General features: G+C 41.7%; 5 protein-coding genes across 5 annotated transcripts; 2 read left to right on the top strand and 3 right to left on the bottom strand.

Moving 5' to 3' along the window:
* Positions 1 to 6061: 6061 nt before the first annotated feature.
* tbr1b (T-box brain transcription factor 1b) lies at positions 6062 to 9951 on the top strand. The gene is made up of 6 exons (XM_041950143.1): positions 6062 to 6753; positions 7029 to 7183; positions 7381 to 7502; positions 7779 to 7937; positions 8298 to 8359; positions 9108 to 9951. Exons 1-6 carry the CDS (start codon positions 6062 to 6064, stop codon positions 9949 to 9951), a joined length of 2034 nt encoding a protein of 677 aa, XP_041806077.1.
* A 3311-nt stretch (positions 9952 to 13262) lies between these two features.
* Positions 13263 to 37634, top strand: slc4a10b (solute carrier family 4 member 10b). Its single transcript, XM_041950142.1, has 26 exons — positions 13263 to 13325; positions 14572 to 14613; positions 20919 to 21000; positions 23970 to 24122; positions 24255 to 24393; positions 24905 to 25065; positions 25158 to 25343; positions 27278 to 27366; positions 28840 to 28997; positions 29106 to 29193; positions 29937 to 30083; positions 30182 to 30285; positions 31502 to 31676; positions 31845 to 31978; positions 32282 to 32527; positions 32671 to 32776; positions 33152 to 33313; positions 33562 to 33675; positions 33803 to 33964; positions 34095 to 34346; positions 34490 to 34558; positions 36334 to 36507; positions 36661 to 36780; positions 36867 to 36934; positions 37057 to 37162; positions 37513 to 37634. The coding sequence occupies exons 1-25, from the start codon at positions 13278 to 13280 to the stop codon at positions 37130 to 37132; spliced, it is 3255 nt and encodes a 1084-aa protein (XP_041806076.1). The 5' UTR covers positions 13263 to 13277; the 3' UTR covers positions 37133 to 37162; positions 37513 to 37634.
* A 4075-nt stretch (positions 37635 to 41709) lies between these two features.
* Positions 41710 to 43098, bottom strand: gcgb (glucagon b). Its single transcript, XM_041950144.1, has 3 exons — positions 43004 to 43098; positions 42107 to 42262; positions 41710 to 41837 (listed from the first exon to the last, which is right to left on the bottom strand). Exons 1-3 carry the CDS (start codon positions 43096 to 43098, stop codon positions 41717 to 41719), a joined length of 372 nt encoding a protein of 123 aa, XP_041806078.1. The 3' UTR covers positions 41710 to 41716.
* Positions 43099 to 43704: 606 nt separating this feature from the next.
* On the bottom strand, positions 43705 to 52697 carry LOC121616647 (fibroblast activation protein, alpha). The gene is made up of 26 exons (XM_041951518.1): positions 52406 to 52697; positions 52099 to 52180; positions 51595 to 51684; positions 51391 to 51485; positions 51219 to 51293; positions 50423 to 50475; positions 50205 to 50277; positions 49826 to 49946; positions 49584 to 49738; positions 49339 to 49436; positions 49079 to 49208; positions 48917 to 48955; positions 48719 to 48817; positions 48547 to 48617; positions 48384 to 48437; positions 48029 to 48153; positions 47809 to 47859; positions 46930 to 47028; positions 46359 to 46428; positions 46080 to 46274; positions 45858 to 45912; positions 45667 to 45766; positions 44958 to 45016; positions 44772 to 44844; positions 44531 to 44604; positions 43705 to 44386 (listed from the first exon to the last, which is right to left on the bottom strand). Exons 1-26 carry the CDS (start codon positions 52406 to 52408, stop codon positions 44285 to 44287), a joined length of 2241 nt encoding a protein of 746 aa, XP_041807452.1. The 5' UTR covers positions 52409 to 52697; the 3' UTR covers positions 43705 to 44284.
* Positions 52698 to 52846: 149 nt separating this feature from the next.
* Positions 52847 to 64604, bottom strand: ifih1 (interferon induced with helicase C domain 1). The gene is made up of 16 exons (XM_041951517.1): positions 64101 to 64604; positions 63333 to 63504; positions 62695 to 62841; positions 61648 to 61707; positions 59469 to 59695; positions 58635 to 58845; positions 57218 to 57435; positions 56590 to 56691; positions 56342 to 56465; positions 56012 to 56227; positions 55399 to 55655; positions 55156 to 55305; positions 54841 to 55002; positions 54559 to 54752; positions 54286 to 54379; positions 52847 to 53751 (listed from the first exon to the last, which is right to left on the bottom strand). The coding sequence occupies exons 1-16, from the start codon at positions 64530 to 64532 to the stop codon at positions 53557 to 53559; spliced, it is 2961 nt and encodes a 986-aa protein (XP_041807451.1). The 5' UTR covers positions 64533 to 64604; the 3' UTR covers positions 52847 to 53556.
* Positions 64605 to 66798: the final 2194 nt, after the last annotated feature.

Below are 66798 nucleotides of genomic sequence, written 5' to 3'. Positions count from 1 at the left end.
ATAGTGAGGCTGTGAAGATGGATTCTTTCCTTATTATACGGTACTGTCTGTATTTCTCATCTTTCTAATGAAAAAGTGGCACTGTGTGATATATTCTTGCTCTGTGTATTTCTGTAGCACACCGTCTGCATTAAACATGCCTATAGCCTAAAAGTGGATCACTGCGTTTATTTCTTTATGCGATCGGCAAAGTTTGTGAAGGAAATGAACGGGTTTCCACGTGTTTGTTTGTGACAGCCTAGATGTGAGCGGCGGCGACATAAATCATGTCACATTTATTTTTCCTCTCAACTTGGAACATGGTTCTCTTCCCTGTAGAATTCAGAACTGATCATTAACCTTTCCTGTAGTTCCTTCCCTTGCCTGGTCACATTTCCTCTCTATTTGGTTCCTGGCCCCATATGCCACTTTCCTATTTCCTGCCTGCAGACAGCAGGGAGTAGCTCTATTATCACCTTCCTAGAGCTGTCTTTGAATGTGAGAGGCAATTCCATTTCACTCAGCCATGGGGAGGAGGAGGTGGAGGAGGAGGAGGAGGAGGAGAAGGAGCAAAAAAGCACACCGTAGAGCACACAGAAACTGGTTTAGGTTTGCTTCTTATGGTCAATTGTAAGATTATTTTTGCTCTTCTGCTCGTACTGCCCAGATGTTCAATGTTCTGTAGTGACGGTGCAGGTTTGTGCAGAATAGCTCCAAATCAGAGCAAAAGGTTAAGTGCTGTGTATCATGTCTGGTTGTTGTGTGAACACTTTATCGTCAACTCCATTTAGAAGTCGTCTTTTGAAATATTAACAATCCTAAAGCAGTTATATTACACAGCTGTGAAGCTGTGCTAAACATATCGAAGATGTCTCTAATGCTTCCACTCTCGAGTGTGTTCTCTCCATTTTGCGACATTTTACTCTGCGTTATTTTTGGGCTTCCCTGCGTCTTTTTCCAGCTTTTTCATCAGCGTCTAGTTCTTTGGACTGCTCGAGCTCTTGACAATATTGCTGCAGGATAAATTAAACATGAGTTACGTAGAGTGATAATCTGTGGGCCTCTCTTTTCACACTGCATTCCCAATGAGCTGCGTGTTGGCCTGGTGTTGTTGCCTGCGATTTTAATGAAGATTATTCTTGTAACACGACAGTCGCCTGTTTGCTCCTATTCTCCCCCAAATATTTTCTCTTCAAACGAAGAATTTTGCTTTATTTCAAGGGAGCTGTGCAGCATTTGTGCTTTATTTTAAAAGTGCCTCTGTTGCAGGTCAGTCACCAGTTTGTCATGGATTTAATTAAACATGTATTAGGTGCCAAATCTCGGATGTTGATTAATCAGATAGCAGGTTTCTGAGTTGTTGTTTTTAGATTAAATATTCAGCATCGTGTCAGGCTAGTTATCGATTAAACGATACACAGCTGTGACTGGGTAATTAGTGCTTATTTTCCTCCTGTCTAAGCAACGTAAGGCTCACATCACAAAAGGCAAAGCACAAGTTACAGCACCGGAGCCTTCTGTTTCCTATTGTCCAGGTTTATGCTGATAGTGGTCGGGAAACCTCGGAGGATTCTCGGAGGAGTAAGTGCACACTTCGTGGCATGGCTCCTCTTAAAATGGAACTGATGTTTTATAAATAATTTCAAAGTTACAAACATCAGCCTCACAATCACAGCCATTCAATGATATTCATTTGGCATAAGTCAGTTTCATTTCTGTGTGCTTTTCATCAGAAATGGCTTAAAAAGTAGAGTTAGTCTGAATTTTTCATGCCATGGGCTTAGCGGGGACAGTGGCCATGTTCTTCACTTGCACACGTCTGACAGTGCATGGCAGCAGAAGTAACAAAATGGTCACAAACCCCAGCTGCACTCCCCTGGTCACACGGGCTCTTTAAATTTTAAAGAGACTAGCGACGAACCAAACAGTTGATAACGGGTCAGTAGCAGGTGATAAAAGAAGTTTTCGTAGGGACATTAGCCTTTCCGCTAACTTTGTGCTTCCTGACATTATATCCTCAACATTTGTTTAGCCAAATAATACACATCAGAGAGCATGGAGCAGCTGAAGGCACCACTCTCAGGGACTGCACCCAGAGGATTAAACTATTTCACAAGTGTTACTTAAAAGAATTGGTAGGAGACAAAATTCACACATTTATAATTATGCGTGGATTTTATGTACCATCATGCGTGTTCATATTGTTCCAGGTTTCTTATTTTTTTTAGTTTGCTTTGAGGGGGGAAGCTCAAATTGAGCAGTGCGGATAGCTCATGGTTCATTCTCCCATCGAATGATTATTTCCATAGGGGTGTGTTAATTACCGTACTGTCATTATGCTGTGATGTAGAAACAACTGACAGGAATAGAAAGATAAAAATAACTTGCAACAACGTGTGCTTTACCATGTTACGGGAACATCAAATTAATGATGCTCGCACAGGACTGTGGTTAGGACCTTGCAGCAAACTGCAGATTGAATAATAATAATAATAATAAAAAAACATGCCGTGGATTTGAGTGGTATGCAGTGAGATCACAAAAGACTAACTGAACTGGATTCACTGAATAAATGCACTGTGAAACAAATGGTATCAAAGTATTAAAAAAGAATTCAAATAAAAATTGTGTTATTCTGCCATTTATATTTCTGCAAACTGTAGCAAGGGCTAAATTGCATTTGTAAGCAGTGTGACTTAATAAGAAAGTAATGGGAGGATGGGGATGGGGTTAAAAATTGTAGGAACAGAGAAATAAACTGGTGGCTTTTAATCAGCTAAAATCGCTGCTCGAGATAAAGAAGCACATGCATGAACATTTGTATGAGGTGAATCGTCTCGAGGTGCAGGTCTTTGCACAGGAGCCCTTGCCTTTCCACTGAACGTCATCATCACCTGTCCTGAGGTTAATTTGCTGTGAGCTTTGTGGTAAAGAATCACAGTTTGGGTCTGGTCTGGCATGGGCGACCCTTAAAGGACATCAATAATGAGCAGGTGTAGGAGTGCACTTCTGCGGAGACGCGTGTCTCTGTGTGTCCAGGGAGGACGGCTAATAAGGGTTTAAAAGCCACAACTGTCCACTCCGCCCCTTAGCAGGCCTCCAGCTGTCTTTTCTGTTAGAGAGCACCCTGATTCCCTCTGACAGAGCAGATCACTGATGGCAGGAAGCCACAGGGGGCGATAGTTATGTTCGCATGGCACAAAGCACCACCACACTTGGTCAGATTAGTCATGCTAGTTAATTAAAGACTTAAGATAAATACGGGCTTTGTTTTTTTGTTTTTGCTCTAATCAAAGAGCCAGGAAGAACGGAGGAAATACTTCACTTTGATTTATTGATGGAAATTGCAATGTGACGTCTGGCAAACAACATATAAATAACTTAAAGGCCATCTTAAATGCATTCCCATGAAATTTTTAGTGCTGCTGTAATATAAGCCACTACCTGTCATGAATCCCAAATAACCTTGGCTCTATCCTCTTAGCTCAGCCCAGTGCGCCTCATTCCTTATTACTGGCCTGACAAGGAAATGTTTACCCATCCGACAAGAGACAAGCCATTTCATAGTCGGAAAAAGCAATTTCACCTGACTGGAGTAGCACACTATGTCCCCATATCCTTGCTGGCTATAATTTTGTTGTCATTTTGTGTGCTGTGATCATATCATTGAAGTGACAGTGCTGGGCATTAGGTAAAGTCCCTAAGCTGGTGCTCACTTTCAGGCTTTTTCTCTCCTTGTCATTCACATTGATTAGATTAGACCCAGGTGGCAAGCAGATTTCTTTGCCACAACAATAAAAAAATGGTGATACATCGCTTGGAAAAAAAAAGAAAGAGAAAAAAAAAAGCATGTTGTTTTATGAACAAACAACAGAAGCGTTTTTATTAAAAAATGTCTTTTTATGCTTATTTTTGTATTTTCACAGATTACTGAGGGATATTCAACTGATATCAACTGACAAACTGCAGATATTTGCATCCAATTTGAATTGAAGTTAAAAAGTATAAACATTTTGGAGCGGAAACAGCATGAATGCTGTTCATGGGGACCTGGTGCATTAAGCTCAGCTGGGCAATGGGGAGTTTGTACAAGGCTGGTGGCAGAGATCCTAACCTGCACTGAATCTCCCCGAGGGACGAGGCTGGCCACGGGCACAACACATCAGCCCCCACCTTCAGCCCCTCTTTGGTTATGTCCACTAGCAAGCTGAGCCAATAGAAAAACAGGACTTAGTCTGATAGATAGGCACCAGAGCACCTGGGGAAACAAACTGAGTCGCTGCACGGGTGTTCAACAATTGGTTTGTTGAGGGGAAAAAGAAAAACAAGCCCATGTTGCTTATTAAAGATCAGCGATGGAAGTGAACCATAATCCTGTAATGAGGAGAGCAGAGAGTGGCCTCCTTTGCTTGGGCACAGACAAGCCTGTGCTTGCATGTTTCACAGGAATAGATTGCTGGACCCTATAGCTCTACTGTAATGACCCCTCTTGTTAGCTTCAGAGATTCATGGCTGTTCATTAGAGATACAAACTCGTGGATGTACCCACCACTGAAATAGGCCTCCATCGGTCGACTCTTAACCTTGTCTGGTTCAGACTTGCTGGGTAATGGCTCGGCAGTATAACTAAACCAAAAAATATTCACTGAAGTGGGAATAACCACTTTTTGAGGCTGTGTCAGTGATGTTGTGCTGGACTGCTTTATATCAAAAGGTTGTTTCTAATGTTTACACCTTTTAATATAATGCAGCTTAATAAATCTCCATAAACCGAAAAAACTATGGTGTTGTCACCTCTACTGAGTTTATTGTTCAGGTGTATCCAGTGATCCAGTGCAATATAGAAAAAAGCCCTCTCACAATCACAGGATGGATTATAGTTTGTGTTAACGTGGTAATAACCTTGTTAGGTCGTTAAACAGGAAGGTGTTTATATTGCACTAAGGATTGAGTCACTTTAACTTCTTCTCCAATACTTTATTTATCATCCTGACAAAGTTTCATGACACTGCAGTGAGGACTTGGCGTGGCTTTGGAAATGTCTAATTACATGATGGAACATTTTGAGGATCCTATCTTCTCTACTTTAATTCTTAGTTACCGAACTAACAAAAAACTTCACTCTTTGTTCTAATTGTTCATTATTTCAGAGACCTGCTGACATCAAATTTGATCTTTATTTGGATATAATCTTGTGAGGACTGCTTTCCATTCCACACATCTCATTATGTACAACCAGTCAGGCTTAATGTGAGTTTTAATGAGCCTCCAACTCTTAAAATAACTTCGCCAAGAGACAGATTGTTGTTATTGAATTGTATTAAAACAATCTTAAATCAGAGCACCAAACATATTTGGTGTCTTGAGATTTTCCTTTACTTTCTGTGAGATGCATTTGCTGCAGCAGCCCTGTTATCAGCCCGCTGGTTCATAACTTTAGGGCATGAAATATTAACCAGCACTGGGACTCATAAACACATCTTCAGTGGGACGCCATGATTTCACGCTATATCACAAACATTTTAAGGCATCAGATGCGCTGCCTGTCATGGACTGTCATTTTTGGTGTGTTAATAATATATCTTGGTTTCTTCGGCAGACATACTTTGGCACTCATAGCACATAAATAGGTAAATAACGCGGATAAATAGGTAAATAACGCATCTGACGCTGCAGCTGACAGATCAAACATCATACTTTTTTATCTTTATTTTTTACTGTGTGTTTTTGTTCATAAAGATTACAAGAAAGAGTCCGTGTCCATATGTTTTACGCAAATATAGGCCCATGTCACAGTACAAACAAATCACTTTGCTCACAGCGCTCCACAGATTGTCCTAATTAAGAGCTGTCTAATTAAATTACAGCCTTGAGTTAACCAATGGCGGCACTTGTTTCATTAGCAAAGCAGGGAGAGTGATGGAAAGAAAACCCTTCCTGATTGCAGGATGGTGTCAATTGGCTAATTTGCCGCCTTCGGTACTTCAAGTCATAGCAAGGCGTTTTCATAGTGTTAGATTAGGAAAGGCGTGTGCAAAAGCCTGTGATATATGTTGAGCTAATAGTGGCTTCCTATCGAGCTATGCAGGTCGAGAATTGCATCTCGCCCGGGAGTGATCTCTCCAAGAAATTTATGAATGTGGGCAGTGGCTTTTCGAGCTCCGATGGATCAGAGCTTTCGTTGCAGGACCATCCTATTATATGTGCAAGTGACAACCTGGAGAGAAGTTCACCTCTGAAAAAAAACTCCAGGGAGATGACGAATCAGTCAGAGGCAGACAATTTTCCCGACTCAAAGGACGCATCAGGGGACGTCCAGAGGGGCAAACTCTCTCCTGATCTTCACGGAGTCTCTGACATCCGTCATAATTTCGATGGATCTGCAGGAGAAAGGTGCATCTTTTCTCCATCCACCCAGCCACAGTCAATCTCAGCAGCTCCCAGTGCCATGTTCCCTTACCCGAGCCAGCATGGACCAGCGCATCCGGCTTTCTCTATTGGAAGTCCCAGCCGCTATATGGCCCATCACCCGGTCATAACGAATGGAGCTTACAACAGCCTTCTGAGCAACACGTCTCCGCAAGGCTACCCGGCTGCGGGCTACCCGTATGCGCAACAGTATGGACACACTTACCAAGGAGGGGCTTTTTACCAGTTCTCCACGGCGCAGGCAGGACTGGTTCCGGGGAAGGCGCAGGTGTACCTGTGCAACAGGGCCCTGTGGCTGAAGTTTCACAGGCACCAAACAGAGATGATCATCACAAAGCAAGGACGGTAAGTGCGCGCACAGTGAGCGCGGCCAATCTGTCACACTCCTCGCAGAATTAGTCCATTTTCTGGCTACATCACCGCGAAGCTTTTGCTTCCGCGGTACAGAATTGACGTGTGTTAACATCGAATCAATATTTCCCCAAATAAAAAGGAGAAGGGACTTGGCATCGCACCAAGGCAAGCTCGAAAGAAAAAAACGAGGAATCTGATCTGATTTTTGTGCCTTTTTTTAGTCACGAGAGGCGTTTTCCTAATCTGTGCTCCTTTATTTTCCACAGACGAATGTTCCCGTTTTTAAGCTTCAACATCTCTGGCCTCGACCCAACTGCGCACTACAATATATTTGTGGATGTTATACTTGCTGATCCAAATCACTGGCGATTTCAAGGAGGCAAGTGGGTGCCATGTGGGAAGGCAGACACAAATGTAATAGGTATTATAATTCATTTATTCCGCTATTTATTCCACAATTAACGTTTTAATTCCACAACATGTTTTTTTTCGATATATTTGGCCACTGCGTGTATTTAAAAAGGTCAAATTTAAGAAATCCTGTCAAAGTAATTTATTTTAAATAACAAACCATCTATTATGTGTTTAATTTATCTGTATTTTTGCGTATTCTTTTAGGAAACAGGGTTTATATGCATCCGGACTCACCAAATACTGGTGCGCACTGGATGCGTCAAGAAATATCATTTGGAAAGCTAAAGCTGACAAACAACAAAGGTGCCTCCAACAACACGGGGCAGGTGAGACAGCATCACATCCAAATATTCTTATGGATTATTTATGTAATACAAGATGGAAGAAAGCAACGTTTTTCCATTTTCTTCCTTGTTTATTATATCCTACTAATTATTTTCCATCTGGCATAGTTTGCTATCTTACTGTCTGAATCATTTACAGCAACAGCACCAGTGAGAAAAATGACAAGATCGAACTAAATGAGTTCAGTGTCTGCTTTTAATCATGCATCCAAAGTTTGAAGCTCAGTCTCAGACGCGCGTCTTTCGTTGAATCTCCAGATGGTGGTTCTCCAGTCTCTCCACAAGTACCAGCCCAGGCTCCATGTGGTGGAAGTAAACGAGGATGGGACAGAGGACACCAGCCAACCAGGACGAGTCCAGACTTTCACCTTCACAGAAACGCAGTTCATCGCCGTCACAGCTTACCAGAATACCGACGTACGAGCGCTTCATGTGACACCACACTGCTGCAAATGTCCCCTCAAACCATGCTCTGATCCGTTTTTAACAAGTTCACTATTATTTAAAAAAAAGAGCACAATTTTCTACATTTTACAATACTTTTTATTTTACTTATTTATTTTGAAACAAAGTCAAACGAAGCGGATTTTAATGGGACTGAAGACAGAAAGGCTCAGATTCTTGCATGATTGGGGATTTCTTCATCCTGCTGTCTATATCTCACAAAAACAAACAAACAAACAAAAAATTAAATACTAAATAAGAAATAGTGTTTTGGAGACGGACGCTGCAGTGCGCTGATCTTTGTTTTCTAATCGGTGCCTTATTTTTCCGCAGATTACGCAGTTGAAGATTGATCACAATCCGTTTGCTAAAGGATTTCGGGACAACTATGACACGTAAGGTTTTCTCTCCTCTGAGCATTTTTTTTACACATTTATTCGATTGTAATTTTGTTAATTGCGGCTTCTTTGATTTATTGCATGTTGCTGTAATTCTAGCATATATAAAGTCTTCATTAAAAATCAGGTTACCTCATATTAAAAATCTTAAATGTACTCTTATGATTCTGCTGAGGATTTGGTGAATTGTTATCGCAGTTATAGGGGCTCAGAAGGTTTCGAAAATGAAGCGAACATGGTCCTAAAAATGTGTGCTTTTGTGCTTTTGAATGGACTGAAACTGACGCAGGGGATTTTTAACTTAACTGGCAGAAAATTCCAATATTTAATTAAAAAAAACTCCACAATATTAGAGATGAAAGTTAAAATGATTCCTTTATAGTCTGTTGATGACAGAATTGATATTCCTCACTCAGTGGCTCGGCTTGTCTTGTACTGACAGTAATTGCAGATAAAGGAGCAGTTTTCATATTGATCCGTAGGTTTCAGATGTTGAACAGCTGAACAAAGCGGGGATTTTTGGAAATGATACTTTGCGTGCGTTTAAATTTGTATAAGGCAGCAGGCCAGTTTTGACCACTTTGCGTAAAGATAACTTTTATGTCATAAATGATGAGAGAATCTGCTGGATAAAGTCACTGCTGAAGCAGATACTGACCTACATTTCTTTGATTGTTAGAGGAGCGGCCGTAGCGCGCAGCTCGGTGACTGAATTGTTTCTCTGTTTTTCTCTCCATCTTTTCAGTGTCTACACAGGCTGCGACATCGACCGCCTAACTCCATCACCGGGTGACTCTCCGCGTTCACAGATCGTGCCGGGTGCGAGATATGCCATGCCTAGCTCTTTCCTGCAGGACCAATTTGTCAGCACTTATGCCAAATCTCGCTTTCACCCTGGCATGGGGACTGGTCCTGGCACGGAGCGCAGCGTCCCACTCGGCAACAGCTTGCTATCCCCGCAGCAAACCGAGGAGCCCACTGTTGCCACCCCCCCGCAGCGATGGTTTGTCACCCCTGCCAACAACCGACTGGACTTTGCTGCCTCGGCATACGACGCCGCTGATTTCGCCGGTAACGCGGCCACCTTGCTGTCCTACGCAGCGGCCGGAGTGAAGGCTCTTCCCCTGCCGACTGCAGGCTGCTCCAACCGGCCTCTTGGCTATTACGCAGACCCGTCAGGCTGGGGAGGACGCACGCCACCGCAGTACTGCGGCGTGAACAGCAAATCCAGCTCGGTCTTTTCCTGCTGGCCCACTAACTCTATCGGTGGCAGAGCGGGCACCAACTACCTGGCCGAGGAGGGAGACTCCATCCCGACGGAGCGGTCACCGATCGGCGGCTCGGAGGAGACCAAACCCAAAGACATGACATCAGAGTCGAACTGGATAGAGACGCCGTCCTCCATTAAGTCCATCGACTCGAGCGATTCTGGCATCTTTGAACAGGCCAAAAGGAGACGGATCTCACCTTCTGCCACGCCGGTTTCAGAGACAGTGTCCCCGTTAAAATCAGAGCTGCTGACACCGAGAGAGTGTGAGAAAAACTGCACAAAGGACATTGGTTATTACAGTTTCTATCCTCACAGTTAAAACAATGAAAAGCCTATCTATCTATCTATCTATCTATCTATCTATCTATCTATCTATCTATCTATCTATCTATCTATCTATCTATCTATCTATCTACAGGTTAATCATTAAAAATAAAAAAAGACGAAAAGGACTGTCATCTCCACAGTTAAAGGCCAAACAATGTAAATTCTTCCACTACTGACTACCCTGTTCTGTCATCGGTTTGGGCGCCTTGTTTCCACACTGTTAAGTAAGAAAACACTGTAATTATGAATATAGTGTACATAATTATTGGTGATAGTGATTGGATGTACACAAAATAGATAAAATCTGATTCCTAAGTAGTGTTTAAAGAAAAAAAAAAGCGAACTCTCTTCTGTTAAGTAGCCTAAACTGTTAGTAAAGAAAGATATCGAGAATCTGTACATGAAATGTTCTTGTGTAGCATATACTGGCATAATAATCCTTGTCAGTGAAAAAAATATGTATTTTGTACTTTATCAAAGCTGTAGGCTACCAAAACTTTATGACGTTATTGATCACTGCTACATTCATGATACCTGTGGTTAAATAAGTTATACATGTTGGTAATGTAGACTTAGAGTCTTTTTTTTTCTTTCTCTCAGCCTCTTATTTTTCATAGCCTGTATTATTTTGCTGTTGTGAAAATCTCTGTATCTGCTGTAATGTGATTGAAACGTAATAAATGATGTTATCATGAGGACAAGAAAGGAACATATATTTTTTAAATTAATATTTCATTAGTATTTTTTAATTGATGGCATGCTTCTGTTAAAGTTGTTTGCATTTAAATTGTTTTGGAACTCGCAGATATTTTTTTTTTTCGTTGTTTTCCGTGAACGCATCACGTGGACCGTTTTTCCAGTCATTTAAAAAGCGGTTTTATCAGGACACCGTGAAAGTGCTCCAAACAAAAAAATAAGAATATTCTAATGAGCAATAAGAAATATTCCAAATTAATTGATGCCCCTCTCATGTGAGGCTTTTTTTAAAATTGGAGAGGATGCTCTCGTGTGTCTACTGATTGGTTTAGAATACGAAAAAAAGTCAATTTAATAAGACATCCAGGTGGCAAAAATGGCACAGCGAAAAAAGAAAAAGAAGAAGAAGAAAGAGAAAAGGAGATCAGTTAACGAGGGCACAGAACTGGCGGGTGCCGGAGCTCTGGAGAACCCGTGAATGGAGCCAGACTGTTAAACGTCAAGGTGCAACTTTTCTGTCCGTCACAATGCAAAGTGATCCAGGTGGTTCCTAACAACATTAACCAACTCATGGATTTGCCGTTAGATATTTCAGTCTGACTCAACAATAAGGACTGCTGCAACATTTGGTTGGACTGACTTTGTTTGCCAATCTAAGAGGGCGAAAAGTTTTTTTTTTCTTTTCTTTTTGTCATAGTTACACCGAAAAAAACTGTGAAGTTGACAAGTTTTCTGCTCTAGTCTTCCAAAGGAAGTGACACATCAAAAGAAAGTCTTGCCTGTGTGAAAATGTGGACCAGAACAGACCCGCAGAGAACAGGGGTAAGGATAAACCTCACTGCACATTTTGTAAAATAATGTGTTTTTTTTTTAAAACTAAAATTAATTTCAAATTGAATGGTTAATTGCTGATTGGATGGTTCAAGCCTTATATATGCTCTGCCTTAATCATCTGCTTTTTAATTGCGCCATTTGAAAAATTATTGAACACTGATATCAAATTAAGTTAGAAAAATAATTAAAGCTGATACGTAATAAGCTCAATGTGCACTTAATTGGGATTTCAGTGTGAAGGAGATGCTCACAGCTGTCAGTAAGACGCGCGGAATTTAGCGTTTGTGTGTGTGTGTGTGTGTGTGTGTGTGTGTGTGTGTGTGTGTGTGTGTGTGTGTGTGTGTCAGTCAGCCATAGGCCTTCCCAGGGATAAACAGCAGATGGCGATAACTGAATGCAGGTCCTGTGATCAAACAGCTTTTCATTATGTGGCTCTCAGGAGGTGAGTCCAGTCCAGGGGCAGAAACCACAAATCCGAAGATCACTTATTAATAAATGAACTTCTATTTACGACTTAATCGCAATTACTGCGGTTTGCCTCTGGATTCAGCTGGCCATGGGTTGAGATCTACACCAGATGGCGATGCTTTATTATTATATCCGTTAAAGGAATCCCTGCTGTTGAAAAAGCCTCACCGCTGCAGTGCCAAAAAAGGGTTTCAGCTGCAATCCACAAGCTATAATCAGCACAGTAAACACTCTGCCTGACAAATAAATATGACTGATAAAAAAAAAAATCAAATAACGCCTGTCATTATACACATTTTATGCATGTTTGGCGTCACATCCTGCACCCAGATGTACCAGGCAGGACCCTCCAAAGGTGAAAAGCCTTTAAGTTCATAAGTTCATCCTCAAGTTCAGCTCAGAGTCTTTCAGCAATACTTTGATAAAGATTCTCACAGCTAAAGCAGCACCTTTGTGCCACTGCCTTTGTAAACAGGGTTAAAGGTGCAGTTTCAGGTCTAATGTTAGACACCCACATCCTCCAGAAAGGTTTAGTGCGCAGCTGTGTTGTAAATCATACGCATGCTTCTATTGCTGCACCATAACACCCCCACAACTGAATGAATACAATTAAAAATGTGACCTTTTTACTGTCTGAACACGTCTTATCTCGGAGTTTGAGCAGGATCCCTGGGTTTCTGCCTTTGCTCTGAGGTTTCTTGTGTTTGTCCGCAGTGGGATGCTGATCCAGCTGCAGCACCTCTGCTCAGACGCTCCACCTTTTAGCTCATTTGATGCCAGACTCAGAAAAGCATCTTAAATTTTACGGGACATCCTTTAACAATCATTTAGAGATTAGGGAATTTACTACCCTACAACTTTCTACTGAGAGGATTTTATGTGAAATGACAGCAACAGGTTTGGACCGGGTATTTTGGAAAATCTGGGGGAGTTTGGGAGTGCTGGTGAGTAAGCCTATGTCCACGGAGTCTAATAAAAACCACAATGACACACTTGTATAACTTGCAGAGACAGATTGCACATCCCCAATAACCTTTCCTACACAAAAAAAGGTGGCTGGTTCTGCTGATCAGATGCGAGTCTCCTCACCTCTGCGTCTGAAACACAGGTTAAACACTTCAGGAGCGACGCGTCCGCGTCAGCCCGCAGACGCGCGCATGTTTTTATGAACGATGGCGCAAATCATCGCCGCGCCGCTGACCGACGACGATTATAAACATGTGACCGCTGTGTAGTCGCTCACTCACTGCTACACCTGCCGGGATTACACACAGCGGAGGTTTCTGCTCCAGCTCTCCGATCACCGCCGGGAGAAGGAAGATGGACACCGCGGACCAAGGTGCTCAGATAGAGCCGCTGCTGCCGACGGTAAAGAGCAAATGATCTCTGGGGACAAATATTTACCTATGTGGATGAATATTTCAGGAAGACTTTTTATCCCGTCTGTCAGGTTAAATTTATTCTGCTGCGATCTGCTAGAAGAGTGATGGTAACGTTTAAAAGCTGCAGATAAGAATGCAGTTTCTCCAGGAGGCGGATGCAGAGTGTTTAACATCTCCTCATACCTGTGGAGCTTTGGGCGGCTGTGGCTCACCTGCAGGAACAGAGAGAAAATGCCTCTCTGGCAAAGATGATTGACAGGATGTAAGATTGCAGCATGATGTTGCATCACTGGTGAAATCTATTCTTTGTGAGCCAAACTGTTGCTCAGTCTTTAGAAGCGTGGTGTTAAAGTTACTTTCTAAGTTGGAACAGGCGCAGCCAGGAGGCTTTGACTGGCTCGTCTTTTATCCTGCAGTATGATGCTGTTTCACAGTGTAACATACATGCTGTTGGTGGAATGATTGATGTCCCGTTGCTTTGTGCTATATGACAAATCCCTGTCATGGCAGATGTGCTATTAATACAGTAAATTCAGACAGCAGTGACCTTATGTCACTGCTGTAATGAAACTGTGACATAGATTAAGGTTTATGTAAAATGCATCAAAAGTATGGTGGTCATGCTGTTCTGACAAAGTCCCAGACTGTACAGATGTATACTGCAGCAGACAGCTCACACACAGACGTCCTTACAAAAACAAACCATTTCTACAAGTATTATTTTGGAGAAATTGGTAAATCTTATAGACATTAAAGAAAATAAAGTCTCAGAGGATGTTCTCAGAGACACGTGGGCTAGCTGTCCCCGCTGGTCTTTGGACATTTTGGACAAGATTTATTGTCATTATCCATTTGCTGTTTACATCCAAACAGATTTTTCCACTTAGCTGGAGGTTTTAAACAGACAGGCTTTTAGACTGAGAGTTTCTTTGCTCTGATTTTCGCCACACGGCCGCTGTTTCAAAATGTGAGGTCGCAACCTGTCCTTAAAAGTCACTGAAGATTTAAGAATCTAAAAATATCGTTTGAGAGTTAGTCTTTATTGTGAAAGTGTTTTGAGTGGCTGATTCCTTCCTAGATCAAACTGATTATAATGCGATATTCATATTGTTTGTATAAATACACACACACACACACACACACACACACACACACACACACACACACACACACACATTTGTATATAAAGCATTTTACCAGTTGCACTACAGTGCTAATGTTTTATCTTTCAGGTCAACTCTTCCTTTGGCTCGTCAGTTGGACGTAGAAGTTTGGTGAGTTACATTCCCTGGGCTTTATGGCTTCTATCACTATGAGGGTAAAACTGGCACATAAAATGCACATTTTCTTAGATCTAAAGAGTGCGAGCAGAATACAGAGCCACTGGTAGAGCTACAGGAACACATGGAGCAGCCAAGCTGACTTGATGCAACATGACAAGCTTACTTTGCATACTTACAAAGAGGAAGGAGAGGAGGCACGGTATGAATAAAGCTTCCCCTTTGATTAGATGTTGCCGGGCAGCAGCAATGATGTCACGGCTGTAATCTCACGATGAGAGACTGGTGGCTCTGTCGATAGATGCTCAATCACAAATTACAGTTGTTTGGCACAACAGAAGGGCATCAGCGGCTACCAGGCATGGTGTGAGCTGGGCAGCAGGAGCTCGCACTGCAGAGCTCAGCTTTCAGACTGCGTTGCACTGATTATATATAGTGGAGGACACGGAGGAAAAGCTCATGCATTCTGAATACTTGGAGGCTCCTTGGCTCTTAAAATACCAGGTAGGACATGACCTCATGGCCATCTTCGCTGTTGTGACATTATAGCTAATGTACACACTGGTTTATTGATGTAAAGTACTGTGTGATTGAGGGAATCATGTGGTTAGCAGAGGGCAAGGTGTTTATGTGTTCAACATGGGTGTAAAATCCTGGGAAAAAGTGGAAAAGGAGCTTCTTCCTGTTGACCACAACTGTTCCATCTCGCAGTGTGGAGATGGATGCACATATGAAGTCTTCCAGAACGAGAGCTCAGAGCTCTAAAACACCTCAAAACATCTCTGAAAAAAATAAATGTAGTAGGCTACTAATGTGTCCTCTCAGAGATGCTGAAGTTTATAGCAGAAACATTTAAGGATTACAGTGCCACACGCAAGCCTGTGCAGTTAATGATATTGCTGCCACTGATGGTTCCAAAAATGCCACAGCCATCTGTAGGGATCAGATCCAAATATGTGCCACATCCTGTGATATCACTTCAGCCGCGTGGTTTGCCAGTTCTGTAACAAGATTTTGCTGGTGAGTAGATCTGCCGTGGTTCCGTGTTAATGTTACATCCCAGCAGCCCTATGTCCGATCAGCCCCTTTTAAATGGCACAAAAACATCAAAATCCACCTAACAGCTTTGTGCATGACTCTGTTCATATGGTTTCATACAGAACCATCATGGACGCATTACATTACAGTATTTTAGAATTGGTAACAAATATTTCTCTCAAACAGTTCACACATTACTATTGTCTTTAAGTATCTTTAATCAAGTTGCTGAGCATAAACCGAAATCCCATTACAGCATAAGGATAGGTGCTTCTGCATGGATTATGCTACCTTACAGTACATGTCACAGAAATGCTGCAGTATGCTTCAGTGGGGCTTTATTTGTTTCACAAATTTGCAAAGAGCAATTCCAAGAGGACTAACTGAAACTAAAGTAATTTCATCAAGGAATAAGAATAGGTGCTCCATGTCGTATAACCCTGATTGAAGAAATTTTGGGACGCAGTGTACGGTAAAATGTAAGTAAAAACAGAGGGCAGCGATTTGCAAATCCCTTTTGACCTATATTCAATTGACAAGATAGTTAATGGTCAAACTGATAAGCTTTATTGTTTTTTGTAAATATACACTCTAAATTTGATGCAAAACAAGTTGGGACAGAGGCGTGTTTACCATGAGCTTCTCCTCTAACAACACGGTCATGGTTGGGAACTGAGGACATTAATTGTTGTAGTTTTAAAGTGAAATTCATATACAACTAAATATATACAATATTTTGCCCCTCACACATTTTGAAAGGGAGGCAGGTCTGGACTGCAGGCAGGCCAGTCTATGAAGCCACACTGTTGTAACACCTGTAGAAAGTGACTTGACATTGTCTTGCTGGAAGGAGCAGGAACATCTACTTGGCAGCATATGTTGCTTCAAAACCTGTATGTACCTTTCAGCAGCAATGGTGCCTTCACAGATGTGCAGGTTACCCACACCATGTGCACAACACACCTCCACACTAACACACCTCTTTGGCCTGGAGGACACAACGTCCATGATTTCTAAGAACTAAAAACGTGGACTTGTTAGACCACAGCACACTTTTCCACTTTGTGTCAGTCCATCTCAGATGAGCTTGGGCTCACAGAAGCCCGCGATGCTATTGGACGTTGTTGACACGGTTTCGCTTTGCATGGTCCAGTCTTGACTTGCATTTGTAGATGCAGTGACGGTTTTTCAAAGCATCCTAAAGCCCATGTAGTAATGTCCTTAAGTGCAGAGATTCTTCTGGAATCTCTGAATCATTTGATGATATTATTTTTTTGTTCCTGTCCCAACTTGGTTCAAACGTGTTGCTGCCATCTACCAAAATCAATGGAGTTGATGAGGTAACTCTTTAAATATATTGACTTTGTACTGTTTTCAATTAAACATATGTCAAAAGAATCAGCAAATCATCACATTGTGTTTTATTTATGTTGTACACAGCATCCCAACTTTTTTGAATTGGGGTTAGGGGTCCAAATTAGGAATTAATGCATCTTTATTTCTTTATTTGTTTTTATATGCGGATATAGCAGAATGCAGCAAGCTGCAGTCCAGTTTACAGTAGTTTTATGTTATGTCAGGTTAAGTTAAGAGTTTTGACAATAGTGTGTGCACATGTGCAACCTGAGGTGTCACTACACAGAGTTCTGGTGGTAGTGGAGTTTGTGTGAGAAAACAGTTCATGAATTATGAAAGATGTGATCATTGGATGCATTTAGTGTCAAAGAAATGAAAAATGACCCACAGTTACGTCCACATTGACTTCTGTTGTGGAGACTCTGTGAAGAGTTTTGAAAAAGTGAGTACCAATTGTAAAAGAACGTTTTTAGAAATGTAACCATTGTATGTGAGCACAGTGCGGAACTAATATGGTCTTATGTGGCTGGTGTGTTAGTAACAAATACTGGCAGTTTAATCTGGGCAGGGATGTTGATCCATGCCCTGTATATTTGTAGACAGATTATGAACACCAGCCTGGCCAGCCCATGTGGCACTGCAGCTGTGAACAGCAGTGACCTTCATTATCATAATGCCTTGATGGTCAACTGGTGGTCAAGATGGCGCATATCAAGCAAGCTTTCTGGATAAAAATACCTACTGTAATAAGTGCTTTGACTCTGTAATTTCCAGTAGACGGGATTGATCCTGCAGAACTCTGTCCAGCAGTAAAGGCAGTTGGATGTTTGTTTTGCTTTCTCAATCCCAGCTGTTGCTGCTTGGATTTACAGTAAATGACAGTGCCAAATGAGTTTTACTCTTAAGTCCATCCCATTGGTGCACTAATCAACGACAGCACGGCGCCCAGTTCTGATAAGTAATCGTGTCTAAATATTGGCAGTGTTTATATGTCACATATTTCAGTAAATTTGAGGGTTGTTTCAGTCTGTCAGTCCAACACTTTGATCCAGAGTGAAAAATCGAGACAACTACTAGATTCTCGTAGTCCACAATCCCTTGACTTTTAATCAGGCACCACAGTTGCGTGTAACTGAATTCCTCGTAGCATGCTAATACTAGCATGCTAACATGCTAATATGATATTACAGATTAGATAAGAATGTCTTAGATCTCTTCATTATCGACAGATCATTTTCACTGGCTATTTTTGCTGAGAATTGTGGCCAGAAAAAATAGGAGACAGGCCGAATCTCTGGACGAAGCACCGCTGTAGTGGCACCTGAACTGTGTTGCTCATGCAGGATGTGCAGCTGCCACAAAAGCAAGATGTTTCCTGCAGGGCGATGTGCACAGCTGCTTCCCTCAGCTTTCCTATGGAACCTTCTGGGACTGTCTCCCATGCAGTGGATAAAGTTAGTCCCAGATTGGGCTAATTTTTTTCAGTAGATAAACCACCTGCACTATACCTGCCCATCAACAAACAGCTGACAGACAGAGACAGAGTACATTTACTCAAGTACTGTGCTGAAGTAAAATTTTGGGGTACTTGAGTATTTCCATTTTATGCTACTCCACTACATCTTGGAAGGCAAGAAAAAAGAAGAAAAAAACATTGCGACATTAATTATTAAATACTTTGCACACATGGACTATTGATTATTCTTGATTAAGGTACAGACAAGAAAATAATGTAAATTAGCTCCACATGTAACAGATGCACACATCAATACATCAATAATTATAATCCAATGAAATAATGTGACTCTGAAATCAGCTATTCAACAGCCAGCCTGTTATGAAAACAGGCCTCCCAAGATTTTAGAAGTGATTTTCAAATTGTGACAAGTGACCTAGATTTAAAGAAAAATGATGTATTAATATTTTGCTAAAATCTTCCCAGATTTGCCTCAAATTTTTTGGATTTTCCCTGTCTGCACCATGACGAGCTTTCATTTCGCAGGTCGTGACTGAGCTGCTGGTTTTGTTCCTATACTGACCTCACCCCACCCTACCACAGCCTCTCCACACTGGTTATGACACTTTTGTGCTGCCTGGCGCCCTCATTAACATGCCCATTCACTGCTTGAGGCTGTGCAATTTGGGTGTGAATGTTCATGCCGAGATATGATAATGTCTTGGTGTTCAAACTCAGATTCATGAGTGTAATGCCTGCCTGCCTGCACTGACAAATACTGATTTCTGCTGGTTTTCCCTCTTACCACCTACTCCCTCTCATCGTATTACATAAGAGGGCCGACATTCACACCACAGAATGCTGGTTCTCACAGTGATCCGACTCTCATCGAGCAGATCCATGTGCTCTGCGCCATCTCCTGCTATATGCAATGACTGTGTGTCCTGCTGCAGGTCTCTTGTTGAGCTGTCACAAAATGTTACCAGCTGCGTTAACTGCTAATTAACCTCTGTCACATGTGGAACAGGCGTCCAGCACTGATAAGCCTGGTGGCTCTGTAGGACCGGAGAGTCCATGGAAAATCTCTTATGTTCAAAGAGCTTTTAAAGCAACATTATGCAAGAATTTGCATTTTCTGCTATTTGGTGCCTCTACAGTTTTCTTAGTGCTATTCACTTATACACCACTGTCGCAAATATAAACGTGCATTTGTTATGATTACATTACCTATGATCAAAACCTAGCAAGTCACAACTTTGCTAACACGGCCAAACAAGTGCAACAACACAAGAAGTAATTTAGCAAGCCAGCTAATATTACTTACTAGTCCAACAGCAACAAGGCTAGCTTGGCGAAGCTCTCGCCGACAACTAAAAGCCAGCCTGAGATTTACTCATCTCTTGATGTCTGTAGAAGCTGCTTAGCCCGGTTCTGTTGCCTGCTCACCTGGCTCCGGGGCTTAAACCTCCTCCTCTCGGTGGTACAAAGCTCCTGCGCTAGAGGTGTAAACACTGAAACTCCCCCGGTGCTCCGCGCTCCCAGTCTAGTCTGGCCAGAGTTAGCTAGCTGACTAACTGGCTAACAACGGCTAGTCAGCTAGCTGATTAACTAGCTAATGATAGCTACAGTTAGCTGAAATTAGCATTTAATTTAGCAACATGTAAAGCTGTTTGTTCACCAGAAAACATTTCTCCATACAATATGATCTATTTCACCAAAATCAGTGTAGCTGGTGGTTTGTGATGTAGTGCCGTAACATATGATGCCCTACCCAACTTATATAATGCAAGAAAAGGCCTTGAACACCTGTTTAGTAACATGATATCAAAGCTGATCATCATAAAATGGTTTCATTTATTTGAAATACAGCCTGATGAATTGTTTTATCTCTTTCCTCCAGTTAAGAACAAGTGTGAAGTGTAACTGGATAAGTGTGGGTGGTAGACGATGGGTAAATACAATGAAAAAAAAAAAAGGCCAGTTAAGGAGAATGTGAACTTGCAAACTTTTTGTAAATAAACTCAAGCAGTGATTCACCTGCGTTAACAACGTAGTACAGGTCAGTGCAAAGGAAGCTCCATGAACAAGAGTGAAATTTTAAATGTAGCTGGCATGTTTATGGTTCTCAAAAGCTTTCTATTTGGACGATGATGATGCTTTCCTCATCAAGATGAAATGTGCAATTAGTATCAGTGGTAACTGCGCATTTGGTTGGATAATGTGTTTATTCATAATGCCCTCGAATGTGAGGCAACACCAAGTCAACAATCGTTTTATTTCGTGCGATGTTCAGCATACATTAGTGTACTGGAAGATAACGTTGTCTTATGCTCCACTTTCAGCTGTGCCGTGTATCAGTGTGTTATGACTGTGCTTTTGAATAATGTTTATAATGTATAATGTTGAATATGTGTTTGCGTGCATCTGTTTGCCACTATGTTTCCAACAGAGGAGTGATGACGAGGCCGTGGTGGACAGAGGAGGAACACGATCCCAACAGGGAACCAACTTTGAGAAGGAAGATCTTGAAGGTACACGAACAGACACTGAATGCATCTGGATAACAAAAAGCTTCAAGCGGCGAAAGGCTGCTGCAGCTAAGCCCGCCTACTCTGTCTTTGCAACTGCTGCTTTCCTCTTGACAGCTTTTCCATAGTTAAAAGAGGAGAGTAGAGTGGGAGGTAGAAAACTGTGGGTGAGCTGAGTTTGCATCAGTAATTTCATAACCAGTAAAAAACATGGACAATCAAAACAAAGACCCAAACGTGGCAGCTGAGTGACTTTGGGTAACTAACGGCCAGAAGCTTTCCCCATCCGTATCTGCAGACACAGATAACAATACATTGCTTTTTAGCTTTTTAGTCAAATTAAAAAAGCTTTTTAGCCACTACGGTAACTTTTCAGATATGCCCATAATGAAGATAGACTTCATGCATATAGACACTGTAAATGTGGGCATCTCATGCATGGCTGTAAGGTTCAAGACTCTATGCACTCATTGTTAAGTTCCTCTTTGCAACGTATTTCCAGAGCTCAACAGCAAAGAAAGCCACAGAAGTATAGACTAAAAACTGGCCATCATCTTTGTAGAAAATGGAGCTATTGAGACATATGAGAATCCGTTAAGAACTAATACAGTGCTTTTTGACTGACAATATTAATGTTTTGGTTTTAAACTTAAAAAAGTAATGTTTTTTTGGTTGCAGAAAACCTTGATTAGTTACTTGTGTCATGCATATCCCCAGCATTTTGGCGTAGATGTACTGATCATTGTGGAGAGCACTGTATGTGCTGTATGGGGTTGTCTGGATCTTCATGTCATACTGCAGTGAACTGAGTGGGCTGTTGTACGAGTGCAAACACAGACATGCTCTCTCTATTTTTCTCTTTCTCTTGCTGTCTCATACCTGCACAAACACAATCATGGACGCACACACACACACACACACATAGTTGTGCAAGGCATTTTGAAGGTAAAAAGAATGGATGAACTAACAACCAGGCAACACAGATTCACACAGCAGCGGGCCATGAGTGTATACACACTAATTTACAAACAAGAACAGCAGACGCAAACATAAATCTCTCATTATTACTGCAATGTTAGATTTTACACATCTAACATTTGAAGTGCAAATTAACACTTTCCTTGTCATAGCCATATGCACTCATGTCATGCAATATGCTTTCATGTATTGCCTACATAAAGAGGATACTATACATAGATAGTATACTATCTACTAACTGTCATAATGTTTTATGTTTATCAGATCACTTATCCCCAGTGTACTGCAACTTTTTCACACTTTCACACTTAAAATCATTTGCCCCCTACCGACGAAGACCTTTTTGTCTTTGTTTAATTTGGTCAGAGCCCATTTTGAACACTCATTGAGCCATGTATTATTGCTTGTCTGTAAAAGATGACTATTTCAGGACAAGTTTTTGTGTGCCGAGTGTGAAGTCGACATGTTACAGAAGCACTTATTTGCACGGACAAGAGATCATGATACATATATTCCACTTTATTTCATATTTTATTGGGGACAAGATGGTTATTTATGATGGAGACTGTTAAGGGAAGGTTTTTTGTGAAAGCGGTACAGTAGATTTTTGTGGCTTATTCCTCTTTCTGTTGATATTTTTAGAAGTGAAATAGCCAATATTAAGTGTCGTGTCAATACATTTTTCAGTAAAAGGAGCTGCGGAAAGATAAAAACCTTTTATCCCCCAGAATCATCTTTTCCATCAGCAGTTTCTTTATTTTTTTCTGTTTAAACAGAACCAAACGTCACTATGAGAAAAGCAATAACCTTTTTTTTTATGTTGGCAAGGTAATCCTGATGGGTTGTTAATGATTGTACAGCGGGAACAGGTGGTAGTAACTTGATGCTCATTGTGGCATGGTACATTATATAGCAGCAGTAAGCAGTATTATATTAATACATATTATCTGTGATGCACTTCATCACAGTAAAAACACTCAGGATGTAGCAGGAACACATAATAAATAATAAAAAGCTTAATGGAGTAACACAAAGAAGTACTGCTAAACCGTGATCAGTGAAATCATAATGATTATCTGTAAAGCTTCTTACAGTGTGCGCACACACACACACACGCACGCGCGCACACACACACACACACACACCACACATGCACACGCACACACTCACAATGTTTCCATCATGTTTGGTGACATTACATAGATTTACATTCATTTCCTGGAGACTTCAGACCTTAACCACTACTTGCCTAACACTAACCCCTACTCTAACATTCAACCTAAACCTAAAATCAACCTAACCTTAACCAAAGTTTTCAGCCTAAAATTTATGATTTATGTAATGGGCACTGTGTTTGGGCTTTTTGTGGACATAGCCACTGTGGCATCACCCATTGGTTTGTGGACTATTGTTTTGAAGCCTCGAATTTGGCATTATGGCTGTTGCCATCCTGTTTTTTTGGAAACAGAAGTGGCTGGATTCGGACAAGAGGCTGGAGATAGAGAGGAAAACACATTCCTACGGCCCGATCCTGATTAGATCCGACTGAAAACCCAAGGACAAGGTTGCTACTCCCTAAAACATGCCTTTATCATTTTACACTGAATGGGACCATAATCTACAAAATGAACATCATGATGTATTAAAGAACACTTGAAGGCCATAAACTCAGTCGGAAAATATTTATTGAGGTAATAAATTAAGTGCAAAATAACGTCATTCTCTCATATGCTTGCATACAATCAGACTTCTTTTTGCAACCAGTGGAGTCGCCCCCGGCTGGCTATTAGAAAGAATGCAGGTTCAAGGCACTGACTTAGCTTTTCAGACCTGGAAGCTCCGTCCACTTATTATACTGTCCATGGTTTTGTGTCCAAAATGAAGGTAAGTCCCCACAGTGTGACTATGTCTTACATGACATGGGTAAGACATCGACACACACACAGGCAGGTTGCAGTTGATCCTCCTCTAACCAGTGTGGGATTTGTCCCCAGGCCACAGGACTCTCTACATCGGGGTCCACGTCCCCTTGGGCAGTACCAGGCACCGCAGCCATCGCAGGCACCGTCACCATGGAAACAAACACAAGAAGCGGATCAGTGACCGGGCCCTCACCTTGGTGGAGGGAAGAGAGTCTCCTGTTTATGGTAAATCTCCATAATCATGAACGTACATGCATTATAGCACAGACAAATAGTATTTATGCCTATCAGCTCTTACTAACATAAGATCCTTGGTATTCCACTTGAACCGTTCAGTGTAATTCTTTGTGTTCCCAGACACTCCCTCCCAGAGAGTGCAGTTCCTGCTGGGCACTGAGGACGATGATGAGGAGCATATTCCTCATGACCTCTTCACAGAGATGGATGAAATCTGTGTGAAGGATGGAGAGGTTTCTGAGTGGAGGGAAAGTGCCAGGTACCGTTAGGCTGTCATGACTAAAACGTAGAGTCTGCAAACAGTCATGACCCACATGTCATTACTGAAAGCTCTGATTGAATGGACCGGCCATGCCCGTGATCCCACTTATACTGATGAAAGATGTAGCTGTGTGTCTAGTGTTTGTGTCCCCATTACATTAAGTAATTGCGACTCATTGGTGTAATTGCGAAGGGAATCGACTGCTTGTTTCTTTCTTCCTTTGATAATTGTCAGCGTTAATCAAGAATTTATTTAGCAGATGAATTATGGTCTTCTGTTAAAATGGTAAATCAGACATATTTTATTTATGGTGGTACCCTGATGAGAGGCAATAAGGAAGGGGAGTAAATGAGTGAAACTGAGAGAGAGAGAAAGATGTATTAGAGTTGAATGTGTGGAGCGAGGGACTCAGTATGTGAGTGTTGTTATTTCAGCTTGAACAGATGGCTGGCCAGTTTGTCGTCTGCTGGCCTCCTGGCTCCTGACTGGTACTCATCTCCTGTTGCAGGTGGCTGAAGTTCGAGGAGGATGTTGAGGATGGAGGAGAGCGATGGAGTAAACCCTACGTAGCCACTCTGTCCCTGCACAGCTTGTTTGAGCTGCGAAGCTGCATTATCAACAGCACCGTGCTGCTCGACATGAGGGCTAATACCATCGACGAGATTGCAGGTAGCAGTTTCAACAAGTGACAAGTTGGTTTCTTTTTGGCAACTTAAAACATCTGAACATGAATCCAAATGGCATGTCTGTGTCTACCTTAGACATGGTCTTGGACCACCAGGAGTTATACTCACCACTGGGAGATGAGCTCAGGAAGAAAGTGCGGGAAACGCTGCTGAAGCAGCACCATCACCAGAACCAGAAGAAGCTGGCCAATCGCCTGCCGATTGTACGCTCCATTGCTGACATGGGTCGACGGGCATCGGAGCTCCATCTGGACAAGCATGGTAAGAAAATCGAAGAGCTGTAGTACTACATCTGGTTCCCAAACTGGGGGTCAGGACCATCTAAGAGGTTGCAAGATACATCTGAGGGTCCAGTAGATGATTCCCAGGATAGGAAAGCAGAAAACTATATATATATATATATATATATATATATATATATATATATATATATATATATATATATATATATATATATATATATATATTCACAAGTTTTTCTAAACTTGTGAATTGTTTTTTGGAATTTTACCTCTTCTGGCCTTTATAATTATTTAAATAAAGATTTCTGAGAAGGAAAAATCAGTCCTTTGTTGAGCAGGTTGGGAGGACCCCTTGGGGACCACTTTAGCCTCATTTTTCAACGTGCAGGGCTCCATGGTCAAGTTAACAATAGACTTTCAAAATAAGGCTTGCTGAGAACGATGGTTGATGCTGTGAAACGGGTCTTTGATTAGGTTTAGGCATCAGAACTACTTGGTTATGTCTAGGAAAAGATCACGGTTTGGCTTAAACTAAACATATCAGTTATGTACATTACTTCACTGTTGGTTTCACATGGGACACAAACCCTGGTTACCTGGGTGAAGGTCCTGTGCTTCACCCATCCAGCAACATCAGCCTCCTCCACAGGTGGACTTTTCTCACTCCTCATGCTATGTCTTGTGTTGGGAGTGAGAATGGGCCATCTGTAGAAGTCTATCGAACAACCCTGCGTCTACCAAAGGGTATAGTGCCTTAAAAAGGGTCGCCAAGGGGTCCTGACCAGGCCTCGGTATGTGACGGGAGTCGGGAGTGAGATCATGGTGAGATCAGGGTGACATCACGTTGACGTGCTATATGCAAACTGTGAGATGGGGGAGTTAGGGGTTAAGGGGTCAAAAAGGTTGGGAACCACTGATTTACTGGATTCTGTGATGAATCTGGTCAGCAGTGTTTAAGTGTGGATACTGTACTACTGTTAATGTGCAATGTGTTTGTGTGTGTGTGTCCTATAAGCATATGGTCCCAACTTGCGTATGTTCCCATCGTTTCTTGATTCCCGATTCTATCCACCACCCACCATCTGCCCACCCACCTGCCACAGCCCCACTGAAGTCAACAGGTGCTGGTTTATACAGCACGCCCCTGTCCCTTTACCAGCCTCTACTTAAATAACATATTGTAGAGGGGAGTATTCTCATGATTTGTGTTGATACTGGCAACTCGAAATAGGCTGCTTTTGTTGGGTTGAAGTGGTTGAGCTAAGATTAAAAAACAACGTTCAAAAGTACATTCTGTAAATATACAAATTTGTTTTCTGTTGATCTTCACAGTACAAGAACTATTTGGTTGAAATTTGGGCTAAATTTAGTCCAGGACAGGCTTGTAATTGGAAGCCTTACTTGCCTATATCATTGCCAGCTACATTTCATAAGCTTCAGGTTTGCCAACTCTCCACATGACAAGTAGAGTTACGCAGAACACACCAAACTGTTAAATCATTTTCTAGTTTACTAGGAATCTTGGGGGCACATCATGAACAATTTAATTTCACTGCTGGGGCATTTTCAAGCTAATTTCAAAGCAGCAATCTCAGATAAGCTCCATGTCATGCTTTGTCAGCGCATTAAACACTATAATTGGTGTTAATTTTTGACCCTGCTGTTTAATGCATGCAGAAATTAGGCCAGACCTGTCAGGCAGCTCGGCAGTAATCACGTTAACGTGAGCCTGGATTTTTTGAGACAACAGCAGTGATGAAAATCTGGTTGGTTTTATCCACAGCGGCACCTGTAAAAGCTCTGTGATCTGTGTGTGATCCTCACCCTGGTTTCCCTTTCTAGAGATATTCTGGGGACTTTGTCAGCCTCATTATATTTAGTGAAATAATCAGCTGCTGAAATGTTGAGAAGGTTTTGGAAGTGATTCATAATTCTCCTGTGTGGATTATCCAGATCATATGACGTCCTCCCAGTCTCAGTTAGCCGGTCCAGACGGGAAAGGGGACGCCAGCAGAGAGAACAGTTCTGTGGACTTCAGCAAGGTACAGTACACATGCTGTTGCACTGTAATACATACAGAACTGTGTTTCCAGAGTTATGTGCATGTCACAAAATGTGTACTTTCTTAATTATTTCCATTTCATGCTACTTTATACCTCTACATCCAATTGTACTTAACTCTACTGCAAGTAAGATTTTAGGTGCAAAAAATAGGTCACCACATAAAATACTGTATGATGATCGTCATAGATAGAATATTCAACAAAATATAGTTATAAAGATTTGCTCTACCTTTGGCAATAAACCCTGTGTGCACATCAATGCATCAGCAATAATAATGCAATAATTTAATGCATAATAACACACACACACACACACATACACCCACAATTACCCTGTGACTGAGTGACAGGCGTGCAACCCAAATACATCCCTTGCTCCTACAGTCATCTAGTAAGGGATTAGGATTATAACCATGTTAAGTATTATAAAAGTCATTCAGCACTGATGATAGCCACATGACAAGCACACACAGCAAAGACAAAGATAAAATCCGCCCCCGTAATGTATATGTGTTTAACCTTTTGTCGGGGTCAGTATTTGAACTGTTTCATGTGCTTTTCCCTTTTCACTGAAGCATTTGCACATAAAGTACGCTCTCCTTACATGGAGGACTATTGAATTGAATGCGCCATCCACAGCAGCCTTTTTCTTATACGTGCATCTTATCTTGCAATTTACAATCCAACACGGCTGCAACTGCGATTTATTAATCTGTGCGTTATTATTTACTGGATGCACACAGGAAAATAATCCGCATTACTGTGAGGATTTAAAAAAAACAGCGCTATGCTGTTTATAACTGTCACAATGAATCAATGTATCAAAAATATTCTTTGAGATGGTTCTGCACAGCCGCCCAAAAGCCATATGAACTCGATGAAGGAACAAATAACACTCCAGTCAACACTTGTCAACTCCACATAATTAGCGCTGAAAAAGCAACACCTTTAATATTCCAGAAGATGCTGTACAATGCAGTTCCTCTGCATTAAAGACGAGTGGAAAGCAGATACTGCATAGCTACTGTAAGAGGATCATATGCAGGGTCAACTTTTATCAGCCATCATCCTTATACGAAATAAAAGATTCTCCATTCTGATGAATTATTATGCAGCAGGTCAAACTAACAGCTATGTCTCATATAATCTTCTGTTTCTGTTGTTTCATTTGAACACTTGTTGTTATATCTCATGAGACACAAAGCCTGGATAGCCGGACTATATTTAGACAAGAATCAAGCCAAACCACTTCATCTGGGCTTTAATGTGAGGATAAAAGGGTGAAATAATGACTTATATATAGAAGGCACTTTGGAACATGAATGATGTTTTTCTACTTTCTACTCAGGGCACGCTCTCAGTCCATGCAGCTTAGACGATAAGCTATTCAGAAAAAGGGTGTCAAGGTCTTTTAATGATACTCTTAACTTTGTACTTTGTGTCCTCTTTCAGATAGACCTTCATTTCATGAAGAAGATCCCGGCAGGGGCCGAGGCGTGCAACGTCTTAGTGGGAGAGCTGGAATTTCTGAACAAGCCGGTGGTGGCATTTGTCCGTCTTGCACCGGCAGTCCTGCTCAGTGGGCTGGCGGAAGTCCCCATCGCCACAAGGTTACTGCAGGCTGATTCGGCCATATCTGCCACGAATACATTTTATTCATCCTGCTGAACCCTGACATGTATCTAAGTCCTGATTCAGGTGTCTGTTTTTGTCTTTAGGTTTCTGTTTATTCTCTTAGGACCCTTAGGCAGAGCGCCCCAGTATCATGAGATTGGAAGATCCATTGCAACGCTAATGACAGATGAGGTGAGCAGCCACTGACGAACACCTTATTAGCGCGCTAGCTGCAGAGTTTATTTATTGTTAATGTTTTGAATAGGTTGGTTTAAATGTCAACCAGATGTCGTACTCAGATTTTCTGCAGGCACTTTGCATAAATTCACAGTCCAGCAGAGCTCAACAAATTCCTGAAGTGATGGAACATTTCTCAGCATGAAACAGCTCCGAGCTTTTATGACATGCTTTTGGCGATGAGTCAGCCCTCATGTCCTCCTTTTTGTCTGGGATTTAGGCCGGCATCCACCAACGCTGACGAAAAGATGGGCTCTGACAAATTCCAAACTTAGTTATGCGCTCTTTGGAATGAGTAGATTTGATGAAACTGCATGTTTTAAGGGGAAGAACTGCTGTGAGTCAGTGGTTAACACAGTTGTTTCATAGTGAGCGGGTCCTGAGTGTGAATATTCTAGCCTTGGTTCTGTCTGTGTTTGTATGGGATGTTCTGCACATGTCTGTATGGGGTTAAGCTCATCAACAGAAACAAGTCTGAATGTGCCTGTCTGTTCCATTGCAGTTAAAGTTGGCAGACAGTCCTGCATTAGAATATCCATGAGCCTGTAAAGTCTAAACTGTATAAGAATCTTGAAGGATGTCAGATGTAATGGGAGTGATGCGGCCTGCATGTACAGTGCAGCACATGCACTGCGCCTAGTCAAGGTTTGAGTCGGGAATGCAGCTTTAATCGACCTTCATTATTTTTCCGTCTCCAGGTTTTCCATGATGTTGCCTATAAAGCTAAAGATCGCAATGATCTGATCGCTGGGATTGATGAATTCCTTGATCAAGTGACAGTCCTGCCTCCGGGAGAGTGGGACCCATCCATACGGATAGAGCCACCAAAAAACGTCCCTTCTCAGGTTAGCAGGAATTTAGCCTTTTAGCCTCTTCTCTTTTAGATTTCCTTGAATTTGCACCTGAAAACGAACTTAACCGCTGTGGATTGCATGTTGAACAGGAGAAGAGGAAGAAAAGTAACATTTTACCAAACGGACTTGTAGAGGGCGAAGAGGAAGAGGAGAGCGGTGGCCATGGGGGTCCAGAACTGCAGCGTACCGGAAGGTAGGAAATCACAAAGGGAAAGAATGTGCTGTGTAAAATGAGCCTTTATACTGAGAAATATTATTCTTAATATATAAGTGCCTCATACTAAACTGCGAATAGACAATGCTGTGGCAGTACAGCTTGCAGCCTACTCACTATGCTTGTTGGGGATTTAAGGTTCTTACTGGAGCCACACAGACCACACAGAAAAGAGGTTGCACTCAATCTTTAGTTTATTTTCCGTTGCAGGAATTGGGAATTGGTGACAACTGGATGAGTGCCAATGGTTCTATAAAGGCAGAAAACAGAAGTACAACATCTTGTCTAATGTAAAATATATACAGAAATAACCTTCCAGCAGTTACTTGTTCTTTAGTCAAACTTCAAATTAGCGTCACAATAAACAAGTAAAATCAAATCATCATCCATTTACCTTATTAGCTTAATCAATAAATATAATCCTAATCAATAAATTAAATAATTCCAAAGACACATGGCGCATCAAACAAACTTCCAGTTGCATTTGTTTAAGGACAAAGAGAGGAACTCCCGCCCATCCATCCCTGTACTTATAGGGGAGGCAGTGATTGACAGGTAATCAACCTGTCAATCACTGCCCTTTAAACCGACTTGTGGAGCAGAGGGGGAATTAACTCTGTAGTTTCTAACAATGCTTACTATTTTATTGCAGAGAATTTATTTATAATTAGACTACTCTGCCTCCAGAACATCACACTACACTTGTTACGTTTTGTAATTTATCAGGAACTCAGAGGGAACCTGCACTGCAGTTAAATATTATATGGGATTTTGTAAATGCACTTCTTCAGATTGATTATTTAAAAAATGTTTTCAGTGATTAAAGTTGTTCCTGAAAATCTTCAAAAATGTATCTAATAGAAAGCATGTTAATGTTGACACAGAGCGTTGAATAATAAATGGCATGTGAAAGAATTCTATAGAAATAACGTATGTCAAATAAACTGTGATTGTTTTCTAAAATGAGACTTAAACTGAATAATATTCTCGAACAAAATGCACACTGCAATGCTGTTCGGCTATTTGTGTGTAAACTTGGTCTGTAGTAGTGGTTGTGAAGTGGTTTCCATAGAAACATCCTGCTTTGAGATGTCTATTTGCAGTTACAGTTTTTGAACACAGAGGACTATCACAGTCCAGAGCCGAACATCAGGAATAAATGAGAAGAGTGGCGAACTTCTTTTTCTACTTCCAGGTGGTTTGGTGGTCTCTTCCTAGACATCAAGCGCAAGGCCCCCTACTACCTGTCCGACTACACTGATGCTTGCAGTTTACAGTGCGTGGCCTCTTTCCTCTTCCTCTACTGTGCCTGCATGTCCCCTGTCATCACCTTTGGAGGACTGCTGGGCGAGGCGACAGAAGGACGCATAGTAAATCACATTCACCTTTCCTCTAAATGCTCGTGGCGTTCTGCCAAGACGAGCCGTGCACTGCTGTACACGCCTCTCAGTACATTAAACCAGGCAAACAGCTGCAGTTCAATATGGTTAAGATTTTTGAACTAACGATCCACCAATAATCTCTCTGTCCCTCCCCAGAGTGCAATTGAGTCGCTGTTTGGAGCCTCACTGACTGGAATAGCTTATTCCCTGTTTGCCGGGCAGCCCCTCACCATTCTGGGCAGCACAGGGCCGGTGCTCGTTTTCGAAAAGATATTGTTCAAGTTCTGCAAGTACGTTTTCTTTTCACGCGACTGTGCATGTAAATCGTGGCTCTCAATGAGCAGTGACTTTAATCTACACATTGCATAATTTTGCGATTGCATTGTCAGATGTTTATCATTTCTCTCAAACATCTGGCCTCCTATGGATCATTAAATGTTGTGATTATATGGACAAAAGACCATTTCATGATTTCATTGTGATAATGACTTCCTCCAATCATCCACATTACAAGCTTTAGATAATCAATATATGATGCGGTTTGAACTCAGATATGTCCCACAGTGATTTATTACGGTTTTATCTCCACACAGGGAGTATGGCTTATCCTATCTGTCCCTGAGAACCTGTATCGGTCTGTGGACAGCTTTCCTCTGCATCGTGCTGGTGGCCACAGACGCCAGTTCCCTCGTTTGCTACATCACACGTTTTACAGAGGAAGCCTTCGCCTCTCTCATCTGCATCATCTTCATCTACGAGGCCTTGGAGAAACTTCTCCACCTGGGAGAGCACTTTCCCTTCAACAAGAACAACAACCTGGACAAACTCACCATGTACTCGTATGTGGACACTTATTCTCACACAATATGCTGTTAGAAGTAGGGAAAAAAGGATAATTACTGAGCACATTCCTTAGAGGTACTGCAAATCCCTGACAGATGAGGGATTATTTAGTCACCCAGATGTTCATGTGCTTCCACAGATGTTCATGTGTTGAGCCTTCTGACCCCACCAATGGCACCCTGAAGTATTGGGAGATCAATAATGTCACCGCCTCAGAAATCTACTGGGAAGCGCTGGAGGTCAAGGTACCCTCCACTGCAACCGCAGTTAAAAAAGTAGAGAAAAGTAATCTGTCAGTCATGATTGTTTCAAAGGTAAGGAAAAGCAGGAATTGCGGAGTTCCACAAAGACAGACTAAAAAGGACACATTTAGGTTTTCCACCTTAAAGTGGCATGCTCTCCCAGATGGAGGAAGCTGAATAGAGGAGATTAAGGGCATGTGGGCTGGATTATATTGGATTACTCATTGCAAATCACTATAAAAGCAAAAATTTTGCACTCAGTGAAGTTTTTTGCGGATGTTCATAAACCCTGTTTGTGGAAACCTAGACTCCGCTGATGCTGGTTTATTGCTAATCATGCGATAAGTATAAATATCTACCCTCTACCTGTTGGTGCAGGATTGCATTGAAAAGCAAGGGGAGTTCGTGGGCAGCGCCTGCGGCCCTCATGGTCCCTACGTTCCTGACGTCCTCTTCTGGTGTGTCATCCTCTTCTTTTCCACCGTCATCATGTCCGCCTTCCTCAAGGACTTCAAGTTCAGCAATTACTTTCCCACAAAGGTACAATTCTTTATACATGATGATAGCATTTGGGGGCATGATGATCCAAGCATGAAGACAAAGCTGCTACAGCCGCTAAAGGTGGCTTTGGTTATGTAGCATAGTGCAGTGGTGCACTCTTGTGGTCAAATATAGGTACTGCGTAATAGAAACAAGGACATTTGGGAAATGGGGAGTCCTGTTTGGGATTAAAATAAATGAAACTGCAGTATTTAAGGGGCATTTTTACATGTTTTTCTCTTCCTCAGGTGAGGGCCATCATCAGTGACTTTGCTGTTTTCTTCACCATCCTAACCATGGTCTTAGTCGACTATGGCTTAGGAATTCCTTCTCCAAAACTAAAGGTTCCCAGTGTGTTTAAGGTGAGCTAGTCCATGAAAGAAACTGCAAGCCAGATAAATTCCTTATCTAATTGCAAAGTCCGGTCGCCTGTTTTCAACAAGCTGCTATTTATGTCTGATCAAAAATGATCTTTTTTTTCTAAATCAGCCGACCAGAGATGATCGAGGTTGGTTCATCAACCCACTGGGGCCCAACCCCTGGTGGACTGCGGTCATTACAGTGGTCCCAGCTCTGCTTTGTACCATCCTCATCTTCATGGACCAGCAGATCACAGCTGTCATCATCAACAGGAAGGAGAACAAACTCAAGGTACTTCCTGCTCCGGCTTTGAACTCTGGTTTCAGACTGCATTAAAAAGATGGCTTGTGTCGCATCTTGGAGACACGTACTTCAAAATCGCTCTGTTTCATCTTTATGTGCTGGTGCTTTCTCCCTTCAGAAAGGCTGCGGGTACCACCTGGATCTGTTCATGGTGGGGGTGATGCTCGGTGTGTGCTCTCTGATGGGCTTGCCCTGGTTCGTAGCAGCCACCGTCCTCTCCATCACCCACGTCAACAGCCTGAAGCTCGAGTCAGAGTGCTCGGCTCCTGGGGAGCAGCCCAAGTTCCTCGGCATCAGAGAGCAACGCTTTACCGGCCTCATGATCTTCACCCTCATGGGCTGCTCTGTCTTCATGACATCCGTGCTGAAGGTCACTTCATTTTGAGTTGTTCTCCCAGTATTATTCACTCATGCTGAAGACATGTAACGCCCCTTTCTTAATTATTGAGTGCAGTGCAGCAGGTCTGCTGAAATAAAGCAGTTACTGACATAATATTGGATGTTTGTTTTCAGTTCATTCCTATGCCGGTGCTGTATGGAGTGTTCCTGTACATGGGAGCATCTTCTCTCAAAGGCATTCAGGTAAAAAGACTTGAATTTGACTGTATTTGCATTTTCTGTAATGCAGGACTTGTGCATGTGAATATGAAACTTTTTCCTTTTAGATTATCTGCGTGGCTGAGACTTAGACAGACAGTTGGTCTGTGTGTTTAAGTTTTAATTTGTGGACGCTCTGGATAATCTGTGTAGACTGTTAATTCTCACCAAGCCATGATAGGGAATCGCCTCCATATTGTCTTGCTGCCCAGATAAAAAGTGTTAATTGGCCTCTAGTGTGTTCCCAACGTTTACGGAACACCTGACTGTTATTTAATTGCCTTGTTTACTTCTTATCTTCTTCACTTTGGAGTTCTATTATTGTTTGGAAAATTATACTTGAATTGAGACAAATACTTTTGGAAAAAAAAAAGATTTTTATTGCATAGGTGTCCTTCTATGCTTTTCATTAGATACAGGCTGTTGCAGTACACACCCAGCAGACACAGAACAACTTTTAGCTTTATGGATGTTGGACTTCCACCAGCTGCTTAATGCTGGGATGGCAGCATGTTGTCACTTTTAAAGAGCGTTTTTTTTTTAAAAAGGTTGCCAAAATGATGCTAAAAAGCTGCAGAGTTGATGATGAATGATCATTCTTTGTAGGTTTGTCACCTTTAGGAAGCCTTTTACAGTACTTGTGCAAAGGTTGTGGTCGCCCATCTCCAAAAGTGCATTATAAAGCCCGATAAGATAGTGACTGTAATTAATATTTTTTCTTGTGACAACAATGTGTCAAATGACAATGTGAAACGGCTCGCTTGTAGTGATGACTCTCCAGAGAATTATCACCTCAATCTGCAGCTCTCCTCGGCTTTATAGAGCTTAATAGTGAGTTTCAGCTCATTGTTCAGCTGTCCAACCCTCAGATTAACTGTTTTGGTCCAACCTGACCCCTCTTGTTGACAGGCCCGGAGGCACGAGGTTTCTGGAATCAATGATGCAGACCCACACAACAGCGAGGTTTTCAAAATAAGGATAAATTTATTAACTGAAATCGCTCAGGATGAAATACAAAATAAACTTGGCAAGTTAACAAAGTACAACAAAAGGCGCTAAGGACAATAATGACTGGCAAATAGCAAAACTAACTATAGCTCAAAAGGCTAGGAGGAAAAGTAACAAACAAAAGACGCAAGGCTAGACTAATCACTATGGCAAGGTAGCAAAGTTTAAACAAAAGATATAACTCTAATGACAAGACTTACAAGGAGACAAGGATCATGACAGCAAGATAGCAAGGCAGTACAAGACATGGCACGAGACAATCTGGCACAGGACAAAGGGAGACTATATATACACGAGGTAACAAAGAACAGGTGGAGACAATTAGGGCGGGGTAGACAATCAGACAGGAGGGAAACACACCGGGAAGTCAGGGGCCTGAAACGAGAGGAGAGTTAGGTTTCACAATAAAACAGGAAGTGACAAGACATGACGCTCGTGAACAAAACACATTAACAAATCTGACGAGACATGACACTTGTCTAACTCTCATAGCGTCACTTGGTTTATTTTTTTTTTGTCTTTGTAGGATATATTTTTTTGAACTTTTAAGACCTGCTGTATTTGGTCTTCTGTTGTATGATGTATCAGAAGTATGTGTGTATTTGTTTTAGTCTTATTGGTCATTTTTGGCAGGGGATTACCTCCACAGATGTCAATATTGTGTTCACAGCTGGTTTCGCTGCCCCCAAGTGGCCAAAAAAAAAAGTCAGTCATTGCAGGTTTAAGAGTTGTTTGTCTTTTATTCCCTCCAGTTCTTTGATCGTCTGACACTGTTCGGTATGCCAGCTAAGCACCAGCCAGACTTCATCTACCTGCGACATGTACCCCTGAGGAAGGTGCACCTCTTCACCATCATCCAGCTCAGCTGTCTGATTCTGCTCTGGGTCATCAAGACCTCCAAGGCTGCCATTGTCTTTCCCATGATGGTGTGTGAATATTCTGATTATATCATCTGCAGCACCATTACACAGGAAATATAACTGTCAACACACGGCTAATTTAAGCATTAGTGGGGCTCATTGTGTGTGTTACACATGGGATTTTTGTGACGTTTTCGGTCCTGTGTGTCAATTCTGCAGGTGCTGGCTCTCGTGTTCATCAGGAAGCTAATGGACTGTTTCTTCACCAAGAGAGAGCTGAGCTGGCTGGATGACCTCATGCCAGAGAACAAGAAGAAGAAGCTTGAGGATGCTGAAGAGGTGCTGTTACTCGTAGCCATGTGCTGATTTCATTTCATTTTATCAGTGTTCACATGCATTTAAACCTGCGTTTTCCTCACCCTCAGGAGGAGGAGGAGCAGAGTATAGTGGCGGAAGATGAGGGAGTAGTGCAGATGCCGTTAGAGGGGTACAAGTACGTTATATTACATTTGGGATGTTTTACAAGTAACATGTACACAACAGGTAATTTGTTAAATTTGTTAAATTGTTGCATTAAGATGGTACTAAATTGTTACCTTGTTTCTCTTTTCACAGAGGAATACCCATCATCAACATCACAGATGAAATGTCCAAAGGGTCTTTTGGAAATACTTGGAATGCCAACAGCTAAGACGTTTGAGAAAGACCTCAAAGCATTATGGTGAGACTCTTTGCATTGCTGAACATACAGTATACACACTCAAAGCTTATGGAGTTAGTGTTGTGTTGGCAGAGGTGAAAAATAGCTTTAAATGTGTCTTATTATGAATTACAAAAGCAGCATCCGTTTGACTCAAATACAAAGAAAATGAACATCTATAGTACCTTGACGTTCAGTGATTCACGGGTCTACATTATGTGTCGACACTAAAACGCTTAAAGAGCGCTAAAGAGCTACTTTTACTCTCTTTTGTTGCTAACAAGACAATACACGCTCAGTATACTGTATGTATATCTACTAATTATACTAATTAATTATATCTGTCTTTTCTTTTCATACAATGCTTACAGTATTTCACAACTCTGGTGTGCAACGTGAGAAAAGTAAGATGAGGAAGATGGAGGTGCGTCTTTGTCCATGTCCTTCCTTTGTGTTCGTAAACAGATCCGTATTTTATGCTGCAGTTTATCAGTCCTTCAAGTTAAGTCTTGTAAATCTCTGTGTGTTAGTGAATAACTGTGTTATCTAATGTGTCAGAAACATTCGGCTTCTTCACGAACCAACGATTGTAAACTATGGAGATGTAAAAGGTTGGTCTTGCAAAGAGACCGACTCCAAGTTTTTGTCTTTAGATGAATTTGTATTTATTTTGTTACATACTTTGCATTTTGAAAAGCCATCGTAACATATCCTTAGATTCTTTATCTATTTATATACTGATTTCCCATAATTCTTTATTGTTGTAGACATTGAATGATGTGAAAATGAATGTGACGATCTAGTAAGTAGAAGGTCATCCCATCATTCCAGGTCATAACCATATAAGCCATGCATAAATGTGTACAAATCCCTGTAACGTGCAAAGAAAAATACACATTTCTGATGTCTGTTTATCAGATGGGACTATTTTGAATTCCATATAATGGTTGTGAGAGATAGAAATGAGTGCTTGAAAGTGATTGATAAAGGGCAATATACATCTCTTAAAAACCAAATGCAATAGCACTTTTTGCCAGAATGTCAATGCTCTATTTATATGAGAAATTATTTATCTGTATTTATTTTGTGGAATAAAATGAACATGTTTGCTACAGAATACCTTGTAACCTAACAGAGACTTGCAGTATTTTGCCTCCTGGTGTCAGCGTATTGCTTATGTTGTTAATGTAAATTTGAATGATATCATAATTTGTTTTAATGTTTGTATAAAGCTCAGTGAATTACAGATTAATAAAGATTCATAAAAAAGTCATTTAACCCTAAGAAATATTCCAATTGTGTTATATGTCTGAGGATTATAATGATGCTTGAACAGCTGAGTTTAAAATGAACTAGGGATGGGTTTATTTTTAAAAATGCGTAAGAAACACAATTTTATCATGTATATCTTCTCATTGTTAATTTGATTTAATAAATTTCTATGAGCACTCTTGTGTGTCTTGTCATTAGAACATGTGCACTGACTTCTAAGAGTGTGTGCACGCCAACAATGGAAAGATGGGTAAAACTATAAGGGTACAGAAACATGCACGAATCAACTAGGTAATTGGAAAGCAATAATTAGCACTTGTGTCTTATTTAAATTCAATAATAATTTTATTTTGAAAGCCTCTGGCTATCCCTGTTAGTTTAAACGTGTCAGTCCTAGTATTCTCCTCTGATTTGTGAAATGGCAGCCAGTAGAAATGTTTGGTTTTACTTCACCATTCTATCCGGTCTCACGCTCCAACAGCACCCCCTAGCTTTTCAATGTGACATAAACAGACTATTGGGTAGATTGGCATTTGATACTAAAAGTGAACAGATACTGTTCAGTTTTCAGAGGGGCAGATCAAATGCATGAGTCTGAAGTTCCCTATTCTATGTAACTGTGTTCCAGATAATTTGATGGCATAGAGATTAATGTAGGAAGCAACCGTTAATTAATATTCTGCAACTGATAATGCATGAAGAATCAGAAGCAACTTTATTGGCCAAGTGTGCACAAATGCAAGGAATTTGAGCTGAGTATAGACATGTAAACATAAACAGAGCTATAACTAATAACTATATACAGACAAGTAGGTAAAAAACAGATGAATATACAACATTCAGTATCAATGCAAGTTAGGTGTTTCTGTAAATTGTTAACAATGCAAATAACAAAATAAATACTCAGTATGTCAGTGGTTATGTACAGTATATGGATGTATAAATGTGCACGTATGGTAGGGGTGAACAATTATTTTTTTCAGCCATAAAGAAAATATCATAAAATAGCAGACGCTACGTTTTTCCGAGCGGCCCTTGAACGCAGCGTCGCGTTGATAATACGTCACTGCATAATGGCGCCAGTCAACAAAACGGAAGTAGTTGCGGACAGGCGTGAGAAATGGACAAACAATAATTTTTTTTGTTGATGTAAAAGGCGAGCCAGTGTGCTTAAAGTTACTTTGTGGTGAAGAGTGTTAATCTCAAGAGTCATTACAGCTACAAACATGCTAAACTGGATGAGCTGCGACGACAAAAGCGCTTGGATAAAGTTAAGTCTTAAGCAGAGTTTGGATGCCCAACAACCAGCTTTCACGGACCACGTCCTGACAGAGACGACGTTCTGCAGGCAGGTTTTGTGGTGAGCGACCAAACAGGTAAGAAGCTGAAAGCTTTTTCAGAAGGAGAGCCTTGTTGCTGCTGTGGAGCTGCTGCCATCACAGAGGTTAGTGTGATATGTGTACGGAGCTCTGTAGCGCCCACCAGAGGGCAGAAGTTGGAACCGGTTTTGTGGAGGATGTGATGAGTCTGCAGTGATGTTTTCAGCCTGTTTCCTGACCCTGCGCATGTATGTAGTATTCCTGTCCCTAAACATTAAATAAGCATATAAACTCATAGTGACTTTATCATTGCTTAAAGGTGAGCAACAGGAAGTCATGATACATCCCGAAAGATTTTTGAGAAGAAGTGATTTTTGAGATCGTATTATTTATTATATTTCACAATTATTTTTTATCATGTATTTGGTATTATATATTTAATGTTTATTATACATTAAATATATTACACATATTTGACTTAAAGAATCGTTTTTCTTTTTTCTCTAATATCATTATTAAATTGCATTATCCTTGGCACCTTGGTGATATTGTTACCTGACATTCATGCCAGTAAAGCACTCTGAATTGGTCTGAATTCATGCATTAAATCGTCCTGACTCCTGCAATAGCTTTGCATTAATTAAGCATCTTTTTGTGCCCTTATTATACAGCGTTACTGACAGCTATTTAAAGTTGCAACAAATTCTTCCACTGTATCTACACGACACAAAGGGGGTAAGTCAGGCTCAAATCATATATCAGATCAGAACTGTCAAGTGATTAGGTAGAGTGATCACACGCTACTTTGATATAATACCTGCATGGGAGATGACATGAGAAAAACACCCATCATCAGTTCTGCAAATCACAAATGTCCAATTTACAATCCTCAGAGATTTGGCCCCACAAACAGACTGAAGTGGGCAGAGGTTCTTGTAATCAACAGATGGTTCGATGTGCTGCAGATGACAGCTCAGAGAGGTGGCACATCCCAGAGCATGTCAAGCTGCTGGCTCATGTGAATTACTGTTTTGTCTCAGTGCCAGGAGGAACTCAAGAGTGTTGACCCAGTCATTGTTCCCAACGAGTCCGAGCTGATTGACATGATTTCTTGTTCTTTCATTTAGCATAACCCTCCTTGGTGTGCTGTCAGAGCATCACTGAGAAATCCCTCTCCGGTGAACAGCTGACAAGTTACACACATCAGCCTGTTACCTGGTAGAAATCCCACAGCACATTTCTCCCTGGAGAGCGACATTTTTTATTGATTTTTGTCCAGCCTCCATAAACAGGGGGCTGAAGAGAGCATGGCAGAAGAAAGAGTGGTTTCTTGGCCAAAAATTAACACAGATGTTAACAATGCTACTGGATGAGGATGTGCAATAGCCTTTATGGCATTTACCCATTAAATATAAAAAAAAAACCTTCAAAACCACTGTTATTTAAAATGATCATGTCTTTTCATTTTTTTTTTTTATCAGTGGACATTAACAGGTGGATCCTAAAACATCAGCTTCATGTAGATTTATGTATGTAGATGCACATGTGCACATTAAGATGTAGATTCTTGTACACGTTTCTTTATTGAAAACTAAACATGACTTTTATCTAAATAATAAGAAAACTGAGGCTATCTACAGACGTAGTTTTGAAAGTCGCAGATCCAGATCAATAATGTAATTGTAACATATTCTTACAAATATCTGAGAGGGATGAAGATGCCAAAATGTGAAGTGTGAAAAAAAACATGATGTGAATACTTGATAAAAATTCACAAAGCGTTTATGATTGAGTCACATTTCAAACATACTGTAAATTTTCTGCATTTTGACAACATTTCCTTCAACCACTGAAGGCCGGCAGAGGGAATTTAATAGCATGACCAAGAAAAAGAGGCTAGTACAGACTGTGAAACATATAATAGCACAGAGTCAGTGTGACTTGCTGCATTATTCAGGGAGCTGTTGGGGCACTCGGGCGGAGGTTACTCTCTTCTGCCTCGGCCGGCCTTCAGCCAGGTCACAAACTCCTTGGCTGCCTGGTCCTGCAGGTAGGAGCTCACATCGCTGGTGTAGGTGCCGTCTGCATGGCGTCTAAATAGACTCCTGTAGACACAGACACATTTAGCTGATACAGGCACAGAAACTGTATTTGTGTTGCAAAAGGCTAGATGAGAGTCACATTCGTATTATTTTGATAAAACACGATTTGGGGATTTGACTTCACAACAATGGATCTGATGCAAGTATTAAGGCAATTAAAGCCATACCTTTGGTTTTCTCAATATATGACAGGCTTGACTGACTGTATTTTTAATATAATTCATAGTGTGATGCCAAGTTGAAGCAATCCAGTAAGAAAAGGGCACACTCACCCGTTTCTTTTTGAGTTTTTTAGCCATTGGACAAAGTCTTGTGCTCTTCTTGTCTCCAGATATTTACTGTAGTCATTGGAAAATGTTCCCTCTGAATGTCTTTTCACGTTTGGGAGCTCAATGGGTTCAGTCAACAAGGAGTTTTCAGTCAAAAGCCTAGAAACGGTGGAGATAATTAAGCTTAGAGTGACACAATCTCATGTCAGACACTCATTTCCCATGCTCCAGCCTCTCTTCCCTTTTCTTCCTTTGTCTTTTCCCTCTCTTGCAGGGTCCACTAGACTACACCACAACTGTTCATCCGGCTCCATCATCCTCATCCACCAATTGAACATTTCATTTCATATTCAGGACTTATTTCTATAAGTTAATATCTCATTGGTGCTTGTGAAAATGAATGCTCAAACGAATCAGTCACACTATGCGATACTTTTCAGAAATTTAGTTTTGTATCAACATGTGCTGCAAGTCCTATTAAACAACACGTTATTACTGAAACTTCAACATTAACAGGCCAATATTTGAAAATATCACTATAAGGAAGGCAGGAAACCATAAAAACAAACTTCTCACAGACTACCCTGTAACGCAAATTAAAATGAGCATTTTCTCATTAAGATTTTGAGATGACAAAAAGGTAACGTTTGATATTTGCAGGGTAGATGCTTTTTCCCTCATGTCAACAGCTGATACTCTGCGTGAAACACATGACAGATAGACACAAAAATACAGCTTAAACAATGGTATTTGCAGATTTGAAGAAACTAAATGCTGCACTTTTTTTGCATGATCAAACCATCACTAAATACTCTTAGCTTAGCATGCCTAATGCTTTCTTCCTTGCTCAGGGAGGTTTTAGGCCAATGTGAATGAGACAAAGCTGAGAGTCGAACTTACATAGCGTTTCGGTCTGTGTCCTGGTCAGGCACCTGCCAGCTGCTTTGGATGATGATGAGGAGCAGGAGTCCAGCCAAAGAATGAGCGCTATTCATTATTTGAGCTTCTGCAAGGGAGAGAGAAAGACAGTGAGAATATTTCAGTCCAGCATAAGAGAAAAAAATCTTGTGTGGACAATCTGGATGTTTGAAACGAGGAAGGTGAAATATTCTCACCTGTGCTCCTTTTCTGTTGAGCGTCTGAGAGAGGGACTGTAAAGCGCGTTGACTGGTTCTCTCTTGGCTTCTGAAGCTGTTTCATGGTCCCCTCTTGATGTGCTCAGTCTTATATAGTGAAGCATCCTCCCAGGTGACCACCCCCCCCCCCCCACCCCCCCTCCTTCAGAAACCTGGGCATATCCTCTCTTACTCTCAACCCATTAGTCAGCTTCCATCTCAGTCCACTGAATGCATTTGACTTTGTTAAAAACACACAAAACAGCAATATCTGAGCGGTAAAAGCTGCCACTTTAGGTGTCGCAATCAAACATGACCTCTACCCAGGCGAATGAACACTGACAAACACTGGCACCCGTTTACCCGTTTTCAAATATCTCTCTGTCAAAAACAAAAAGTCAGTCATTTTAAATGTTTTTGTTTTAAATGATGAAGAGACATACAAAATAGCTATAATTACATTTTATTTTTAATAATATTGTCCAGTATTCTCTCTACTTGCACATGAAGTGAGCTTTAACACTTTGAAAAATGAGGGAATTGCAGTTATATAAGGCTCATTGTAAGTTGATATAACCATTCACATTACCATAATAAAACCTTTTGCATATATGCACAACGTAATTCTTTTTAACCGCATTCTGTGTTAATACATTTGGACTAAATATATAACATAGTTAATCAAAAATGAAACTGTAATTTTTCAAAACAATGTTTATTTCACTTTCATTAGAACATGACTTCAACACAAATTATAATACTCCACAACAAATCAGTGCTGTGCAATCCAGCGAGTGGATGTTACCATGTTCACATAAAAAATGTTTTCAACTAGAAATGCATGCAATGGCTTTTAGTATGTTTTAAATGTCACATATTCTGACAAATATTCCATAATTCCACACAAAATACAAATGCTTATTTGTACAAGCAATCGAACATCCATTGCACATAAAAACAAATGTACAGAGTTCAACCTGACACTTCAGAATATCAGTAAGATAAAATATACACAATTCAGAAAAAAAGGTAACTTTCACTGTAATTGTTGGCACATTCTTCACATCTATTTGGGATTAAGGAGACATTTCTGCAGGAAGTGACTCATGAGGACGTATGTATGACGGGAAGCTGATCCTCGGAGACCGTGGTCCTTGTCAGTGTACCACTGAAATTAACACCAAAATCAGATTAGAACATGGGACCATGGGGGCATAATAATGCATGGCAGTTTTTTTTTCCATTTGAAACTTTCATTAAATCAACACCATCAAGGCCAATATTTGTCTCACTTCCCAGAGTCAATATTTACCATCGCCTCAAACTCCACTTGCTCGTCCACCAGAGCTTTGGAGATCTGTGCTGCCTGCTGGAAATGGACATTGTCTACAGGAAAGACAGTGCTTTCACTACGTGACTTAACATCAAAGCTCAGGTTTCCATCAAGGCAAAATGAGTCCATTTGTGCAAGGGTTTACTGTGTTACCTAGCACACTGTGGGCTACCGCATGCTCAAAAACTGAGGAGTATTTGGATGAAATGACTGTACGTACCATCTGCTGTGCCATGAACCAATAGATAGTCTACTGTTTTGAAGTTCTTTGCTCTGGCCGTCACTGAGGAATTCTGTTAGATGAAAGAGAAGTTTTAAAAATGTACTCTAACGTTATGTGGCAACTCAGAGTTGTGCAGTAGTTTGAAAAGATTACTGTGATCCACCTGACTTGTGTTATATTTACTTTGTAATAGTCTGAGTTCTCTGTGGGCGTGCCCATGTAGCGTTCAGTGTACACGGCATCTGCAAAAGAAAGCTAAAAAGTTAACACTGCAATCGTACAGTACGTACTACACAAACGCTAAAATAAATCACACTTATTAACAGAAGGAGAAAGGTCAGAAAGAAGTGTTTACCAGACCAACCATTAATCTGCTGCTCATTTCTGCTAGAGGCAAGAGCAGGGGCCATCGAAGTGAGTCCTGAGGACCAATGGCAGACCTCAGAAGCTTTTGTGGCTCCCAAACGTTACATGAAATGCATGCATTATATTTTAGTCGTCTGTCAGGTTAGGAATGACAACTTGTAGAAAGCTACTGGGTGCGTGGCGAGTGGCGCCTGGCAAGTGTTGCGGGAATTTCGTTCTGTCATCATTGCTAGCGCTGTATTTCAGAGGACTGCTCTGCAGTTTAATGTGGAAATGAGGTGAAAAAGCCATCATGGAAAAAATGCTGGAAAAATGGATAAAGTTGTACTTACTGGAACCTCCGGGGAACCTCTTAATCATATGCTGGCCAGGTTTTCAAAAGACGATACCTGGTTTATTATTGATCTCGATACTTAAACTATCACTAGTCCGACAGTGTCATTGAAGTGCAATGCTAAATTGTTGAATACTCTTTTTAAGTACACTGCAGAAATTATGCAGAAAAAGAGGAACTATGTGCACCAACCATAATATTCCCACTTGGCTACTGGGGCAACTGCTATTCCACACTTGAAGAGTCCAGTTCCAGCACCCAAGGCCATTGAAGTGACGTAACCACCATATGACTGAAGATCAGAACGGATTGAATTTAGTAAACGTCAAAACACTGAATAAAACGATAAATATGTGAGGAAAACAAAACACGCTCGAACTCACCCATCCCCATATTGCTATTCTGTCTTTGTCGATAAAACCCATATCAATAAATTTCCTACAACACAGAAATCATTTATTAGCAATTAAAAACAGGCATATTTTGGTATCCAGTAATCCAGACATTTACCTTTATTCTAATCACATTGCTTGTGAATGTAAGACATTATCTTAGCCTATCGTGATTACATCACAGAGGTGATTGAATGTTCAGACACACTTTACCTCACAGCTGTTATCTGATCTTCCACTTCAAACGTCCCAAGGCGCTTGTAGATTGCGTGCAGTATTTCATCACCTTGGTAACCGCTTCCCCTTCCATCAAAGCTGGCGATGATAATCCCGTGTGAACTGGAGAGGTACGTGCCCCAGTTCAGCTTGAAACGATAGTCCACCTGCTGACTGCAGGGGCCGCCGTACCTGCACAGGTCAAGAGCAGCACATATCATCGAATGTTCATTGGATTGTATCAGGATGGAGCGCTGAGGAGTGTTGTTTACTTACACATCAATAAGAAGAGGATATTTTTTAGACTTCTTGAAATTTGGCGGTAGCATCATCTGATACCAAAGATCTGTTGGCAAAAAGTTAAATACAGATTACATCTCCCTACATGATGATAGTTGTTCCTTCGCTTGGATGTTTGAGTTTCACAGTGCACAATGAAGCACATGCAGAGTTTGACACTTGGAGGCAGTTTCACCTTCATCTGCTAAAGAGGGACATTTTCTCTGTGCTCACTTTAAGTCTCAGTTTAACACCTGTGCGTACCGGATGATTTTTGACACCGCAGATAGTTTGGAAGCCAGTCATGGTTGAATATACAAGTTGCACAAGTGTGATGTGGAAATTTAAAATCTCCAGTGCACAAACAATGAGAATGGACTTTACAGTGAAGTAGGATGCATCTTGTGTTCAGTAGTTAAATGAAAAATATTTGCGTGCTTTCAGTGAGGAATGATTTGTTTATTTGTCTGTGGAAAAACCATATTAGACAGATTGTTATTCAAAGCACAGTCATTTTTTCTATGTCTTTTCTGTTCTGATGGGGGTCTTAAAACATGTAGTGTCTCACCAAATCCTGCAATCTTTATTGTGCCGTACTGCATTGTTGGCATTTGGAATTCTGACAGAATATTTTCCAGAGCCTTGTTCTCTTCAAGAACGGTGAGCTCTGAAAATAGATAAAGAACAGCTGTTGTCATACTGGAAATCACTGATGTGCAGAAAAAACAATTACAAAAGTGAAAATCAAAAATATTTCTACTTTCACATTGAAAACTATTTATAACCTTGAAGAACTTTTACCTCCCCGATACATTTTGTGTAACCAGCAGCAAGACAAAATAGCTGACAAACTCTCATCATTCCTTTCTTCAAGGTTTTTTTTTCATAGCCTATTTATGTTTTGTATCTGCATGTTCGAATCAATATATACTTGTGCTTACAAATGGCGATGAATGCAGGAAAAAGATGGGGATGTAAATGCCCAGTCTGCGATGCCAAATGTCAGATATTTTTGTAACACTGGCTACATGACACCACACCAAATAAACATCAGGCATGGTTTGCGAATGTGCACTTCACAGCTTTGTTACACTGTGAAAATATGATTAATAATGACAAAAAACTAAATGATATAGGGCCAGAGAACATGAAATTATTGGGTGGTTAGAATGTAGAGATGGGGGCTCAAAAACCTGATAAGCAGAAATAAGAATCAGAGTGGAAAGTACAACGCAGGTAAAATACCACCATGAGAAATTACGGCCTTTATTTTTATATGCTTGAAACTAAGTTTTTATCAGTCATTAATAATAAATATGCATCTGTTCACATTTCTATGGCACAATGAGATGATAAAAGGATTTAACTGTAAAATGATGCAGCTGTAATTAAGAATAGGTTTTGGATTAGAATGTGAAACATGGTAAATGTAGTAAAGTACACAGACCGACACCTGGGCCCCGGTTGTCCATGAGTGTGTAGAGGGGTAGACCGGGTCCTGATAGAAGCAAAAATAGAAAATGCACACATCAAGTCTTCTGTACGACTTCAGATGTGAATGTTTTAGCTCAGATTATTGTCCACAGATGCACCCCGTCACACATAATCCCAACGCGTCGGCTGTGGATGATTTATTGCTTAAGAGGAAATGTGGATGGGTAACTGACCGTAGCAGTCCATTCTGTAGTAGGAGGCGTCAAAGCTGAAGTAAGCAGAGTGGTACTGACACCTGTCCTTATTCAGGCCGCAGGTGAGGCACTGAGGTGCAGACGGGCTGCCTCCGATCATAACCCTGATAAACAAACAAGCAGCAACTCAGGTGTGTCTTTCAGTTCATGTCAGTTCATGCTGATGTGATATTTTGCGTCTTTGCTCTTGCTTATTGTTTATAGGATTCAATTAGCTTCGGCTAATGTGTTCGCTCATCTTCCTTTGGTCCATAAATGCAAACACACTTTAACTGGTACAAAAGAAAAACTAATTTGAGGATGTAAAAAGCTGCAAATACGAAGAAATCCTTACTTGTAAAGATTAGTCTTTTTGGGTATTCCTTCGTTTTCATTACTCACATAATATCTGTTGAGAAGAATTTGACAAAAGTTAGATTTACGTGTTTACTTTCTAGTATTGGTTGAGGTTAATTTTTGAGGTAGTTTTCCCAGAAATGTACGGTGTCATCACTCACATGGCATCTTTTGTTAATTTGGATATGAAGATGACTTCCCACTTCCCAGAGGTAACAGGTGTTGCTTTGCCCTGAACAAAATGCCCTCAGTGAATGTAACACTCAACACCAAACACGTGATGAAAGCTTCCATGCAGTGAATTTATCATAAATATAATAGAAAAATACTTACATCTTTCACATAATGAATATGTTTGTAGCCCTGAGTGTCACTCATCACTTTGTAGAAACTGAGTTTGTCTTTGGCGAAGAAAAGAGGTAAGGGCACGTACTGGAAGAAAGGGGAGATTTGACAGTCATGCACCGAAACAACAACAACAATTAATTGACAGGTTGTAATCTACGTTGGTATGTTTTTTTGGAAACTTACATGGCCGACCCAGCCTGTCTTGCTTGTTTGCTCAAATTTCTAGATAGAGAAGTTTGTAGCAGTTAGTTAGCACTTACTCACATGACCATGAAGTCAGTACATACGTCATGAAGCCACTCATGATTTCCTGACTGGCCAGGAAACCAGGGCAGTGAGAGCTACCTGTTTTTCTCTCCAGCTGCTTCCATCAAAGTCATAGATCTGTACAACCACGTAATTCTGTTTTCTGGTGAGCCACTGCACAGCGACGCGTTCGTCTGTGGGCCAGGTCACCGAGCACAAAATGTGATCACTGAGCAAAAGGCAACAGAAAGTGACAGGGTTTTCACACGAGACAGAACATGAGGCTGTTTGTATTCACCTCGGTTTGTTTCCAGTGCGGTTTGATTTAAGTGGTGCTGTAAACTGAAGGATATACAGACCCAGAAGCAACAGATGCGGGGGCAACCACCTGTGTGCGACGGGATGGATTTGTGGTATCAACCACAAACAGTTTGACCTTAGTGAGGGTCGATCCAGCCTGCACCAAACACAAAGAAATATAGCATTCTTTGTAATAATTTTAAATTGTGACAGGGTGAGGAAGATAAACTCTGGGAGCTGCACATATTATTTGTGCCATATATGAATTTATGTTGACTACCAGTTCAGAATATCTGTGTCCCACCTTTGGGTATGGAAGAGCCACGGTCTGAGGATACTGCTCAGATCCATACCAAGAGAACTCCACTTTGGGAACATCTGTGTCATTAAACTCCACGTAAGCCAAGTATTTTCCAGTCGTCGACCACCATATTGCCCCGTTAGATGCAAACACTTCCTCTGAATTTGTTGGAGGAAAAAAAAAACCTGTAACCATGTTCCATATAGAGACACAGATGCACACGTGTGGAAAAAGTGGATACTTACCCTCATATACCCAGTCAGGGACACCATTAAGGATCTCATCCTTTTTCCCGTTGTGGGTCACTTGTACAGCTTCAGCAGTGACGTTGGATTTGAAATAAATATTGTAGTCTGAGACGTAAGCCTGAAAAACAAAGTTTATTTCTAGTTTTTGATGATTTTGATTACAAATACAGTACAAATACATACCGCAGATCCATATCTTTACTTCATAAAATACACCGTTTACAGAAGTCCTGCAGGGCCTGATATTTATCTTGCGACATGCGACACATCCCATGCTGCCTCACATACCAAAGCAGCATATTTCAAAGCTAGTGATGTTGACGTAGCTGTGATATTGTACATGATAAGGGCACATGATAACATGGTGTAAACTTACATATTTATTTCCTGTTGGGGCCCAGGAAAAGTACTGCACGACGGCTGGAAGACTCACAGGCAGAACAAATGTTCTGGAAAGAAACATGAAAATAATTCAAAGAGGCACCAAATAAATCACTGCCAATTATTCTGATGTTTCCGTATGATGACAGATGATGTTTCATGAAACCCTGCAGTTTATGAGTGATACTATCATAATAAAACGTGGCAACTTACGAACTGTCCCTGTTATAGATGGAGTAAGAGGCTGTGAATGAATGTCTCCATTTCTGTCGGATTGCAAACACAAAGTTTCTAGAGGTTTTTTTCTCATCAAATTTAAGTGAACTGCTTGAAAAATTTAAAGGGACAGTTCACCCCGAAATCAAAAACACATTTTTTCAAATATAATGGAACTAAATGGCACTCGGCTTGAGTTGATCTGTTTGATCAAGATCCACAGGCCTTGTTGTGTTCAACTATTTTCTTTCCACCAAAAAACACCCACCAACCGTATCACTGCACAGAAGGACGTTTGCATCTGTTCGTGAAGTAGAGGCTTGTGCTTGTGACAGCTTGGAATGTAAACATTAATGGAGTCCTCCTTGGCTAGCAGGAGCTAATAACTCATCTCCACAAGATAGCAAAGTCTGACTAGGGTTAGGGGAGTAGGTGCACCCTTCCTTCTGCGCAGTGATATGGCGACGGGTGTAGGGAACAAGATAGTTCCTACATGAATCTGCTCACAACAAGGTTTGTAGATAATCTTGAATAACGTTTGTAGATAATCTTGAATAACTGTGTCATGATTTTTGGAGAGCAAATGTATTTTTTGGGGGGTTTTCAACAACACAACCCGAGTGCCATTGAATTCCGTTATATTCGAGAGAAGGCGGTCATCCCTACCATGGATATCGCCACAGCTTGGCACCTCACACCAAAACAGTGTAGATGGAGAAGCAGAGCTGCAGGAAAAACCTGTGTTTTTGAGTTTGGGGGTGAACTGTCTCTTCAAGGCAGACATTTACTTTACCTTTGTGTAATTGCTTTCAAAAGCAATGTATCTATAATCCCCTGACAGCATGTAATCTGTGGCATCCACTTGAGCCTACAATGAAAATGATCATGGAAATATTATGAGATATTTTTTTGCCTTGACAAAACTGTGTGTGTTGTTACAAAACGTGAAAATCTATGTTTATTACAAAGGTTGAATTGCTCAAATACAGCGACTCCTCTTTTGTTTCAGCATTGTGGAGGAAGACATTCCCATCTCTTGTTTTATGCAGATACTCCCTGTCTGCAGATATAAAAGACAATAAATACACTTGTGAGAGATTTGCACACATGAAGATTCATATATTATCTTGCCCAAATGAATAACCTGCGTGATAGCAATGACATGATACCTGATATCCAGTACAAATTGTAGGATTTCCACCTAATGGTGTCATTGAAGTAGTCTTCAAGGGTGAACAGCCTTTTGGTGCCACCAGATTCTGAAATGATGCACAAGCAGCATTAATTTTGTTGGATCTTGCTGCCTGAACAGAAGTCTAAAAGTTTAAAGTTAAATCAAGATGAAAACTTAAAAAAAACAAAAACAAAACACACATCCAGCTGTGCGTCACGTGGTGGCGCTATCAGAACCGCAGCCTCCAGCTGCACGCTGTTAAAGTGAAAATCCCCATAAGAGGAACTCATAAATCACACCGTCATTTTCTGTTCATTGACAAGCTTGAATCAACAAGTTATGATTAAAAAAAAATTGAAATGAATCAATCAAGCGCAAAACAAAACAAAACAAAACAGATGTTAAGAATAAATGATTTAGATTTAGTTTTGGGTTATTTCACACTGAACTCCCAACAGGAGAGAAACGCATGCACACACAGGCCCGAGCTTCGACTTACTGCTGAAATAAACTGCGGGGATGGTTATTAACGTGATGACGACAGCCGCCCCTATCACCCCCCACAGCACCTTGCTGCAGCCCTGCGAAAGGTGACACAAAAGTGGCAAAAAAAAAAAAAAAACATCCTCTGAAATCACACAACACAACCCGCTGCAGCCTGTCGCTGTGCAGCCTGTCCAGTTATCCTGACAGCAAGCCCCACTCCGTCCACGGTGAGCAATCCTGCATTTCCACTTGTTTTTCTTTGCTATTTTAGAACTTTTTTTCCCCCCACATCTGAAGCTGATGGTAAATCGATTACTGACCATGATGCGGGAGATGAAGAAGTCGCCGTCGGGTGCTTAATAATCCTCGCAGGTCGGTGATGTGAAGTTTAAAGTGACTTCTTGGTCAGGACGCCTGGTTGACATGCTCTCACTGCAAAAATAGCACGTAACAATGGCTTTGCTCTAAAGCTCCGTCCTACTTTAGCAGAAGAGGGCTTCTTACACTTCCCGCTGCATTCCTGAGAGGAGTCCGACACCAGACGGAGATGCCTCCCTGAAGTCAGCAGTCGGCGCAACTTTCCAAGAGCGCACAACTTGCTGGTGTTCAGGAAGCGGCTTTTTCACCGATGGCGCAAGTCACGCACTCAGCAAGTGCGAGAAGAGAGGAGGAAAAGTCGGTTTGAGCCTTAACTCCCAGTTCAACATGTTCCTGTTTTCATATTTCCCACTTAAGAAAACGACCATGAAAAAAGTGCTTTTCACTCACCAGGCAGGGGCAGTTTTTATTATGCTCTGGATCATTTATTTAGAATATAAATGCAGTGGGAAAACCAAATACAGATCAATTTGGCACACTTTCATGCGTTCTGTGATCAATGCAACTTGCATGTTTGGGCATGCACCAGGAAATCACCTCACACAGGTAATCTATATGCGGAAGCAGCTCTTAAAAGACGGTTCTAAAAATAGCAGGTCTGACTGGCTTTAAAGTAGTGACTCATTACCAGTTGGATTTAATGGAAAATCACCAGCGCTTGTTTGTCTGCAGGCGTGTTGACAGGTGGGCTCTGAGGGGCTATCACAGACTCAGTGGCTCCCATCTCACGAGACCACAGGGGTTTGAGAGGAAAATCTTTTTTTTCCTTTTTTTCCCTCCCCCCAGTCATTATATGGAAATACATTTACTGATTTTTACAGCACTTTTTTTTAGTTACACAAACCAGCAACCATAGGGCAAAGTCATACTTTGACCATTTCTTATGTTAGTGATAAAAAAATATTGTACATGCATCGGACATGTTCGCAGCACACGTTTATATCCACCACCAGTGACTCCAGTCACCATGACAAAGGTAGTGCTGCTTTTACCCGTTTGACGGGTGCAGCAATCTTTGCTGTGCAAGACATAGTTAAGGAAAGAACAGAAAGCGATGTTTAGGTGATCGTCAGCGAGTCTGTCGTGATTATGATTATGTCTCTTCATCGTCTGAGCTCTGCGCCACTTGGCTCGCGTGCTCGGCGTAATCGAAGGCGGAAAACTTGACGGCGAGCTCACTCCACTTGGTGCATTTGCTCAGCTTCTTTTCGTTGAATGTCACCACAAAGTTTTTCACGTGGAGGCAGGGGCACTCGATGCCGCGGTAGAACATCATGGTGCCCCAGTTCTGCAAAGGAAATCAGATGTCAGAGCATAAAAGGGATGATATGGTGGCGCAGCAGAAGCTTGTTCGGTGAGAACACGAATGAATGCTTACATTTATGCCATTTGTGCCCTCAGCTGAAATATAACTTGGGAGGAAAATGGCTACTGAATAATAATTAGATGTTGGAGTCATGGCCTTAAATAAGAAGATAAGGAAGTTGTATTTCATGTGATTTTCTGACTCATTTTCTCTCCCATTTTGAACCATTTATGTTGGTGTTCATGACTGGTCTTGACTCATTTCCCATTATTTTAAAATTGTCTTAAAAAAGAAAAGCAACCCCATCTTAACGTTGCCGTGCTGCATGAAGCTTCATGGCTGCAGCTTCGTATTGAATGGACACACATGAAAGTCCTCTCATCTCATTCTTGGGAAGAAAACAAATAAGTGTGTTTCCCAAAATGTCCGACTGCTTCTTTAAAATGTATACAAAAATCTGCCTTTTTTCTCTAAACAATTCCACCTAGACAACTAGAAATCCTGAAATGCATTTACCCGCCCGCAGTCTTTGCATGCTATGATGCCGTTGGTCTCATAATCCAGAAGCCGTTCTTGAAGAGCGGTGTTTTCTCTCTGAATGAAAAGCTCACTGCAAAAAAAAAAAAAGAAAAGTCAGTATTTGATTTTGGACAAATTTGCGACACACTGCAGGTTGTAATTCATCCTCAGAGCATAATTACAACGTGGCACACAGTTTACGCATCGCTAAACACTCACAAAAGGCTCGGAATAATGTAACTCCAGTCAACTCTGAATTGTAATTGGTACCTAAACTGTGCCGTAACGTTGACTCTGTGCATCTTCTCGATGATCTTGATGTCTTCACCGGTGCAGACGTGTTTGCTGCAGCCTCTGCAGCTGAACTTCACGTCTGACGGGTTCTCATTCTTCATGCCCTTCTGCTTCTTCCTTGTCATTCTCACCTTCTCCTCCATTATAGCCTGAATCTGAAACTCCAGGATCTGAAGAAAGGAAAGAAAAACCATCAGTGGGAACGGTCTTGCAGCAGTGTGGGTTTAGCTGACAGGAAAGGGCGTGAAGTGAACATACCCGCTTGTCATAGTCCTTTTGATTCAAGGCTCTGATTCTGTCGATGGCTTTGTTCATCATGTCCTTGCGGTACTCATTTACACACTCCTTTTCAGCCACCCCAGAGTTCTTCACCTCGACCAGAGTGTAACTGCTGCCCTCAGCTCTTCCTCTGCCTTGGGCCTGCAACAGGTAGAGGTAGAGTAAATGGTAAGAAGCCACTTTTATATTTAACTCTAGCACAGTGTAATGGTGCCTTAATTACTGGACAAAGAAGCGATTCGTCGTTTACACGACCCACAGGTCATTAGCCATTTGACGAGTGACGTCACTGACCTGAATCATGGCGATCTCATTAGTCACAAGGCCATATCGGATAACGAAATTGCACTCGGGTATGTCCAAACCTTCCTCCGCCACTGTGGTAGCGATCAGCAAGTTGACTTCGCCTTTGCTGAATTTGGTCAGCACGTCCTCACGCTCTGCCTGATTAACACACAGTTGCATCGCCAAGGTTAAGCGGAGTGGACGTGATTTGCGCGGGAGGCAAATGTACTGCAGTTTGTAACATGCACTCACAGAGGTCATTGGTTTAACGACGCTCTGGTCCCCTCCTCCAATGACATACGAGGCTTTCACCCCAATGTCAGCAAACTTGGGGTTTTCCTGAATCCACTGACTTAGAGCGATGGCGCTGCGACGTGTTTTGGTGAAAATGATCCCTCTGGCCGCCTCCCTGGTGCTGAACTCTTGCAGAATTTTAGCTCTGAGTTTTGACAGGCTGTCATTTTCATACTCTGGAATATCTGCAAGCCTCTGCAGCTCCTTCTTGTTCTCTGCGAGAGGCAGACGACAAACGTTTTGGGAAATTCGCTCATGCGCTTTCAAGCCTCGAGTTAGCTGAGGAGAATGATGCCGCTCTCGTGTCTGTTAAATACACAGCCACAGCAAGCGGCTGGTAGCTTAGCTTAGCAAAACGACTGGAAAAAACGGGGATGAGCAAGCCAAAAATCCAGTCTTCATGCTAAGCTAAGCTAACCAGTGGCTAGCCTTTTAAATATTTATGAAACAGATATTAGAGTGATATTGGTGAGTGAGTGATCTTTTCATCGACCTCTGGGGCAGAAAGAGAATTATTTCGTTGAAATGCTACGACATATAACAGTGTCGGTAACAACAATAAAGTCAGTACCTTGAAACAAAGTGAAGAGAAATCTCTCGGTTTCTGTGATTTGTATGCACTGCTCCTCGTCTGGTGTCGTTTTTTTCTTCCTCTCCTCCTCGTGGTATTTGTTCAGGAAACCGAAGGAATCGCGCATGCGAATGGTGTTGCTGAGGTTCAGACCCTCGCTGTACTGTCGCAGGTGCTCTGCGCAGACCCGCACCTTCTGATCTTCCATCGTCGCAGCTAAAACAGATTGAGGCAAGTTTTTAGATCAGTGGGGGTACATTTGTTCTCACAAAGTGAAGCTGGGCCGAGGGTCAGCATCCCCCGGAGATGAGCGTAAAAAGTATCGCTCACCTTTTCGCTCCTTTTGAACGACCCACTGTTCGTAATTCTGAGAGCCGAGGTCACAGGTGGGGCTCAGCTCGGCATGGGTGTGAATGGCATTCATGATTTTCTTGATTACATCGCCAAAGGGATCCTGAAAAGCACAAACATCAAACACTCTTAGTGCCATTGCCTTGACAGGAACTGTATTAAATATGAGACCACAAGTTAATAAAAAAATCTCAATCATGAAACCATCTCCTGTTAAACACATGTACCTCTTTTCTGTCTTCAACAGATACGACTATTTTCCTTGGTTCCTTTTTGTATTCCCCGAGGCTCCCTGTCATGATTTTGGAAGCATCCAGGTTTGCACAAATCTAGAACAGAGACACAGATTTACAGTGTTGGTATTAATCAAAATCATACATCTCGATCTTGGTGAGAGACACTATTTCTAATACATGTCAGCATGTCTGACGCAGAGCTGAAGCCAAAGGGCTGGTTTTAATTTCTGCCTTTGTGGCAGTAGGAAACTTTACGGCCGTGTGTGCAGGGGCAGCGTGGAACATTGGAAACAGCTTGGCTGGATGAACGGGATCCTGAGTGACTCAGGCAGGGAAACTGGGGCAGAAGTTAGACAAAAAAAAAGTGAAACTAGAAAGACGATGAGGTGGTTTGCGGTGGCATGTGAATAGAATAGGTGTGGACACAATTAAAACAACAGCTGTAGAATGTAATCCGATGCAGCAAAAATACCCTGAAGCAAGAAGTTGGCTCGCCTGATCCTTCAGGCCGAAGTCTTATGCTGTTGTAGTATTATTGCACAGTGTCGTTAATATTTTGGACACGCAGGCTAATGTGCTGCCATATAGGCGCAGACAGAAAGCTGAGGATGGCATTTACGCGCAGTATGTGCTCCTCGGCCTTCTCCATCTTGGTGGCTCCCCCGACCCCCGGCGAGGCGGTCAGGCCCAGGATCTGAGGGAGGGGCACGGCCTGCTTCTGCTCCTTCTTCAGCCTCGAGTTCTTGTGCTTCTGCTTCAGGTAGCGCATCATTATGTGGTTGTAGACGCCTCCCTTCTGAGTGTGGTGACACTCATCTATCACGATCAGCGTGAGATCTACGGAAGACGACAAACATGCTCGTGAATGCAAAGAGGACAATGTGAGAGGCAGCATGGAGGAGCGAAAGCTGCAGCTCATTACTGTACAACAACTGCAGGATTACAATGTTGTTTTCATAGATTCTTGGCTTGCTTTATTAAAAGGGAGTTTTCCTTGCGCCTGTCGCCAACTGCTTGCTCATGGTGGGAATTGTTGGATCCCTGTTAGCAATTTTCTAAAGAGGACGGTCCAGACCTGCTCTATAAACTACTCTAAGATAACTTTTGTTACGATTATATAACTAAAACTGACGTGACTTTGTACAAACAAAAACATTTCTGCATCTCTCACTCAGACATTATCGCCCTGGGACGAAAATTGCACACGTCTTAAGGAACGTTGCAATTTTCTCAACCATGCGGTGCTATTTTTGGCTCATTTATTTATTTTTCTTAAATAAATAGAGGTGATTTTCACTCACATATTGTAACATCCCTCTGTAAGAGAGGTCCTCCCACACAAACCAGCTCTTTTCTAGGAACCTGACGCAGCGGTTTAAGCCACACAATAACATATGCTGGAAAACGGTCGACTTCAGAAATAGCTTTGGTATTTTCACAGAAGTGGAAGTAAGGTGAATTATAATCAGCCACATGCAGAAGTTTAACCAGAGTGATACAAATTTGTCCTTGGAGGGAAAGAGTATGGAGTGGCAGCTTGATGTACTGTGGGTGATAGAAGCTCTCATGTGAATTTGATCAGCCGCACGCTGATGGCTTGAACAGACGTGTGGCCTGGAAGGGAGGAGATTGGAAAAAAAAAAAAAAGAAAAGAAAAAAGGGACATGCTCTCAGGCGTTTCAACAAACAGCATATGTTCCACTGAGGTGGCTATTCCACCTTGGACTGGTGAGTGCCAACACGAGTGAACAGCAGAGCCGGAAGACTTTGACAAGATCCTGTCAGGTATCATCAGGGGAGATGTTATGAGTCCTCCGGGTGGCTTTTTATTCCAATACCTGTCAGAGTCTGTGGTTTGAGCCTGGACAGATGTTAACTAAAGGTTTTAGGAAGCCTTTTTCAAAGAAAATGCAGGTATGTTGTGACCTGATTTCATTTTGAATGCTGGTTTCTTTACTGAAAGCGAAGCAAATAGTTGAGCCAAGAAAGAGTTCTTTACATTCTTGAGCCGGATTGTATAAACTTCTGTATCATACCGCTTAGGTTCACCCCTTCGTCCTCTCCTGTATTAGACCTCTCCAAGTAATTCTCAAGAATCTGGGCAGTGCAAATGATGACGTCATTTTTCTTCACAATCTCTGTGAAAGAGATTTTGAGCTGCGAGTCCCCGCTGACTCTCTCCACTTTATACGTGCGCTTCAAATATGGCAGGAACTCCGCGGCATAATGCTGCTCCACAAGAGGAATCTGCAGGACACGAGAGCACATTCAGTTTCATGGTGTGGATGCTACTAAGGGAATTCTAAAAATAAAGAAACATCTGCATTGTTTCTATTACTACAAGCCTCCTGATGATTTCAGGGTTTGTTTGTTTATGATCAGAGTAACTGCAGTGTTATGACTATCACAGTCTGGTGCAGATAAACAGGCCTTTTTTTTCACTTTGCTTAAGGCAGGGTTTCAAATTGCTTGTGCAATCATTTAGAAGAGTTTCTTGTCCATTGTTTAAGAATCAGACACACCCTTTTCTGCAGCTATGATTCCGTTCTTTCCAGCGTTGAAGAACGAGCCACTGTGATCACTTCCCTCACATGCAAACACTACTCCTCTGACTGGTAAAACTCTGCCGAGCTGTTTTATAGCTGGGAAAGCTATTTTTTCCAATGCAGCGCAGATCACATGCAGGGCCAAGTGGTAACAAGGTGCAGGGGAATATCTAAACCTTATGGTATGTAATTTGTGGTGAGCTGACCCACATGTGCAAACTGAGTGAAAGATAGAATGTTTTCTCTGGATCCGAAAAGGACATGAGGGGGTTACCATAACAGAGCGAAGCCGCACAGTATGCCAGCTATACCAGATTGTAGTACCTTGTTCACCAGGATGACCACTTTCCCTGATTGGCCCTCTGCCCTCCTGTTGTCCAGATGCTTTTTGGTAATGTAAACGGCAACTCTGGTTTTACCGCTTCCTGTCGGGAGGCATATGATGATGTTTTTTCCCTCCAGGGCAGGTCTGGCAACGTCCGCCTGATAAGCTCGAAGAACAATATCAGCTTTTTCTGGGCCTTTGGCTGCTGCTACTGAATGAGTTCCATCTGCAATGCAGAGCAGAGGTTCAGACAGACGGACGGACATGGTTTGCCGACCATGTCAGCAAACCACAATTACAAGCATAACCAGCAGGAAGAGACAGTGCTGGTCATTGTTTGCAGTTTCGGTCCTGTGGCGGAATGTTTTCTTAATGCTGCTATTAAAAACGCGAAAAACTTCTGTACACATCTGCACCGGAGTCAGCACATTCAGACTTTCATTGTTAACCCACTGATCTTAAACCACAGCGAACATGTTACTACACTAACATGAGCCCCTATAAACTACCAAACCACTATCTGGTAGATAAGATGCGAACACACAAACCATGTCACTGAGAGGCACTGTTGTACGCCATTAGCGCAAAGATTGAAAAACTGTGGCCAAAGCAGGCCAGTATGTGCAACAGATGTCAGTGTTCATGTACGAATACATGCATGTAATCCGAGCCTTTTATGACCTCATTACACAACTGGAAGTCACGTTAAGAATCGGCCACTTAAACCAACTCAAATTTGAAACGAATCAAACATCAGGCACTATATTTCCAAACATCTGCGTGTATTTATCAATCATTCAGATGATCTCAAATTGCTTGTGAGTGTATCATTTCAGCACAGGTTTTTTTTTCTGGTTCTTGATGTCTATTCTGGAAGCATCTTGTCTTATTTTCCTGTTTGCAAGGACAGAACTTGCTATGATCCTTTTGAGTCAGACTATGACTAATTTGCTCTGTCTAGGCCGGGGATAAAACATGACTGAGGGGCACCATGCACAATGTGCACGTACCCCCCTGTCTGCTATCCTTTCCCCTCAACTCCGAGTGCTACATTTCCGCTCGGTTATGACTTCAAACCCCTGGAAAGATATTTTTTTCCCCTCAGTGCAGACAGCTTTTAATTCTCCTTCTCAGACTTGGTATGCCAGAGGTTAAAAGTGCTGTTTCAAGCAATTACATGGAAGTAAATACATGTCTGTGCCGATGGAGAGATAGAGCTTTAACAACTATAAGACGTAAACAGCGGCCTGTGTAGCCCTTTGAATTTTGACCAGCAGTCCCCAGACGCTAAACTTATCAGAGACACAGAGTCACCAATCTGCTCCGTTTAAATCATAAGAAGACCCAAAGATTTATTTTTCATCATGATTCAGTGCAGTGAAGCTCGGTTAATTTCAAGAAGACCCACAAATAATTCTGCACATGCAACTCATTTCACCGGCTGGTGGAACAATCTAACATGTGATCTGCTCTGTTTAAAGCCAAGCAGTCAGCTCCCTGGCATTACTCAAACTAATGAGACAAACTGTACTGTAACCTCATATTAAGAAAATAAAAGACACTCCCCCTGTTTCTTCATTTCACATAATTATTTCCACTGCATCATTAGTCCACACGCTCCTCCTTTTGTGCAGCGTCTCTGCTCTGGGCTGATTACCCCTAAAGGGCTCATTTATTACGTGAGCACAATGTCAGAAAGTGCAGCGCCATGAGCGATGATGCTGACGCAGTAGCTGTTGAAATAATCAAACAAATTAAGCGTGATATAAGCGCAGATTTGTAAAGGAAGGCCCCCCACTCCACAGCGACTGGAAGAAGACTTTTCCTTTACATTACTTTAGAATACAGAGTCAGCATGTGGTTTTCATTTCAAGAGCTGGCTGTGCTCCGTCCTCTTTGACCTCTATGTGGTTCATCATGGCGCACACATGGAACATATTCCTTGGTGCATGCAGGATGGAGAAATGCTCCACTTGCAACACCTTCCAAGCGTGCTCATTCTGCCTATGTAAAACTAAAGGGCATCTGCAGGTCCAGTGTACATTTTTCTCGCTATGACGCCAGTTTGTTTTTTGTGTGTGGTCGGCAGAGCAAGAACACGCTTTTTAGATCACTGGCATACTTTAAATTCTTCAACATCAACAGTATCAAGGGTGAATGAGAGCGGATCTGTCCCACCTGGGTGTGAAGCCTCCGAGCTGTTAGGCGGAGCTGTGAATTCCGGGCTTGCGTACAGATCTGAAAACATATCAAGACAAGCAGGAAGTAAATCTGAATCTTATTCAATGTGTGTTTTTTTTTTCTTTAGCTCTTATTATCAAAAATATCACACAGGTTAATTTTCATTATGCACACTACTTGCATAAAATTAGAAAAACTGGTGCAGAAAGAACAGATCATACGTAGCATGAACAAGTTGCAAAAAATGTCCCCAAAAGTGCTTCATACAGATCATTTTTCACCTAATAGAAGACTGATTTTTGGACAAATCATCATTTTCTTATTCAAGCAGAAAAAGTAGAAAGTGTATACATATGTGGTCCCATGCAGACACAAGCTTCATGTAGAAATATGGTTATTAGAGTGAATAAGGTCAAGCTACATTTGGATCAAATAAATCCCACAACAGATCTGAGATAAATCCAAATAAATAGTAACTCATTAATGAATTATTGTCATTAAAGGTGCTCAAACAGAACCAAAACTCTGTCAACTGTGTTGGGAGCACCGGCTGCTAAAGGCTCAGTTCAGCTCATCCCTCGTGGTATCTCGCCAGGCAGATAGTTTCAGATTCACTTGCTCGGGCTGGGAGATATCGGTCTCAGCCTCTTCGATACAAGAGAGGTGAACTGAAAGCACTGCTGAATTACATTTGAAAAACACTTTTTGAAGAAGCAATGCTCCAGTTACTCTTGATAATCCACAGCCCTGGTTATGGGCAGTTCCAGATGTTTCACATGCGACTATTGCATGTTTTTTAATCCACAGTTTTAATGAACGTGTCCTTATTAAACCACACAACATGAAAACTTCTCCATGGCCACACACCACTGAGAGCAAGTGAGATATATGTGATTTGTAGATTGGTTGTAATGAATCTGACTTAATTTCTTTAATGTGTACTGAATCACACCCCACCCCTGACTACTGCCAGCTGTTAATACTGATATCTATAGATGCTGAGCATGTTTTCACTGATCGCAGAACAGCGGTGCTCTGTCAGACCTGTGGCTTCATCCTGAGGGCTCTCGGTTATGTTGATGTCCATAAACTGTGTGCTGTCACAGCCCTCAGCTGCCTCTGGACTCTTCTCTGTGGCAGCTTTGCCTCCTGCAGGCTCGTCGCTCAGTGAAGGCATCTCCACATCTGAACCTAGTCGCAAATAAAAAAATCAGACATCGGAATTTACTCTAATTAATCATGTCTATGTTAAAAATCCCCAATAAAGCTGGAGTATATGTGAGCACCCTACAGCTGTAGACACTCCTGTACAGATGCCCTGCACTAGGGCTGCGACTAACAATTATTTTCACTGTCGATTAATCTATTGATTATTTTCTAGATGATTGGTTGTTTGGTCTATTGAGTTTCAGAAAAGGGTGAAAAATGTTGATTGGTGTTTCCCAAAGCCCAAGATGACATTCTGAGATGTCTTGCTTCATCCACAACCCAAAGATATTCAGTTTACTGTTGTAGAGGAGTAAATCACAGAATTTTGACTTTATTTTCTCAAGAACTTACTCAAACTGATTAATCGATTATCAAAATAGTTGCCGATCATTTTTATAGTTGATGACTAATCGATTAATTGTTGCAGCTGTTGCACGGTCTCTCTCTACCCAGCAGGTGTGCTCCAGTGTCACCTTGCTTGTCACAGTCAGGCGAGCCTCCAGTCAGCTCGTACAGGTGCTGGTGGCCAGTTTCACGCAGGATATCGAGGAATTTCGAAAACCATCCTGGCCGACCTCTCACGATCCTCCTCAGAAGCTCACTGGCTCCGCTCGCGCGTCCCTTGTTTGTTGTTGTGGTTTCAACCTAGATCAAGAGCACAACAACTGGAGTGGTCTGGTTATGCAATGAGAGTGAAGTGCAGGGCTCTGCAGACCAGTTGTGTGCATTTGTCTGCCATCTTGTGGTCAAAGATCGCAAATACATCTAGTGGGACTTAAGTTTCGATTTAATCAGGTTCAGAATCGGCTTTATTGTGTACGTCCAAGGAATTTGACTCCGGTTTAAACATCGCACTCAATGTACTTGCGTAGGAAAAAAGGACATACAGCTCAGTGAGGACAAAAAAAGAGAAAGGTCCCCCCGGAAAAGACTGAACAATGAGCTAAGCAGTGAAAAATATAAAATAAGCAATGCATACAAAGAAAGATGAGGCAATAAACAATATATACAGTGAAATGTACAATGTGCAGGTATTTACGTTGACAGTGGCAGTGAGTGATGAATGTGCATGTTAAAACTTCATTAATGGACAAGCTGAAATGGCAGAAAAGTACACAACCTGTATGTTCAGACTATTTGTCCTACACACTTATTGTAAATGCACACTGTGGCCATTCTCTTGGATCACAGCTGAGGTGTTGATCTGTTCCAAATTAAACACAACGCAACAGCGGACTTACTATCTCAGCGTCCGCTGGGGTCAGCAGGTCCTGAGACAGACAGTGGACGCGCACGTCTTCGGTCTTCATGTCCACAAGACTGGGAGACAGCAGCTGAATGAGCTTCACACAGTAATCATTCCGGGCCTCCACCTCAGGTGCCGGCAGGTTGGCCTGCATGATGTCCGCTGCGTACCCGCATCCTGAATGCTCCAAAGCATCCACAAAAGCCGTGAACCAGCCGGGGCCGTGCGGCTTCCTGATGACCGCGGAAATGAGGAGATCCACGGCCTCAGCATTCCCCTCGTTCGCCTCTTTCTTTCGGATCCGCTCCTTCTGGTTGCTGTCGATTAAATGCAAATAATCCAGGACCTGCTGCACCACAACAAGCTCTCGCAACCTCGGCCTGAAGTTTTCAATCAGGTGCTCGTTGACCTCGTCCTCAGATGCCATTATGACTCACCTGGTTGATAACGACACCGTACAGCAGCTGAAGTTAAAGAGTTACTGGCAGCAAAAACAGACGAGTCACCCTGTCGGGGAAATTAAACTCTTTCACTTTCGTTTCTCCAACTTTAAACGCAAACTGGATGAAAGTGGCCACTAGGTGTCAGTATAGGATCATAGTGGGGAGGTTTTTGCATGGAGAGCAAGGCCTGCGAACATTTTCATGTAACTAAGCTGTTTCATGTTGTCAAATGTTTCTAATGTTCAAACAGTTAATATAAGGGTGCTGCATCTGTGCATCTTCCTCTATATCAGCTATCAAATACTTTTAGGAAGCACATTTAGTTAAAGGCCCCATTTCAGTCACACACCATTTGATTGGACGTCCCCTTCACTCTGCACCTGTCAGGGCAGGACAGCTACACCTTCCTTTGAGTAGGTGCCATGTTGAGTTGTTTGAATCAAGTAACTTTGCAAATCAAAAATGATATTTTCTATGGACGCTCAGCAATGCAAGGTAGTTGTCAGACATGGATCAATAGAATATTACAATGCATTTTACAGATATTAGTAATCTATCAATTATTTGTGGGAAAAAAAGCTAAATCTTCTGCAATATATGTATATATCACTTGAATTTAACTTTTATTAGAGTATTTTCTGATTGTAGTTTTGCCACTAGCATCTCAACCCTCCTGTCACCACAGCTTAGGAATGTGTACTGCGGCCTAGTTGTTTTTTTCCCACAGGCAACAATCAAGAGCAAAGATGCAAATCAATTCTATACAAAATCACCTCAAAGCTATGTACGAAATATGTGTTATTTCATTGATATTATACTATACAAAGACTGACGTATATTCCCTTTCCGTCACACTAGTATGTGGCATTATTCTTTCCATTCATAGAACAGCATCATTTCGTTCTAGTGGTGGTGAGTGTAGCGCATGATCAGGGGCACAGCTATAAACATCTGCGCTCCCTGGCAGCAGCTCATTCCCCAAGCCCAACAACGGCGATAAAGTATGGAGGGTACAATGCAGTGACCCCTGGCCTTTTATGGTCTGCTCATCCCGAGCCCCCTGGATAATCCACGCCATCACGTCTTATGTCATGGACCAAAAAAAAGGGAAATCTGGAGACTCAACTATAAGTGTGTTTTCGTTTATTGCTCCCACAGCTTCAAAACAAACATCTGCTCTACTGTTTTCTAAAGAGTTTCTCATATAAGTTAGTTAAAAAAAATACATTTTTTTTTTACATCTGGCAATACGATGTCTTTATTTTCTAACAATTGTCTAACAACTTTTTAACTTTATTGTACAATGCCAACAAAAACAGTACAGGGAAACGATATGAATCGTCGACGGTTGGTTATACATGAAGATGCTGACTTAGCATTTGGATCGGTTGTATAGGCACAAGACCCTCTCTGGGGCCTGCTTATGCGCAAGTACTAACTTTCTATGTGTTCCCCAATCCCCCCTCCCCCAACCCACCCTACTAAGTGCATCCTAAAAGAGACAAGTATGCTGACATCATTTTATATTGTAATGTGCTACTTTGGGCTTATAAGCAGTGCAAAACAGTAAATATATAGAAATAAAATGCATGCACTGCCTTGTAGAAATACCTACATCATACTTGTTTGTCAGAGGCCTCGCTCTGGGATAACAGCAGAATGCTCTTCAGTCTGCATGGTGTGATATCTGCCTGGACAAACACGTACGGTGTATTCTGTTGGCTTCATGTTGTACAGTAGGTGCACGTCAGTGACCGCAGTAATAATGCACATTGTTTAAAGAAAAGACTACAGTATACTTGATACTGTACTGTATATTGCAGTGCAATTGTCCATAACCCCTGAGTCACACTTCAGAGAAGAGAGGCATACAACGAAGGATAAGAAAAGTGTTCTCACACCTCTGTAATAATGCTGTATTACACTATTAGCTGCAGGAAATAGTTTGTATAATCAGTTCATATGCAGGCTCAGGCCCTGGCAGAGTCTGTATATGTGTCACACACAGGCTTTAGACTCTAAAAGGCTCGAATAGCAGTGACCAGGTTCATCAGGCAAGTATCCCAGCGAGGAAAGTGCTTCCACCTCTTGGCCTCGTCAGTGCCTCAGAGTCAAACGCAGAGATTACAGCAACTGGAGGAATGGCTGTGTCATCATTTTCCTCATGCTTTAGGTACGCATACCTATACAATGGCAGCGAGGACACAAAGCAGTGCAGTGCCCTAGCTTTGGCTCATGTTCTTGCCTCTA

The sequence above is a fragment of the Chelmon rostratus genome, chromosome 13 (genome assembly GCF_017976325.1).
Source record: "Chelmon rostratus isolate fCheRos1 chromosome 13, fCheRos1.pri, whole genome shotgun sequence".
Lineage (NCBI taxonomy): Eukaryota > Metazoa > Chordata > Actinopteri > Chaetodontiformes > Chaetodontidae > Chelmon > Chelmon rostratus.
This window is presented reverse-complemented; position numbering and strand designations above follow the sequence as displayed.

Coding starts and splice junctions, on each gene's coding strand:
- ifih1 (XM_041951517.1), bottom strand. CDS start 64,532: ATGGCATCTGAGGACGAGGTCAACGAGCACCTGATTGAAAACTTCAGG. Junction 56,228..56,341: donor CGTTCAAAAGGAGCGAAAAG/GTGAGCGATACT, acceptor AATCTGTTTTAG/CTGCGACGATGGAAGATCAG. Junction 54,380..54,558: donor AACGTTACGGCACAGTTTAG/GTACCAATTACA, acceptor TTTTTTTTGCAG/TGAGCTTTTCATTCAGAGAG.
- slc4a10b (XM_041950142.1), top strand. CDS start 13,278: ATGGACACCGCGGACCAAGGTGCTCAGATAGAGCCGCTGCTGCCGACG. Junction 34,347..34,489: donor TCATGACATCCGTGCTGAAG/GTCACTTCATTT, acceptor GTTTGTTTTCAG/TTCATTCCTATGCCGGTGCT. Junction 34,559..36,333: donor CTTCTCTCAAAGGCATTCAG/GTAAAAAGACTT, acceptor TATTCCCTCCAG/TTCTTTGATCGTCTGACACT.
- gcgb (XM_041950144.1), bottom strand. CDS start 43,098: ATGAATAGCGCTCATTCTTTGGCTGGACTCCTGCTCCTCATCATCATC. Junction 42,263..43,003: donor GACACAGACCGAAACGCTAT/GTAAGTTCGACT, acceptor CACCGTTTCTAG/GCTTTTGACTGAAAACTCCT. Junction 41,838..42,106: donor AAAAACTCAAAAAGAAACGG/GTGAGTGTGCCC, acceptor CTGTGTCTACAG/GAGTCTATTTAGACGCCATG.
- LOC121616647 (XM_041951518.1), bottom strand. Junction 51,294..51,390: donor ATTTGAGCAATTCAACCTTT/GTAATAAACATA, acceptor TTTTCATTGTAG/GCTCAAGTGGATGCCACAGA. Junction 48,818..48,916: donor AGACAGGCTGGGTCGGCCAT/GTAAGTTTCCAA, acceptor CCTTTCTTCCAG/TACGTGCCCTTACCTCTTTT.
- tbr1b (XM_041950143.1), top strand. CDS start 6,062: ATGCAGGTCGAGAATTGCATCTCGCCCGGGAGTGATCTCTCCAAGAAA. Junction 6,754..7,028: donor ATCATCACAAAGCAAGGACG/GTAAGTGCGCGC, acceptor TATTTTCCACAG/ACGAATGTTCCCGTTTTTAA. Junction 7,503..7,778: donor CCTCCAACAACACGGGGCAG/GTGAGACAGCAT, acceptor TTGAATCTCCAG/ATGGTGGTTCTCCAGTCTCT.